The 53,788-nt window shown below is 32.3% G+C and overlaps 1 long non-coding RNA gene across 2 annotated transcripts; it reads left to right on the top strand.

Annotated features, from left to right (window-relative positions):
• The first annotated feature begins 9,155 nt into the window (after positions 1–9,155).
• LOC148957121 (uncharacterized) lies at positions 9,156–33,256 on the top strand. 2 transcript variants are annotated; one of them, XR_016145267.1, is made up of 5 exons: positions 9,156–9,372; positions 13,630–13,679; positions 15,369–15,415; positions 16,586–16,632; positions 33,125–33,256. It is a non-coding gene; the product is annotated as an uncharacterized LOC148957121 (long non-coding RNA). The 2 variants fall into 2 exon arrangements; XR_016145266.1 differs by lacking the exon at positions 33,125–33,256 and having other exon boundaries at positions 16,586–31,233.
• The last annotated feature ends 20,532 nt before the right edge of the window (positions 33,257–53,788 follow it).

Raw genomic sequence — 53,788 nt, 5'->3', positions numbered from 1 at the left:
CCAGACTTTGGTCGAATTAGAAGCAAAGTTACAAGCTAATGAGACAAACCAATGAAAGATCTTAGAAAAAGCGATAATCAGGGCCACAGATAGATTTTGATGGCCTGGGTGCAAAATTTAGTCAGTGAAGGAAGTGGCTCCATGCGAGCAAAGCGAGCAAAAAACATTTTAGAACCATGTCCTTTATATAAACATAAAATACATTTCAAGGTTATTTTTTGCAGTTATTTCTTACAATTGTTTAAAATGTTTAATCATTTTAGGCATACATATACGTTTGATTATTTCCATTCTTCAAATGGATTTCAATACTTGAAGAGGCCCTTTTTAACCTCAAGGCTCTGAGCTGGGGCAATTTGCCCCTCTCTTGGCAGCCCTGGCAGTAGTTAATAAACCTAAGTTATGCGAGAATGGATTATCCGGTTCACGATGCTTTCTTTCCATACCGGGTTGACTGCAATTACAGAAAAAGACAAAAAATTGATTGCTGAAGACAAAAACATCCTAAACTGTAACCAGGGGCGGATCCAGAGCAAATTTGAAAGAGGGGCAGTTGGCAGTGGGGGCACTGAAAATTTTTCAGAAATTGGTTACGAGAGTACGCTGTATACAACAATAACTTAAGAATAAACAACATAACTTTGAGATGATCCTTGAAGCAAATTAACCTATCGGTCCAATATTTCATTTTCATCTGATTCTTATTCTTCAAAAGGGGCGCACAATTTCCAAAAAATTGGGCGCCAGACTTGCTTCAACTCGTTAAGGGAGGGGCAACTGCCCCTAGTTGCCCACCTTTAAATCCGCCACTGACTGTAACCACAACTAACTGGACCGTTAATACCATGATGATTATGATTTCACAAAACTAAGGGCGGCTGGGGTGCCATGGACCTCGCTTTTGCAAAACAATAAGGCCCTTTTCAAAATCTTTACTATAGGTGATAGGTTTCCCTTGCCCCCCTCCCCACTTTCCAGCAGTGGCGTGCTGGGGATGAGATTGCAGGGGGGGGCAAAGGGTCAAAATGGCGCCCCACGTATCTTCCAATTTTCCTTCAAAGTATTCGAAATGTGCAGAAAAGTACAAGAGTTCGGAAGCACGCCGATCTATATCTAAATATCTGTGGTATACTGTAAGACCTTCAAATGAGGGGAGTGCGGGGAGTCAATAACTGACAGGACGTGTTTGTGGTTCGTTATTGTTAATGCGAATGTCTTTCGATGTTTGCATCAGTCATTTTGTTTGTCATCGTATCATCTCTATTTTAGTTGTTATTAGTCCATTTGCCGTTAATTTGTGTCATTAGGGCTTTGTGTGCGTCACTCATGTTGTTAAAAGCGTATGTTCTTTCGGTGTAAGTCCAGTCGAGTCGAAGTTGTCATTAAACGAAATTGTTATGTTGTAATCCTTGGTTGCTGCTAATTTATACTTTTTCTGCCCTGTAAAACTTCGTAGTTTTACACGTGATAAAGAAACTTCAAATACAGTATGTAATTCTTTGTAAAACCTGACAGTATTTTGAGTTTCGTTGTAGCGGCTGTATCATCAAACTGCACAATAATGATAATCAGGAACGTCACTATTGAGGGAGGTTGGGGTAGGGGGGGGGGGGGGGGGGTAAGATCGTTCGGGAGTTTAGTGAAGGTGGTCGCCATCATTGGCGGCAAAAATTGCAATGAAGACGTTCTAAGGATGGTCGGAAAATGCATCCAAATATTTACAACATCGCTATAGACTCATAGAAAATCCTGGATAATACCTATAAGCTTTCTTCAAAATATGGACCCAAGGCCGTGGCAAGGCAGGCCTGTTTGGGTTTACTACAAATTTGCCCAGATTTAAAACCATCCTCTGCAATACATTGTGTCAATTCACAGCATCAATTTACATATTATCATCAGACCTTCCAACCCTTTAGATCTATATATGTGAACAAGCCCAGGATATAACTACACTACCATGGTTTTCGCCGAAGGCGAATTTTGACGCTTCCAGTTTGCTGGAAAATGAACTTTTTGACGCAATTTTTTGATAGCGCAAGCTTTCTCTTCAATAAATATTCACAGGCTAAGCTATTTAATGGTTCAAATCGATTTTCTGGTGTCTTTGTTAAAAATTTTAGTTATGGAACACAATTTTCATCAGATTGGGAGATGGGACATAATCTCTCAGCTTTTTCTTCCTAGCATTTCTTTTCATTAAAACTCCTTGCACCCTCTCAATATTTTTATGAGCTGGCACCTAATCTGAACTTTTACCGCCAAGCCCAAAATTTTCACGGGTTCCTCAAAAACACAACCACATCCAGTGGTGTACCCAGGTCTGTAGTAGTGGCGGGGTCTGGGGCTCAGCCCCTAGAAAATTTTTTGGACCACGCCCTTCAAACACTCGCAAATGCGAGGAAACGCCCTTTTTGCAAAATTTCCCTCCATTATTTGATTAATGTTAGCTACGGTAAATAGCAAAGTATTTTACAATTGTTATTGACACAAGCATACAATATACTACCCCCCCCCCCCCCAATGAGTTTTACATTGTTTTTGGACAAATCTCGAGGACCATATTTTAGAAAAGTGGGGGGGGGGGTCCGGACTCCTATTCCCTCCCTTGGGTACGCCACTGCCCACACCTTACCTCGGCACGCCCTTGGTATCTACTTCCAGGATCTTCAACGAGTCTAAAGCAATGTTGTAAAGATTTGGATGCATTTTCCGACTTTCCCTACAACTATAGCAAATAAGGAACCCCGCAATGCGACGAGAATGAACAACAATAAATTCATGTAAATTAGTGAAGGCTGATATTTCGCCCCGGCATACGGGGCTTCATCAGAGCAAAAGTAAACGGACTAAACATGTACACTTTTCAATGTGCATTTTTCCATACAACGTCTTCTTTGTCATTTTTGCTGCCGACCATAATGACGGCCTTCACTAAATCCCTGAATGATCTTACCGCCCCCTCCGTACTCTCAACGTCCCTCAATAGTGACGTCCCTGATTATCATTGTTGTGCAGTTTGTGATAATATATGCTCAAAAATACTTCTGGTTTTATGGTTTCACAAAGAATAACACATTTTATTTGAGAATTCTTTATCGCGTCCTGTTAGTAATTGATTAGCCCCTCTTCCCTCATTTGACGATCTTTCAGTGCGCCACAGAAAGATATAAATAGATCGGCGTGCTTCCGAACTCTTGCACTTTTCTGCACATTTCTAAAACTTTGAAGAAAAATTTGAAGATAGCTAACCGCCAGCGCGCCACTGGTTTACAGAACAAAAAGCAACAATGTAATGAAAAATATTTAAACACAACGATCTAGAAAAGTCTTTCGTCGTGTTTTGTTGTTCCTTTCTTAGTCCCGGGATCCCCAGGGTAATAAAGAAACACTCACTGGTTATTTAGATACGGGGCCTACGCCACGAATTGGAAAGTTGGGGGAGCAAGGCTAGCAAAAGTAGGGGGCTAAGGCCTTTTCCCCTTTCACTGCAGCTTTAAAACTACTTGCTTCGCAAAAATGGGGGGCATGGCCCCTCCGGCCCCCCGGTGGCGTGGGCCCTGATATATACTGTCTGGGGTAGGTGTTCTGCAGAGAATATATAGAGGAAATATTGAGCAACAATTTATTAATGGCTGCCCGTACTTGATTTTGTTTTAATACTCTAAGTTGTATAAGTTAAAGCACTATGCGAGTAGCATTATTTTCAATTGGGTCTTTTCGTTTTAGGTTTGGAGCGTTCTAATAGTTTCGGTTTTCGTTCTAAGTTTTAATTAGAAAACAGTTTTTTTTAATTTAAATCTCCTAGCTGTATAAATGTAAATTAATAGTTATGCTTAATTTTTAGGTGCATGTTATTTTCCATACACCAGAGTAACATTCCTACGTCATGAATACATTTGCCAGAACGAGGCTTCTGTTATGATATCGGAAACAAGCACGATGTCTATCCTGACTTGAGAACGAAGAAGTGCACCAGGTAAACAAGTGAATTCTTGAATATCTGAGCATACAATGAAAACTATTCAATGGAAAATGGCAGATATTAACTAGTCAAAGCAGTGCTTTGACTCGAAATTGTACTTTTAGACAAGGATAGACATTGAAAGGCAACTATTTGTAGTCGCCAATCTAATGAGCATACACCATGTTGGTACACGCTATTTGAAATGGTGCCGCAGTAGCCTTAACAGACCTGCTGGTAAATTACAACAAAACAATCTGTTACAACAAAACTTCCATTTATATTCTCCATAGTCAAAAGCTAAGTATTTTCCTGCGAATTTTTAAAGGTGTCAAGAGCCTCGCTATGGTTTTTACTGATAACGTAGGAATGTTATTCTGATGTATGGAAAATAACATGCACCTAATTTTTATGATCTGTTGACAAATTTTTGAAGATATAAATCACCTTTTTGGAAAAGATCACTTGGCACATCTGCTTTTCTACGAAACAATTCTGTTTCAAGCGTTTTAGGAAACATTTTCATTCAACGAATTAATCAAAGTCAAAAGTTTAGTAGATTATATTTTGATTGAATTGTCTGTCATATCTTTGACAAACAGAGGGAGAAATTTCAACATTTAGAACATTATTACTACAATTTCTTACAACAGTAATTGAAAATGGTAGGAGAAACTCTGCAAAATATTTAGCTTCATACTGTATTTAAAAAGGTAAAAAAGGGTTGGTAATTCAGAAAAACTCTTTTGAACAGGGTCCACGCCACGGATTTCAAAGTGGTGGGGCCAAGTGCTATTGATCGAAATTGAATTTAGTGCTTCAAAACAGGGCCTCTTTGTAAGTATTTTTGCTTACCAAAAAGGTGAGAGGGAACCATGGCCCTTCCACCCCCCCCCCTGGTGGCGTGGGCCCTGTTGAATCTGACTCCAAGAAGAGCAAAGTTTTTTCAATGGTCCGAGTGAAAGTGAAAGACAACCTGTGACTATTTTTCCAGGTTATTTTTCCGTTCTAGCGCTAGTTTTTGTGTTGCTTTGAGCTTGTATTGAACTTGGTGAAGAAGGTACTCTCCGTCTAGACTCGACTCTCTAAAGTAATCGTCAAGCAACTTCCCATGAAAGTGCATCTCTAAAGTTCACGCCCGAATTTACAAAAGTTCACGCCTGAATTCCCATTGTAATTAAGATCCCAAGAGCTGTTTATCAGAAATGTGTTCCTCCTAGAAAAAACCCAGCGAATTAAAAAAACATTGCTTCAGGGCCTATTTTAGTGTGCAGTACTACACACTTTGTGCAGTATTAATTTAAAAACGTGCAGTATTGATTTCCAAAATGTGCAGTATTGAATTTTGGGATTTGTGAAAATGTCTTTTTGCGGCTATCCCAGATTCCTGCTTTGTTCACAAAATGTGAATTTTCCTCGTCAGTTCGATATAGAGTTCATGTATTGTAATTCTCGTATAACCATCGGAAAGACTCTCTTATCAAAACTTAAAACAAAGCGAAATGCCCAGAACCAAAAACAAAACATCTACTTGTAAATGTCAGAATTGCTGTAAATTTCGTAATTTGATCTTGTCGAAAATAAAACATTCAGTATTAATTTATCAGTTGCCCTAACATGCTCTGGGCATCTAGCAGAAGCTCACTTAACTTAACTAAAAGAAAGATAAAGAGCCGAATAAAACTTTTTGTTGTACTGTCCAGACAAAACATGAGATAGTAACTCCGTTTACAAGAGATAAATGAGTATGTTTCTTTTCAGGTTTTGTAGCTATTTTTTGTTGTGTTGCTGCTTTGAAATGTCATTGTTGATTGTGTATATTATCGTCTGTCTGTTTGTGATTTCTGCGTCATGGCGTATACACTTGTTCAAAATTCGGGCCATTTCCTCGCTACACTTTCATGGCCAAGATACCTGGGGTTTGCATGAGTTTGCACTGATTGCAACAAAAAATTTCCTATAAAAAATATGATTATAAATGTGCAATATTGAAAATTTCTTATAAAAGGCCCTGCATTGCTTTATATTAACTTCAAATCATTTCGGCTGTAGTTGAGGTCGTTTCATGAAGGGGAAGGGTATGATGGGGGGAGGGTGGGTTGTGCTGGGTGAAATGGTCGAATTCATTTTGTTTTGAATAGATTTTCCACCGTTCCGCTTCATCGTCCCATGTTTCATGGTCTAGTTTCATTGAAATCTTTCGGCAATGTTTTGCCAGCTCCCAATCGCTATGTTCACAGGATATTGAGAACAATGTCCTACCTTCTGTGACTTTGTTGTTGTTGTTTTGAGTGGGCCATAGGCAAAATCTTACTGCACAGGCGGACAAAGATTTATATCAAGATCTAGCTGCATGTAAGCCTCAAAGAAATTGATGAGCTGTTTGCAAATGACAGAAATATCTTTTTAAAGATCTCAATTCTTAAGCTCAGCAAAAACTGACCAAGCAGTGCTCCAGGAAGAGCTTCTAGATTTTTTCTCGACATTTACCACAAAATCATTTGAAACATTCAAGATGACACAATATTGCCCGAATTTGTTGCTATTGAAGAGAATCAAGTAGGTTAACATGAATGACATGTTTTATCTGTTTAAAGAAGAGAGTCTCATGCAAACGCTCAGTGGAGACAATTGATTTTTGAGAATGGGGAAGGAAACGGAATGCCCATAAAAACAAGCAAATTTGCCGACAAATGACATAATTTACCGACAAAAGCGCGTCTTAACCGACAATTTAGCAAAACCTGGGGGGGGGCACTTGCACCTACATATTGCCGCTTTTTCGACACAGTATAATCTACAAAATCTACATAATCTACAAATGAGCGCTGACATTTCAGTTCTGTAGCACACAAGAATCCCATGAGAGACTATTCAGTTAAATAAATCAGTGGCGGAATTTGTGGGAGTGTGGAGGGTGGTCGGTCGCCCCCAGGTTAGACTTTGTCGACAAATCTGAGACTTTGTCGGTAACTTTAAATCTGGTTTTGGTTGAAACAAACTTCGTTTGCTCATGGCAAGAAATTTTCGACGGCAAACCTCGCGCCCGCCCTTGGCTTTGTGCTTGGTACTAGCGATACTTTAACGCTTGAAGCTTTTAGCGTTGATGACTCACTGGCGGAGAGGGCTAAGGACAAAATCATCAAAAAGCTGGGGAACAAAGGCCCTTTTCGACTTAATGGTATGATGGTATTGAGTTGATTTTCAACGCTCGTTTTTGCAATGTTCTATAATTCTGTAGGCACAAGAAAAACGTGTTTTTTTAACATTACGGAACATAACATTCCTGCTTCGACATCTCCTGATTGAAACAGTGCGAATCTAAATACTGCAATGTTGTCCCTAAATTTGTTATTCACATAATTTGTGATTTTGAAATCCCGACCAACGTGCTCCAGGCAGTCGTTTTGGAAATTTTTCAGAGAAGAAGCGCCAACTTTTTGACAGCGAACAGGTATTTTGAGCGCAAAGGGTAATAAGCAACCATAATAACCAATTTTACTTCCGACAGTATTAGCTATACTCAAATGAAAACGACGAAAAATCCCATTTAAAATTGTTAGAGATAATTTTGTTAGAGCTGGTATTCTCTTGCTCTCATGCTCCAGGGCTGGCAGTGCCACCCCATGCCTCTCCCTGGCTACGGCCCTGACAAACCATCAAAGCCTTTATACTGACCTTCAATCACAATTGACAAAGCTACATTTGCACAAGATAATTGCAAGCTTTCCTATTAATATTATTGCTCAAGTATGTAAAAAACCGGTTGCGATCAGCAATGGGCCATGGGAGGTTAAATAAATGTTGAACTTTACTTATTTGTCACCTTTAGTTATGATGAACATGAAGTAATGGGTACGTTCGCGGATACACAATTGAAAGACTTCTAATGCACTAGAAATTGTCCAGTTCCTTTCTTTAGATTCCTGAAAGATTGACTATCAGTCCTTTTGCGTGTTTGACTGTTAAGTAAAGATACTGATTATTGATGATTATGATTATCAAAATTTGAATACGGGTACTTCCTTTTCTCTGACTTATTGATACCTGACTTCTTCTATGTATGTTTCTATTTTGAGAATGGGCATGCGCTTGATGACGTCATTGTTTTTGTAAACCCGCTGTCAGAAAGTTTGTTAGCTGTGCCCCCTTACCTACGAGTCACTACTCACGATGCCCCTGTCTTTAAAACCAGTCTAAGCAGAAAAAACTTCATGTGCTTTCGAACAGTGGTGGTCACTTGGTAATTTGGAGGGGCACCTAATGAGACAAGATGAAGTATTTTCTTTTCATTTCTCTAAACTTGTTTGTTAGCTATAAAACGAATTCAAATCTTATGAAATAACCTACCCATAAATCTATTGGCGGGAGAACTTGAAATTTTACGGCTCAGTCCCAACTGAAGAATTGTGCTGTTCAGGTTCAGGTTTATTTTATTTTAAATTCCACAACATACATTTCCACAAAATACTTATAAAAATACAGCAACATCAAATATCAAACAATAACTATAACAATAAGATATGGAACACAAATTATCGGTGGGAAATGTATGTATGGGGAATTATTTAAAGGAGGAACTCTCTCAGTAGCAAAGCTAGTCGAGGAGAGAGGCCCCCTATAGTATACATTAAGATATCTCAGCACTTCAAAGATATCAAAATAAATAATATCAAAAATGAAACTCCGATTTCTGTAAGTGGGAAGTGGAAAACAGGTGAAAAGTTTCAAGGATTAGCTGTTAATGTATTTTGCAAGCAGATATCAATTTGGACTTAAATATCAATTTATTATGTTGGTGTATTTCCCTTCTTAGGCAAGGCAACAGCCAAATATATCAAACAAACTCAAATATTCAGTTTTCTACATTTGAATAAGGAACCAAAATAAGGTCCCATCGACACGGTGCCTGATATTTTTGAAAACGCAATCATTTTGATCTGTTTTAAAAATGTCTGCGTCCACACCATAAGCGTCCACATTGAGAGTAAGAGAAGTAGAAACTTTTATTGCGCAAAGATGAACCTTTTATAGTTTAAAGAATATTTAGAATATCCTATAAAATGTTGGTTCTTCGAAGTTTTTCTATACCAGCCGTTCTGGTCGTATGGACCACTGCCCCACCAACGACGCTGCGCAATCCTTGGGGAAATAGTTGTAGCCTCGGTTCCAACCTTTTAGCCAACGAACGCGGCGGGAATGGACGCCATATTGCATGGCACGAGGCGGTCATGGAGGAAGGCCCTTGTTGCAGTTCCATTTCCTTGTTTTTCAATCTTGGACACATTTTTTCACAATTAGCTTAAAAGCAAACTGCCCCAGAGTACGATCTGCTAAGGATTCAAAACAGGGCGGCTGTGACACAAACTTGGTATCACGATGAAGAAAATCTCAGCAATATTGCTATGGTATGTCTTAAACTTCTTTTGTCACCTTATTTGTATTGGCGAATTTGCATTTGTGCAAGTCATCGTATTTTTAATGCCGGTTGTTGATTATGAAAAGGGGGCCCCAAACGCAACCTGCAAACTGGCATTCGTTAAGGTAGCCTGGAGGCCAGACCTGAAAGGTGGGGTGTGTTTTTGGATGTGGCTCAAATTAAGAAGTTTTTTTCAAATATGGCAATGTGACTTTCTAAATTTGTTCGTAACTGAGATTGGAAAAAAGCAATGATATAGAAGCACCGAAGGCGCTAGATGTCTAACTCATGGGTACGCTGTGAGGCAAATTTGTTTACTTCCGCCATTTTGAATAGTGGCAAAAAGGAACTTGCTCCATACTGAGCCCTTATAAATTTGGTAAAAGTAAGGATTTATTTCGTTCTTTTCTCTTTCGAATATCGATGTAAAATTGGGTGAGTGGCCTTATTTTGCACTTAAATTTATGAATTGATGTTAATATTGGAAAAATAAGCCGTCTTTCGCAAATTCCAAGCATGTACAGTCGCGCTGCTTGCTGTGGTGTTTTCTGTCTCGTCGAAATTCCAGAAAATAATGATTGATCTGTTTTAAAACAGATCCAGCAACAATGTTTAGCGACTCAATGCATAATTTTCTTAACACATTTGTACATAGATGTAATTTAGTTACTTTTTCTTTGTTTGTTTACAGAAACTGCTATTAAATATCTAGGCCTATCTCTAGAAAAAGCTGAAAATAGGTCAAACTTCAATGCTTGGATATTAATATCAGAATTTAAAGATAGTAACCAATTTTTGATTATATATAATTGTTGATATTTTTAGACTCTTTGAAAACCATACTCGTTGCTTGTAATTATTCTTCAGCACAATGCGTCCCTCCCCATATCTTTAGGTCTATAAATACCTTTGGGGTACAGTTTCACGGCAAAGATCACTAATTTGGCCTTACCAAGAGAAAAGAAATTTGATTCATATCAAATTTTTTTTCTTCAAATTCAATTTGAGAAATTGATATAAAACATTCGCACTTTCCTACTCATGCCATATTAGGTTCTAAACGACAGAGAGAAAAATTCAAGAATTTTATATTTAAAATTGTCTATATTATTAGATAATAGACTCTTTCTAATTTATATGAAGATGAAAATTGCAAGCACATGCTCTTTCAACTCATAAAAGCATGACAGGTCACTGCTATATTCCCCCGTAACTGCGTAAAAATAAAAGAGCCTTTTTTTATAAATTCTGTTTAAAACCCCCTAAAAATTGTTATGTGTTGTTGATTTATATCTCCTCTAACTACCTGCATCAGAAAAGGCACTGAAATAGTTGTGAGCCATGAGAAAATTATTCATTGAAACAAGCAATTTTACATACTGAACCCTATTGTAGCTCGCTTTTTGCCACCATTTAAAATGGCAAAAGTAAACAAATTTGCCTCACTCGGCAGTACGCAGCATGGCCTGAGTGAGACATCTAGCGCCTTCGGCACTTCTATATCATTGGAAAAAAGTATGTCATTCTAAAGCGAGTCTTCTACTTGAGATCGGGCTGCCTAAAAGTTTCAGTGGTCCTGGGGGGCAAAAACCGAAATGGAAAGCCCCGTGCAAGCGAAGCGAGGAGAAAATTTTTTAACCCAGTTCTCTAGATTAGCTTGAAATAAACATCGGAATATTCTTTGCCGTCATTTTCTTGCAATTGTTTCAATATTGCTTTATTTCAATTGTTTCATGGTCTCGTTTTACTATTATTTCCATTCTATAGACTGATTTCTGTCATTTAACTATAAATAGAATAATTATATTTTTGAAATGGAATTCCTTCCTTTATGATGAGGTTCCCTAGAAATTGAGGCCCTTAGGCAATTTGCCCCCTTATCCTCCTCTCAGTGGCCCTGCTTGAGATCATTTTTCGGCCTTTTTAAACATTATTGTCTCTTTACTTAGCAAATCTTTAGGAATTTGATTAACAGCCACAGATGGTAATTGTAGTTTCCCTTAGATTTAAAATTGATGTCAATAGGAAAAGTGCTGGAAAAGTATGCACACACTCAAGCATTGCTGAGAAATTTGATGGACACTCAAATGTGCACACTTGTCACAAAATGCACTCTTGCACTCCTGGGTAATCGCCTGTGCACTCCCGACATCTAGTAGAAAACTGCCATGAAATCTAGACCGGCCTGGAGGGCTAGGCTCAAACCATTTCACATCACACTTTGACTCTTTTTTTCTAAGAGTTCCCTTTTTATGCTTGAAAGTCAACATATTTACTGAGGTTACACTTTTATCCCTGTGAAAACCCAACCATGGTTCAGGGCCTAACAATAGTTTGCAATCGTTAAAAAATGGTTTAGCCGTAATCCTGACAAGTTTTGACCATGGTTAGTGAGCAATGAAATAAGATTTTGCTTGCCATGATGCTATGTTGTTTGTTCTTGAAAAGTATTAATTCTGACTTGTCTAAGAAGTTATCCTAAATAGAAATATAAGAAAAAAGGAACCACTCTCTGTATTTGCTATCACTTTACATGTAACCATGTCATGACCATGGTCCATGCCTTAAGATAAGATTCAGTCAATTAGAGGGGTTTTGTGCTTGCTTTCTGTCTGGCTTCACATTGAAAGATTATTTTTTCCATGCCTTAATATGATTTTTTCTGTTTCTTCTAATTGATAAGAGTTTTACACTAACAATGCTCATTCCATTGCTGAACCATGGTCTAGTTCTCAACTGACATTGCAAAAAATTGTAAAGAACTTTAACATTAAATAGCTTGATTTCTACTAGTTTTGTTTTGTGGAGGCATTGCCTTGTTTTTAAGCCATAGAGCATTAAGTTTCTTTAAATTTGAAATGTTTTATGAAAATTTGGCCTGACCATTGCGGACCCATTGCTGAACCATGATCCATTTCTCAACTGACATTTCATAAAATTGCAAGGAATATTAAATTAGTGATTTCTGGCATTTTATGGCCTAAGTAAAATTTTCATTCACACTGAAAAAAACATTTTATATAGTGATACTAAGGTCAATGTATAGTAGGAGACCAATCTAAATATTTGTAGCCAAATGATTTACCCGCTGAATTAGTTGGCTAGAAGAAAGTTTTCCTCCTCAGATTCCTCATCCTGCTTTCAGCAAAAATGCTAATATCATTAATTTTTCAAAATGTTTTTTGAAATAAATTAAGAATTTCTTTTCACATTATATAAACATGATAAAAAATATATAGATTTTTGCCAGATTTCCAACAATATCAATCTCTGAAAATATCTGATCAAAGGAATTGACAATGTAGGGTTATAAGATATCTTTTTATTCTAAAATTAATTATACAAACACTCATTTCAATGTAAGATTGTTAGCAAATTGGAATATCCCATTTATATCCTGTTGTCCAATTGATCTAATAGTTCTTTATGGTATCTTATGCATGCATTACCATTTAAGCCAGGTTTTTAATATCTCAAAATGGAAAAGTCTTGTCAATGTCATTCTAAGCCTACACAGCAAACTTATTGTCTCAAATAGAAGCTAATCAAGGCTCTTGGTTTCCGGCACCTGATTGCGTGCTGGCACCTTGGCACGCACCTATTGTGCCGCCAGAACGCACATGACTGAAGTAAACATTTTTTGATTAAATTTTTTTTGAAAAATTTCACAATTTTTTAATATTTTTACAGGTCTGTGGTCATGGATTTTTTCAAAAATGTCCATGCCCTTATTTTCAAAATATGAGATTCACAGAAACTACCCGAAATCGTTTTTGAAACATAAATTGAGGCGTTTTTGGTTATTTCGAGTAAAAAAATTTTTTTGAAAAATTTCAAGAATTTTTACAGGTCCTGGGTCATGGATTTTTTTCTAAGATGACCAAGTACTTATTTTCAGAACATAAGCATAAAATTCACCGAAACGATCAGGAATGGTTTTCGAAGTGTAAATTTATGCTTTTAAGATTGTGCTAGTTAAAATATTTTTTCGAAAATTTTCAAGATTTCTAAATTTTTTTACAGGTCCAGGGTCATGGGTTTTTTTCAAAAATTGCCAAGTCCTTATTTGCAAAATATCAGTTAAAGATTCACCAAAACGATCCGAAATTGTGTTCAGACCGTAAATAGAGGCTTTTTACGTTGTTTTGAGGAATAATAATTTTCTGAAAAAATTCATAATTTTTGTTAAAATTTTTCAAGTTCTAGCGCCCAACATTCTACATATTCTTTTTTACTTTTCTTTCAGATATCACCTCGAGGCTGCTCAACCACATGTCTTCATGTTATTTATTAAAGGTATTTTTTAAACTTTTCTAGGTTTTCAAGTAAAAAAACTTTGCGAGAAATCTAAATTTTTTTTTGTTTTTGCAGGTCCGTAGTCATGAAATTTTTCAAAAATGACTAAATCCTTTTATTCAAAATATAAGCCTAAAATTCACCGAAACTATCCAAAATGCTGTTCGGAACGTGAATTGAGACTTTCTTGTTTGTTTTAAATAAAGAAAATTTTTGGAAAAATTTCAAATTTTTTGAACTTTTTTGCAGGTCCGGGGTCATGAAATATTTCAAAAATTGCGAAGTCCTTATATTCAAAATAAGAGCCTAAAATTCACTGGAGCTACCTGAAATGATGCTCGGAACGTAAATTAAGACTTTCTTGTTCGTTTCGAGTAAAAAAATTTTTTTAAAAAATTTCAAATTTTTTGAACTTTTTTGCAGGTCCGGGGTCATGAAATATTTCAAAAATGGCTGATTCCTTATGTTCAAAATAAGTGCCTAAAAAACACCGAAACTACCCGAAATGATGTTCAGAACGTGAATTAAGACTTTCTTGTTCGTTTCGAGTAAAAAAAAATTTTTGAAAAATTTTAAGTTTTTCGAACTTTTTTGCAGGTCCGGGGTCAAGAAATATTTCAAAAAATGATAAGTCCTTATATTCAAAATGAGAGCCTAGAATTCACCGAAACTACCCGAAATGATGTTCGGAACGTGAATTAAGACTTTCTTGTTCGTTTCGAGTAAAAAAAATTTTTTGAAAAATTTTAAGTTTTTCGAACTTTTTTGCAGGTCCGGGGTCATGATATTTTTTCAAAAATGGCTGATTCCTTATATTCAAAATAAGTGCCTAAAATTCATCGAAACTACCCGAAATGGTGTTCGGAACGTGAATTAAGACTTTCTTGTTCGTTTCAAGTAAAAAAAATTTTTTGAAAAATTTTAAGTTTTTCGAACTTTTTTGCAGGTCCGAGGTCATGAAATTTTTTCAAAAATGGCTGGTTCCTTATCTTCAAAATAAGTGCCTAAAATTCACCGAAACTACCCGAAATGATGTTCGGAACGTGAATTAAGACTTTCTTGCTCGTTTCGAGTAAAACAAAATTTTTGAAAAATTTTAAGTTTTTTGAACTTTTTTGCAGGTCCGGGGTCATGAAATTTTTCAATAATGGCTGATTCCTTATCTTCAAAATAAGAGCCTAAAATTCACCGAAACTCTCCGAAATGATTTTCGGAACGTAAATTAAGACTTTCTTGCTCGTTTCGAGTAAAAAAAAATGTTTGAAATATTATAAGTTTTTTGAACTTTTTTGCAGGTCCGGGGTCATGAAATATTTCAAAAATTGCTAAGTCCTTATATTCAAAATAAGAGCCTAAAATTCACCGAAACTCTCCAAAATGATTTTCGGAACGTAAATTAAGACTTTCTTGCTCGTTTCGAGTAAAAAAAAATGTTTGAAAAATTTTAAGTTTTTTGAACTTTTTTGCAGGTCCGGGGTCATGAAATATTTCAAAAATTGCTAAGTCCTTATATTCAAAATAAGAGCCTAAAATTCACCGAAACTCTCCGAAATGATTTTCGGAACCTAAATTAAGACTTTCTTGGTCGTTTCTTTAGAAAATATTTTTTTTGGAAAATTTCAAATTTTTTGTGTTTTTCAAGCTCTAGTCTCAAACCCTCTAGGTAATTTATTTCTCACTTTTTTCTAGATGTCACTTGAAGGTTCAACCAAATATCATCAAAACATTTCAGAAAGGTATTTTCTTAGCATTTTCGGTTGTTTTGAGTAAAAAAATTTTTTTGAAAAATTTCAAATTTTTTGAACTTTTTTGCAGGTCCGGGGTCATGAAATATTTCAAAAAACGCTAAGTCCTTATATTCAAAATAAGAGCCTAAAATTCACCGAAACTACCCGAAATGATGTTCGGAACGTGAATTAAGACTTTCTTGTTCGTTTCGGGTAAAAAAAAATTTTTGAAAAATTTTAAGTTTTTTGAACTTTTTTGCAGGTCCGGGGTCATGATATTTTTTCAAAAATGGCTGATTCCTTATCTTCAAAATAAATGCCTAAAATTCACCGAAACTACCCGAAATGATGTTCGGAACGTGAATTAAGACTTTCTTGCTCGTTTCGAGTAAAACAAAATTTTTGAAAAATTTTAAGTTTTTTGAACTTTTTTGCAGGTCCGGGGTCATGAAATTTTTCAATAATGGCTGATTCCTTATCTTCAAAATAAGAGCCTAAAATTCACCGAAACTCTCCGAAATGATTTTCGGAACGTAAATTAAGACTTTCTTGCTCGTTTCGAGTAAAAAAAAATGTTTGAAATATTATAAGTTTTTTGAACTTTTTTGCAGGTCCGGGGTCATGAAATATTTCAAAAATTGCTAAGTCCTTATATTCAAAATAAGAGCCTAAAATTCACCGAAACTCTCCAAAATGATTTTCGGAACGTAAATTAAGACTTTCTTGCTCGTTTCGAGTAAAAAAAAATGTTTGAAATATTATAAGTTTTTTGAACTTTTTTGCAGGTCCGGGGTCATGAAATATTTCAAAAATTGCTAAGTCCTTATATTCAAAATAAGAGCCTAAAATTCACCGAAACTCTCCAAAATGATTTTCGGAACGTAAATTAAGACTTTCTTGCTCGTTTCGAGTAAAAAAAAATGTTTGAAAAATTTTAAGTTTTTTGAACTTTTTTGCAGGTCCGGGGTCATGAAATATTTCAAAAATTGCTAAGTCCTTATATTCAAAATAAGAGCCTAAAATTCACCGAAACTCTCCGAAATGATTTTCGGAACCTAAATTAACACTTTCTTGGTCGTTTCTTTAGAAAATATTTTTTTTGGAAAATTTCAAATTTTTTGTGTTTTTCAAGCTCTAGTCTCAAACCTTCTAGGTATTTTATTTCTCACTTTTTTCTAGATGTCACTTGAAGGTTCAACCAAATATCATCAAAACATTTCAGAAAGGTATTTTCTTAGCATTTTCGGTTGTTTTGAGTAAAAAAAGTTTTTTGAAAAATTTCAAATTTTTTGAACTTTTTTGCAGGTCCGGGGTCATGAAATATTTCAAAAAATGCTAAGTCCTTATATTCAAAATAAGAGCCTAAAATTCACCGAAACTACCCGAAATGATGTTCGGAACGTGAATTAAGACTTTCTTGTTCGTTTCGAGTAAAAAAAAATTTTTGAAAAATTTTAAGTTTTTTGAACTTTTTTGCAGGTCCGGGGTCATGATATTTTTTCAAAAATGGCTGATTCCTTATCTTCAAAATAAATGCCTAAAATTCATCGAAACTACCTGAAATGATGTTCGGAACGTGAATTAAGACTTTCTTGTTCGTTTCGAGTAAAAAAAATTTTTTGAAAAATTTTAAGATTTTCGAACTTTTTTGTAGGTCCGGGGTCATGAAATATTTCAAAGAATGATAAGTCCTTTTATTCAAAATGAGAGCCTAAAATTCATCGAAACTACCCGAAATGATGTTCCGAACGTGAATTAAGACTTTCTTGTTCGTTTCGAGTAAAAAAATTTTTTTGAAAAATTTCAAGATTTTCGAACTTTTTTGTAGGTCCGGGGTCATGAAATATTTCAAAGAATGATAAGTCCTTTTATTCAAAATGAGAGCCTAGAATTCACCAAAACTATCCGAAATGATGTTCGGAACGTGAATTAAGACTTTCTTGTTCGTTTCGAGTAAAAAAAAATTTTTGAAAAATTTTAAGTTTTTTGAACTTTTTTGCAGGTCCGGGTTCATGATATTTTTTCAAAAATGGCTGATTCCTTATCTTCAAAATAAGTGCCTAAAATTCATCGAAACTACCCGAAATGATGTTCGGAACGTGAATTAAGACTTTCTTGCTCGTTTAGAGTAAAAAAAAATGTTTGAAAAATTTTAATTTTTTTGAACTTTTTTGCAGGTCCGGGGTCATGAAATATTTCAAAAATTGCTAAGTCCTTATATTCAAAATAAGAGCCTAAAATTCACCGAAACTACCCGAAATGATGTTTGGAACATGAATTAAGACTTTCTTGCTTGTTTCGAGTCAAAAAAAATGTTTGAAAAATTTCAAATTTTTTGAACTTTTTTGCAGGTCCGGGGTCATGAAATTTTTCAAAAATGGCTGATTTCTTATCTTCAAAATAAGTGCCTAAAATTCATCGAAACTACCCGAAATGATGTTCGGAACGTGAATTAAAACTTTCTTGTTCGTTTCGAGTAAAAAAAACTTTTGAAAAATTTTAAGTTTTTTGAACTTTTTTGCAGGTCTGGGGTCATGAAATATTTCAAAAATAGCTGATTCCTTATATTCAAAATAAGTGCCTAAAATTCATCGAAACTACCCGAAATGATGTTCGGAACGTGAATTAAGACTTTCTTGTTCGTTTCGAGTAAAAAAAATTTTTTGAAAAATTTTAAGATTTTCGAACTTTTTTGTAGGTCCGGGGTCATGAAATATTTCAAAGAATGATAAGTCCTTTTATTCAAAATGAGAGCCTAGAATTCACCAAAACTACCCGAAATGATGTTCGGAACGTGAATTAAGACTTTCTTGTTCGTTTCGAGTAAAAAAAATTTTTTGAAAAATTTTAAGATTTTCGAACTTTTTTGTAGGTCCGGGGTCATGAAATATTTCAAAGAATGATAAGTCCTTTTTTTCAAAATGAGAGCCTAGAATTCACCAAAACTACCCGAAATGATGTTCGGAACGTGAATTAAGACTTTCTTGTTCGTTTCGAGTAAAAAAAAATTTTTGAAAAATTTTAAGTTTTTTGAACTTTTTTGCAGGTCCGGGGTCATGATATTTTTTCAAAAATGGCCGATTCCTTATCTTCAAAATAAGTGCCTAAAATTCATCGAAACTACCCGAAATGATGTTCGGAACGTGAATTAAAACTTTCTTGTTCGTTTCGAGTAAAAAAAATTTTTGAAAAATTTTAAGTTTTTTGAACTTTTTTGCAGGTCCGGGGTCATGAAATATTTCAAAAATAGCTGATTCCTTATATTCAAAATAAGTGCCTAAAATTCATCGAAACTACCCGAAATGATGTTCGGAACGTGAATTAAGACTTTCTTGTTCGTTTCGAGTAAAAAAAATTTTTTGAAAAATTTTAAGATTTTCGAACTTTTTTGTAGGTCCGGGGTCATGAAATATTTCAAAGAATGATAAGTCCTTTTATTCAAAATGAGAGCCTAGAATTCACCAAAACTACCCGAAATGATGTTCGGAACGTGAATTAAGACTTTCTTGTTCGTTTCGAGTAAAAAAAAATTTTGAAAAATTTTAATTTTTTTGAACTTTTTTGCAGGTCCGGGGTCATGATATTTTTTCAAAAATGGCTGATTCCTTATCTTCAAAATAAATGCCTAAAATTCATCGAAACTACCCGAAATGATGTTCAGAACGTGAATTAAAACTTTCTTGTTCGTTTCGAGTAAAAAAAATTTTTGAAAAATTTTAAGTTTTTTGAACTTTTTTGCAGGTCTGGGGTCATGAAATATTTCAAAAATAGCTGATTCCTTATATTCAAAATAAGTGCCTAAAATTCATCGAAACTACCCGAAATGATGTTCGGAACGTGAATTAAGACTTTCTTGTTCGTTTCGAGTAAAAAAAATTTTTTGAAAAATTTTAAGATTTTCGAACTTTTTTGTAGGTCCGGGGTCATGAAATATTTCAAAGAATGATAAGTCCTTTTATTCAAAATGAGAGCCTAGAATTCACCAAAACTACCCGAAATGATGTTCGGAACGTGAATTAAGACTTTCTTGTTCGTTTCGAGTAAAAAAAAATTTTTGAAAAATTTTAAGTTTTTTGAACTTTTTTGCAGGTCCGGGGTCATGATATTTTTTCAAAAATGGCTGATTCCTTATCTTCAAAATAAATGCCTAAAATTCATCGAAACTACCCGAAATGATGTTCGGAACGTGAATTAAGACTTTCTTGTTCGTTTCGAGTAAAAAAAATTTTTTGAAAAATTTTAAGATTTTCGAACTTTTTTGTAGGTCCGGGGTCATGAAATATTTCAAAGAATGATAAGTCCTTTTATTCAAAATGAGAGCCTAAAATTCATCGAAACTACCCGAAATGATGTTCGGAACGTGAATTAAGACTTTCTTGTTCGTTTCGAGTAAAAAAAATTTTTTGAAAAATTTTAAGATTTTCGAACTTTTTTGTAGGTCCGGGGTCATGAAATATTTCAAAGAATGATAAGTCCTTTTATTCAAAATGAGAGCCTAAAATTCACCAAAACTACCCGAAATGATGTTCGGAACGTGAATTAAGACTTTCTTGTTCGTTTCGAGTAAAAAAAATTTTTTGAAAAATTTTAAGTTTTTTGAACTTTTTTGCAGGTCCAGGGTCATGAAATATTTCAAAGAATGATAAGTCCTTTTATTCAAAATGAGAGCCTAGAATTCACCAAAACTACCCGAAATGATGTTCGGAACGTGAATTAAGACTTTCTTGTTCGTTTCGAGTAAAAAAAAATTTTTGAAAAATTTTAAGTTTTTTGAACTTTTTTGCAGGTCCGGGGTCATGATATTTTTTCAAAAATGGCTGGTTCCTTATCTTCAAAATAAATGCCTAAAATTCATCGAAACTACCCGAAATGATGTTCGGAACGTGAATTAAGACTTTCTTGTTCGTTTCGAGTAAAAAAAATTTGTGAAAAATTTTAAGTTTTTCGAACTTTTTTGCAGGTCCGGGGTCATGAAATTTTTTTCAAAAATGGCTGATTCCTTATCTTCAAAATAAGTGCCTAAAATTCACCGAAACTACCCGAAATGATGTTCGGAACGTGAATTAAGACTTTCTTGTTCGTTTCGAGTAAAAAAAATTTTTTGAAAAATTTCAATTTTTTTGAACTTTTTTGCAGGTCCGGGGTCATGAAATATTTCAAAAAATGCTAAGTCCTTATATTCAAAATAAGAGCCTAAAATTCACCAAAACTACCCGAAATGATGTTTGGAACGTGAATTAAGACTTTCTTGCTTGTTTCGAGTCAAAAAAAATCTTTGAAAAATTTCAATTTTTTGAACTTTTTTGCAGGTCCGGGGTCATGAAATATTTCAAAAATTGCTAAGTCCTTATATTCAAAATAAGAGCCTAAAATTCACCGAAACTACCCGAAATGATGTTTGGAACGTGAATTAAGACTTTCTTGCTTGTTTCGAGTCAAAAAAAATGTTTGAAAAATTTCAAATTTTTTGAACTTTTTTGCAGGTCCGGGGTCATGAAATTTTTCAAAAATGGCTGATTTCTTATCTTCAAAATAAGTGCCTAAAATTCATCGAAACTACCCGAAATGATGTTCGGAACGTGAATTAAAACTTTCTTGTTCGTTTCGAGTAAAAAAAACTTTTGAAAAATTTTAAGTTTTTTGAACTTTTTTGCAGGTCTGGGGTCATGAAATATTTCAAAAATAGCTGATTCCTTATATTCAAAATAAGTGCCTAAAATTCATCGAAACTACCCGAAATGATGTTCGGAACGTGAATTAAGACTTTCTTGTTCGTTTCGAGTAAAAAAAATTTTTTGAAAAATTTTAAGATTTTCGAACTTTTTTGTAGGTCCGGGGTCATGAAATATTTCAAAGAATGATAAGTCCTTTTATTCAAAATGAGAGCCTAGAATTCACCAAAACTACCCGAAATGATGTTCGGAACGTGAATTAAGACTTTCTTGTTCGTTTCGAGTAAAAAAAATTTTTTGAAAAATTTTAAGATTTTCGAACTTTTTTGTAGGTCCGGGGTCATGAAATATTTCAAAGAATGATAAGTCCTTTTTTTCAAAATGAGAGCCTAGAATTCACCAAAACTACCCGAAATGATGTTCGGAACGTGAATTAAGACTTTCTTGTTCGTTTCGAGTAAAAAAAAATTTTTGAAAAATTTTAAGTTTTTTGAACTTTTTTGCAGGTCCGGGGTCATGATATTTTTTCAAAAATGGCCGATTCCTTATCTTCAAAATAAGTGCCTAAAATTCATCGAAACTACCCGAAATGATGTTCGGAACGTGAATTAAAACTTTCTTGTTCGTTTCGAGTAAAAAAAATTTTTGAAAAATTTTAAGTTTTTTGAACTTTTTTGCAGGTCCGGGGTCATGAAATATTTCAAAAATAGCTGATTCCTTATATTCAAAATAAGTGCCTAAAATTCATCGAAACTACCCGAAATGATGTTCGGAACGTGAATTAAGACTTTCTTGTTCGTTTCGAGTAAAAAAAATTTTTTGAAAAATTTTAAGATTTTCGAACTTTTTTGTAGGTCCGGGGTCATGAAATATTTCAAAGAATGATAAGTCCTTTTATTCAAAATGAGAGCCTAGAATTCACCAAAACTACCCGAAATGATGTTCGGAACGTGAATTAAGACTTTCTTGTTCGTTTCGAGTAAAAAAAAATTTTGAAAAATTTTAATTTTTTTGAACTTTTTTGCAGGTCCGGGGTCATGATATTTTTTCAAAAATGGCTGATTCCTTATCTTCAAAATAAATGCCTAAAATTCATCGAAACTACCCGAAATGATGTTCAGAACGTGAATTAAAACTTTCTTGTTCGTTTCGAGTAAAAAAATTTTTTAAAAAATTTTAAGTTTTTTGAACTTTTTTGCAGGTCTGGGGTCATGAAATATTTCAAAAATAGCTGATTCCTTATATTCAAAATAAGTGCCTAAAATTCATCGAAACTACCCGAAATGATGTTCGGAACGTGAATTAAGACTTTCTTGTTCGTTTCGAGTAAAAAAAATTTTTTGAAAAATTTTAAGATTTTCGAACTTTTTTGTAGGTCCGGGGTCATGAAATATTTCAAAGAATGATAAGTCCTTTTATTCAAAATGAGAGCCTAGAATTCACCAAAACTACCCGAAATGATGTTCGGAACGTGAATTAAGACTTTCTTGTTCGTTTCGAGTAAAAAAAAATTTTTGAAAAATTTTAAGTTTTTTGAACTTTTTTGCAGGTCCGGGGTCATGATATTTTTTCAAAAATGGCTGATTCCTTATCTTCAAAATAAATGCCTAAAATTCATCGAAACTACCCGAAATGATGTTCGGAACGTGAATTAAGACTTTCTTGTTCGTTTCGAGTAAAAAAAATTTTTTGAAAAATTTTAAGATTTTCGAACTTTTTTGTAGGTCCGGGGTCATGAAATATTTCAAAGAATGATAAGTCCTTTTATTCAAAATGAGAGCCTAAAATTCATCGAAACTACCCGAAATGATGTTCGGAACGTGAATTAAGACTTTCTTGTTCGTTTCGAGTAAAAAAAATTTTTTGAAAAATTTTAAGATTTTCGAACTTTTTTGTAGGTCCGGGGTCATGAAATATTTCAAAGAATGATAAGTCCTTTTATTCAAAATGAGAGCCTAAAATTCACCAAAACTACCCGAAATGATGTTCGGAACGTGAATTAAGACTTTCTTGTTCGTTTCGAGTAAAAAAAATTTTTTGAAAAATTTTAAGTTTTTTGAACTTTTTTGCAGGTCCGGGGTCATGATATTTTTTCAAAAATGGCTGATTCCTTATCTTCAAAATAAATGCCTAAAATTCATCGAAACTACCCGAAATGATGTTCGGAACGTGAATTAAGACTTTCTTGTTCGTTTCGAGTAAAAAAAATTTTTTGAAAAATTTTAAGATTTTCGAACTTTTTTGTAGGTCCGGGGTCATGAAATATTTCAAAGAATGGTAAGTCCTTTTATTCAAAATGAGAGCCTAAAATTCATCGAAACTACCCGAAATGATGTTCGGAACGTGAATTAAGACTTTCTTGTTCGTTTCGAGTAAAAAAAATTTTTTGAAAAATTTTAAGATTTTCGAACTTTTTTGTAGGTCCGGGGTCATGAAATATTTCAAAGAATGATAAGTCCTTTTATTCAAAATGAGAGCCTAAAATTCACCAAAACTACCCGAAATGATGTTCGGAACGTGAATTAAGACTTTCTTGTTCGTTTCGAGTAAAAAAAATTTTTTGAAAAATTTTAAGTTTTTTGAACTTTTTTGCAGGTCCGGGGTCATGATATTTTTTCAAAAATGGCTGATTCCTTATCTTCAAAATAAGTGCCTAAAATTCATCGAAACTACCCGAAATGATGTTCGGAACGTGAATTAAAACTTTCTTGCTTGTTTCGAGTCAAAAAAAATGTTTGAAAAATTTCAAATTTTTTGAACTTTTTTGCAGGTCCGGGGTCATGAAATTTTTCAAAAATGGCTGATTTCTTATCTTCAAAATAAGTGCCTAAAATTCATCGAAACTACCCGAAATGATGTTCGGAACGTGAATTAAAACTTTCTTGTTCGTTTCGAGTAAAAAAAATTTTTGAAAAATTTTAAGTTTTTTGAACTTTTTTGCAGGTCCGGGGTCATGAAATATTTCAAAAATAGCTGATTCCTTATATTCAAAATAAGTGCCTAAAATTCATCGAAACTACCCGAAATGATGTTCGGAAATTGAATTAAGACTTTCTTGTTCGTTTCGAGTAAAAAAAATTTTTTGAAAAATTTTAAGATTTTCGAACTTTTTTGTAGGTCCAGGGTCATGAAATATTTCAAAGAATGATAAGTCCTTTTATTCAAAATGAGAGCCTAGAATTCACCAAAACTACCCGAAATGATGTTCGGAACGTGAATTAAGACTTTCTTGTTCGTTTCGAGTAAAAAAAAATTTTTGAAAAATTTTAAGTTTTTTGAACTTTTTTGCAGGTCCGGGGTCATGATATTTTTTCAAAAATGGCTGGTTCCTTATCTTCAAAATAAATGCCTAAAATTCATCGAAACTACCCGAAATGATGTTCGGAACGTGAATTAAGACTTTCTTGTTCGTTTCGAGTAAAAAAAATTTGTGAAAAATTTTAAGTTTTTCGAACTTTTTTGCAGGTCCGGGGTCATGAAATTTTTTTCAAAAATGGCTGATTCCTTATCTTCAAAATAAGTGCCTAAAATTCACCGAAACTACCCGAAATGATGTTCGGAACGTGAATTAAGACTTTCTTGTTCGTTTCGAGTAAAAAAAATTTTTTGAAAAATTTTAAGATTTTCGAACTTTTTTGTAGGTCCGGGGTCATGAAATATTTCAAAGAATGATAAGTCCTTTTATTCAAAATGAGAGCCTAAAATTCACCAAAACTACCCGAAATGATGTTCGGAACGTGAATTAAGACTTTCTTGTTCGTTTCGAGTAAAAAAAATTTTTTGAAAAATTTTAAGTTTTTTGAACTTTTTTGCAGGTCCGGGGTCATGATATTTTTTCAAAAATGGCTGATTCCTTATCTTCAAAATAAGTGCCTAAAATTCATCGAAACTACCCGAAATGATGTTCGGAACGTGAATTAAAACTTTCTTGCTTGTTTCGAGTCAAAAAAAATGTTTGAAAAATTTCAAATTTTTTGAACTTTTTTGCAGGTCCGGGGTCATGAAATTTTTCAAAAATGGCTGATTTCTTATCTTCAAAATAAGTGCCTAAAATTCATCGAAACTACCCGAAATGATGTTCGGAACGTGAATTAAAACTTTCTTGTTCGTTTCGAGTAAAAAAAATTTTTGAAAAATTTTAAGTTTTTTGAACTTTTTTGCAGGTCCGGGGTCATGAAATATTTCAAAAATAGCTGATTCCTTATATTCAAAATAAGTGCCTAAAATTCATCGAAACTACCCGAAATGATGTTCGGAAATTGAATTAAGACTTTCTTGTTCGTTTCGAGTAAAAAAAATTTTTTGAAAAATTTTAAGATTTTCGAACTTTTTTGTAGGTCCAGGGTCATGAAATATTTCAAAGAATGATAAGTCCTTTTATTCAAAATGAGAGCCTAGAATTCACCAAAACTACCCGAAATGATGTTCGGAACGTGAATTAAGACTTTCTTGTTCGTTTCGAGTAAAAAAAAATTTTTGAAAAATTTTAAGTTTTTTGAACTTTTTTGCAGGTCCGGGGTCATGATATTTTTTCAAAAATGGCTGGTTCCTTATCTTCAAAATAAATGCCTAAAATTCATCGAAACTACCCGAAATGATGTTCGGAACGTGAATTAAGACTTTCTTGTTCGTTTCGAGTAAAAAAAATTTGTGAAAAATTTTAAGTTTTTCGAACTTTTTTGCAGGTCCGGGGTCATGAAATTTTTTTCAAAAATGGCTGATTCCTTATCTTCAAAATAAGTGCCTAAAATTCACCGAAACTACCCGAAATGATGTTCGGAACGTGAATTAAGACTTTCTTGTTCGTTTCGAGTAAAAAAAATTTTTTGAAAAATTTCAATTTTTTTGAACTTTTTTGCAGGTCCGGGGTCATGAAATATTTCAAAAAATGCTAAGTCCTTATATTCAAAATAAGAGCCTAAAATTCACCAAAACTACCCGAAATGATGTTTGGAACGTGAATTAAGACTTTCTTGCTTGTTTCGAGTCAAAAAAAATATTTGAAAAATTTCAATTTTTTGAACTTTTTTGCAGGTCCGGGGTCATGAAATATTTCAAAAATGGCTGATTCCTTATATTCAAAATAAATGCCTAAAATTCATCGAAACTACCCGAAATGATGTTCGAAACGTGAATTAAGACTTTCTTGTTCGTTTCGAGTAAAAAAAATTTTTTGAAAAATTTTAAGATTTTCGAACTTTTTTGTAGGTCCGGGGTCATGAAATATTTCAAAGAATGATAAGTCCTTTTATTCAAAATGAGAGCCTAGAATTCACCAAAACTACCCGAAATGATGTTCGGAACGTGAATTAAGACTTTCTTGTTCGTTTCGAGTAAAAAAAATTTTTTGAAAAATTTTAAGTTTTTCGAACTTTTTTGCAGGTCCGGGGTCATGATATTTTTTCAAAAATGGCTGATTCCTTATATTCAAAATAAGTGCCTAAAATTCATCGAAACTACCCGAAATGGTGTTCGGAACGTGAATTAAGACTTTCTTGTTCGTTTCAAGTAAAAAAAATTTTTTGAAAAATTTTAAGTTTTTCGAACTTTTTTGCAGGTCCGAGGTCATGAAATTTTTTCAAAAATGGCTGGTTCCTTATCTTCAAAATAAGTGCCTAAAATTCACCGAAACTACCCGAAATGATGTTCGGAACGTGAATTAAGACTTTCTTGCTCGTTTCGAGTAAAACAAAATTTTTGAAAAATTTTAAGTTTTTTGAACTTTTTTGCAGGTCCGGGGTCATGAAATTTTTCAATAATGGCTGATTCCTTATCTTCAAAATAAGAGCCTAAAATTCACCGAAACTCTCCGAAATGATTTTCGGAACGTAAATTAAGACTTTCTTGCTCGTTTCGAGTAAAAAAAAATGTTTGAAATATTATAAGTTTTTTGAACTTTTTTGCAGGTCCGGGGTCATGAAATATTTCAAAAATTGCTAAGTCCTTATATTCAAAATAAGAGCCTAAAATTCACCGAAACTCTCCAAAATGATTTTCGGAACGTAAATTAAGACTTTCTTGCTCGTTTCGAGTAAAAAAAAATGTTTGAAAAATTTTAAGTTTTTTGAACTTTTTTGCAGGTCCGGGGTCATGAAATATTTCAAAAATTGCTAAGTCCTTATATTCAAAATAAGAGCCTAAAATTCACCGAAACTACCCGAAATGATGTTTGGAACGTGAATTAAGACTTTCTTGCTTGTTTCGAGTCAAAAAAAATGTTTGAAAAATTTCAAATTTTTGAACTTTTTTGCAGGTCCGGGGTCATGAAATTTTTCAAAAATGGCTGATTTCTTATCTTCAAAATAAGTGCCTAAAATTCATCGAAACTACCCGAAATGATGTTCGGAACGTGAATTAAAACTTTCTTGTTCGTTTCGAGTAAAAAAAATTTTTGAAAAATTTTAAGTTTTTTGAACTTTTTTGCAGGTCCGGGGTCATGAAATATTTCAAAAATAGCTGATTCCTTATATTCAAAATAAGTGCCTAAAATTCATCGAAACTACCCGAAATGATGTTCGGAAATTGAATTAAGACTTTCTTGTTCGTTTCGAGTAAAAAAATTTTTTGAAAAATTTTAAGATTTTCGAACTTTTTTGTAGGTCCGGGGTCATGAAATATTTCAAAGAATGATAAGTCCTTTTATTCAAAATGAGAGCCTAGAATTCACCAAAACTACCCGAAATGATGTTCGGAACGTGAATTAAGACTTTCTTGTTCATTTCGAGTAAAAAAAAATTTTTGAAAAATTTTAAGTTTTTTGAACTTTTTTGCAGGTCCGGGGTCATGATATTTTTTCAAAAATGGCTGGTTCCTTATCTTCAAAATAAATGCCTAAAATTCATCGAAACTACCCGAAATGATGTTCGGAACGTGAATTAAGACTTTCTTGTTCGTTTCGAGTAAAAAAAATTTGTGAAAAATTTTAAGTTTTTCGAACTTTTTTGCAGGTCCGGGGTCATGAAATATTTCAAAAAATGCTAAGTCCTTATATTCAAAATAAGAGCCTAAAATTCACCAAAACTACCCGAAATGATGTTTGGAACGTGAATTAAGACTTTCTTGCTTGTTTCGAGTCAAAAAAAATATTTGAAAAATTTCAATTTTTTGAACTTTTTTGCAGGTCCGGGGTCATGAAATATTTCAAAAATGGCTGATTCCTTATATTCAAAATAAATGCCTAAAATTCATCAAAACTACCCGAAATGATGTTCGAAACGTGAATTAAGACTTTCTTGTTCGTTTCGAGTAAAAAAAATTTTTTGAAAAATTTTAAGATTTTCGAACTTTTTTGCAGGTCCGGGGTCATGAAATATTTCAAAGAATGATAAGTCCTTTTATTCAAAATGAGAGCCTAGAATTCACCAAAACTACCCGAAATGATGTTCGGAACGTGAATTAAGACTTTCTTGTTCGTTTCGAGTAAAAAAAAATTTTTGAAAAATTTTAAGTTTTTTGAACTTTTTTGCAGGTCCGGGGTCATAATATTTTTTCAAAAATGGCTGATTCCTTATCTTCAAAATAAATGCCTAAAATTCATCGAAACTACCCGAAATGATGTTCGGAACGTGAATTAAGACTTTCTTGTTCGTTTCGAGTAAAAGAAATTTTTTGAAAAATTTTAAGTTTTTCGAACTTTTTTGCAGGTACGGGGTCATGAAATTTTTTCAAAAATGGCTGGTTCCTTATCTTCAAAATAAGTGCCTAAAATTCATCGAAACTACCCGAAATGATGTTCGGAACGTGAATTAAGACTTTCTTGTTCGTTTCGAGTAAAAAAAATTTTTGAAAAATTTTAAGTTTTTTGAACTTTTTTGCAGGTCCGGGGTCATGAAATTTTTTCAAAAATGGCTGATTCCTTATCTTCAAAATAAGTGCCTAAAATTCACCGAAACTACCCGAAATGATGTTCGGAACGTGAATTAAGACTTTCTTGCTCGTTTCGAGTAAAAAATTTTTTTTTAAAAACTTTAAGTTTTTCGAACTTTTTTGCAGGTCCAGGGTCATGAAATTTTTTTCAAAAATGGCTGGCTCCTTATCTTCAAAATAAGTGCCTAAAATTCATCGAAACTACCCGAAATGATGTTCGGAACGTGAATTAAGACTTTCTTGTTCGTTTCGAGTAAAAAAAAATTTTTGAAAAATTTTAAGTATTTTGAACTTTTTTGCAGGTCCGGGGTCATGAAATTTTTTCAAAAATGGCTGATTCCTTATCTTCAGAGTAAGTGCCTAAAATTCACCGAAACTACCCGAAATGATGTTCGGATTGTGAATTAAGACTTTCTTGTTCGTTTCGAGTAAAAAAAAATTTTTGAAAAATTTCAATTTTTTTGAACTTTTTTGTAGGTCCGGGGTCATGAAATATTTCAAAGAATGCTAAGTCCTTATATTCAAAATAAGAGCCTAAAATTCACCCAAACTACCCGAAATGATGTTCGGAACGTGAATGAAGACTTTCTTGCTCGTTTCGATTAAAAAAAAATTTTTGAAAAATTTTAATTATTTTGAACTTTTTTGCAGGTCCGGGGTCATGAAATATTTCAAAAATGGCTGATTCCTTATCTTCAAAATAAGTGCCTAAAATTCATCGAAACTACCCGAAATGATGTTCGGAACGTGAATTAAGACTTTCTTGTTCGTTTCGAGTAAAAGAAATTTTTTGAAAAATTTTAAGTTTTTCGAACTTTTTTGCAGGTACGGGGTCATGAAATTTTTTCAAAAATGGCTGGTTCCTTATCTTCAAAATAAGTGCCTAAAATTCATCGAAACTACCCGAAATGATGTTCGGAACGTGAATTAAGACTTTCTTGTTCGTTTCGAGTAAAAAAAATTTTTGAAAAATTGTAAGTTTTTTGAACTTTTTTGCAGGTCCGGGGTCATGAAATTTTTTCAAAAATGGCTGATTCCTTATCTTCAAAATAAGTGCCTAAAATTCACCGAAACTACCCGAAATGATGTTCGGAACGTGAATTAAGACTTTCTTGCTCGTTTCGAGTAAAAAATTTTTTTTTAAAAACTTTAAGTTTTTCGAACTTTTTTGCAGGTCCAGGGTCATGAAATTTTTTTCAAAAATGGCTGGCTCCTTATCTTCAAAATAAGTGCCTAAAATTCATCGAAACTACCCGAAATGATGTTCGGAACGTGAATTAAGACTTTCTTGTTCGTTTCGAGTAAAAAAAAATTTTTGAAAAATTTTAAGTATTTTGAACTTTTTTGCAGGTCCGGGGTCATGAAATTTTTTCAAAAATGGCTGATTCCTTATCTTCAGAGTAAGTGCCTAAAATTCACCGAAACTACCCGAAATGATGTTCGGATTGTGAATTAAGACTTTCTTGTTCGTTTCGAGTAAAAAAAAATTTTTGAAAAATTTCAATTTTTTTGAACTTTTTTGTAGGTCCGGGGTCATGAAATATTTCAAAGAATGCTAAGTCCTTATATTCAAAATAAGAGCCTAAAATTCACCCAAACTACCCGAAATGATGTTCGGAACGTGAATGAAGACTTTCTTGCTCGTTTCGATTAAAAAAAAATTTTTGAAAAATTTTAATTATTTTGAACTTTTTTGCAGGTCCGGGGTCATGAAATATTTCAAAAATGGCTGATTCCTTATCTTCAAAATAAGTGCCTAAAATTCATCGAAACTACCCGAAATGATGTTCGGAACGTGAATTAAGACTTTCTTGTTCGTTTCGAGTAAAAAAAAATTTTTGAAAAATTTCAATTTTTTTGAACTTTTTTGCAGGTCCGGGGTCATGAAATATTTCAAAAAATGCTAAGTCCTTATATTCAAAATAAGAGCCTAAAATTCACCAAAACTACCCGAAATGATGTTTGGAACGTGAATCAAGACTTTCTTGCTTGTTTCGAGTCAAAAAAAATGTTTGAAAAATTTCAATTTTTTGAACTTTTTTGCAGGTCCGGGGTCATGAAATATTTCAAAAATGGCTGATTCCTTATATTCAAAATAAATGCCTAAAATTCATCGAAACTACCCAAAATGATGTTCGGAACGTGAATTAAGACTTTCTTGTTCGTTTCGAGTAAAAAAAAATTTTTGAAAAATTGTAAGTTTTTTGAACTTTTTTGCAGGTCCGGGGTCATGATATTTTTTCAAAAATGGCTGATTCCTTATCTTCAAAATAAATGCCTAAAATTCATCGAAACTACTCAAAATGATGTTCGCAACGTGAATTAAGACTTTCTTGTTCGTTTCGAGTAAAAAAAATTTTTGAAAAATTTTAAGTTTTTTGAACTTTTTTGCAGGTCCGGGGTCATGAAATTTTTTCAAAAATGGCTGATTCCTTATCTTAAAAATAAGTGCCTAAAATTCACCGAAACTACCCGAAATGAGGTTCGGAACGTGAATTAAGACTTTCTTGCTCGTTTCGAGTCAAAAAAAATTTTTGAAAAATTTTAAGTTTTTTGAACTCTTTTGCAGGTCCGGGGTCATGAAATATTTCAAAAATTGCTAAGTCCTTATATTCAAAATAAGAGCCTAAAATTCACCGAAACTCTCCGAAATGATTTTCGGAACGTGAATTAAGACTTTCTTGTTCGTTTCGAGTAAAAAAAAATTTTTGAAAAATTTCACTTTTTTTGAACTTTTTTGCAGGTCCGGGGTCATGAAATATTTCAAAAAATGCTAAGTCCTTATATTCAAAATAAGAGCCTAAAATTCACCAAAACTACCCGAAATGATGTTCGGAACGTGAATTAAGACTTTCTTGCTTGTTTCGAGTCAAAAAAAATGTTTGAAAAATTTCAAAATTTTTGAACTTTTTTGCAGGTCCGGGGTCATGAAATTTTTTCAAAAATGGCTGATTCCTTATCTTCAGAATAAGTGCCTAAAATTCACCGAAACTACCCGAAATGATGTTCGGATTGTGAATTAAGACTTTCTTGCTCGTTTCGAGTAAAAAAAATTTTTGAAAAATTTTAAGTTTTTCGAACTTTTTTGTAGGTCCGGGGTCATGAAATATTTCAAAGAATGCTAAGTCCTTATATTCAAAATAAGAGCCTAAAATTCACCGAAACTATCCGAAATGATGTTCGGAACGTGAATGAAGACTTTCTTGCTCGTTTCGATTAAAAAAAATTTTTTGAAAAACTTTAAGTTTTTCGAACTTTTTTGCAGGTCCGGGGTCATGAAATATTTCAAAAATGGCTGATTCCTTATCTTCAAAATAAGTGCCTAAAATTCATCGAAACTACCCGAAATGATGTTCGGAACGTGAATTAAGACTTTCTTGTTCGTTTCGAGTAGAAAAAAATTTTTGAAAAATTTCAATTTTTTTGAACTTTTTTGCAGGTCCGGGGTCATGAAATATTTCAAAAAATGCTAAGTCCTTATATTCAAAATAAGAGCCTAAAATTCACCAAAACTACCCGAAATGATGTTTGGAACGTGAATTAAGACTTTCTTGCTTGTTTCGAGTCAAAAAAAATGTTTGAAAAATTTCAATTTTTTGAACTTTTTTGCAGGTCCGGGGTCATGAAATATTTCAAAAATGGCTGATTCCTTATCTTCAAAATAAGTGCCTAAAATTCATCGAAACTACCCGAAATGATGTTCGGAACGTGAATTAAAACTTTCTTGTTCGTTTTGAGTAAAAAAAATTTTTGAAAAATTTTAAGTTTTTTGAACTTTTTTGCAGGTCCGGGGTCATGAAATTTTTTCAAAAATGGCTGATTCCTTATCTTCAAAATAAGTGCCTAAAATTCACCGAAACTACCCGAATTGATGTTTGGAACGTGAATTAAGACTTTCTTGCTCGTTTCGAGTAAAAGAAAATTTTTGAAAAATTTTAAGTTTTTTTAACTTTTTTGCAGGTCCGGGGTCATGAAATATTTCAAAAATTGCTAAGTCCTTATATTCAAAATAAGAGCCTAAAATTCACCGAAACTCTCCGAAATGATTTTCGGAACCTAAATTAAGACTTTCTTGGTAGTTTCTTTAGAAAATATTTTTTTTGGAAAATTTCAAATTTTTTGTGTTTTTCAAGCTCTAGTCTCAAACATTCTAGGTAATTTATTTCTCACTTTTTTCTAGATGTCACTTGAAGGTTCAACCAAATATCATCAAAAAATTTCAGAAAGGTATTTTCTTAGCATTTTCGGTTGTTTTGAGTAAAAAAATTTTTTTGAAAAATTTCAAATTTTTTGAACTTTTTTGCAGGTCCGGGGTCATGAAATTTTTTCAATAATGGCTGATTCCTTATCTTCAAAATAAGTGCCTAAAATTCACCGAAACTACCCGAAATGATGTTCGGAACGTGAATAAAGACTTTCTTGCTCGTTTCGAGTAAAAAAAATTTTTTGAAAAACTTTAAGTTTTTCGAACTTTTTTGCAGGTCCGGGGTCATGAAATATTTCAAAAATGGCTGATTCCTTATCTTCAAAATAAGTGCCTAAAATTCATCGAAACTACCCGAAATGATGTTCGGAACGTGAATTAAGACTTTCTTGTTCGTTTCGAGTAGAAAAAAATTTTTGAAAAATTTCAATTTTTTTGAACTTTTTTGCAGGTCCGGGGTCATGAAATATTTCAAAAAATGCTAAGTCCTTATATTCAAAATAAGAGCCTAAAATTCACCAAAACTACCCGAAATGATGTTTGGAACGTGAATTAAGACTTTCTTGCTTGTTTCGAGTCAAAAAAAATGTTTGAAAAATTTCAATTTTTTGAACTTTTTTGCAGGTCCGGGGTCATGAAATATTTCAAAAATGGCTGATTCCTTATCTTCAAAATAAGTGCCTAAAATTCATCGAAACTACCCGAAATGATGTTCGGAACGTGAATTAAAACTTTCTTGTTCGTTTTGAGTAAAAAAAATTTTTGAAAAATTTTAAGTTTTTTGAACTTTTTTGCAGGTCCGGGGTCATGAAATTTTTTCAAAAATGGCTGATTCCTTATCTTCAAAATAAGTGCCTAAAATTCATCGAAACTACCCGAAATGATGTTCGGAACGTGAATTAAGACTTTCTTGTTCGTTTCGAGTAGAAAAAATTTTTTGAAAAATTTCAATTTTTTTGAACTTTTTTGCAGGTCCGGGGTCATGAAATATTTCAAAAAATGCTAAGTCCTTATATTCAAAATAAGAGCCTAAAATTCACCAAAACTACCCGAAATGATGTTTGGAACGTGAATTAAGACTTTCTTGCTTGTTTCGAGTCAAAAAAAATGTTTGAAAAATTTCAATTTTTTGAACTTTTTTGCAGGTCCGGGGTCATGAAATATTTCAAAAATGGCTGATTCCTTATCTTCAAAATAAGTGCCTAAAATTCATCGAAACTACCCGAAATGATGTTCGGAACGTGAATTAAAACTTTCTTGTTCGTTTTGAGTAAAAAAAATTTTTGAAAAATTTTAAGTTTTTTGAACTTTTTTGCAGGTCCGGGGTCATGAAATTTTTTCAAAAATGGCTGATTCCTTATCTTCAAAATAAGTGCCTAAAATTCACCGAAACTACCCGAATTGATGTTTGGAACGTGAATTAAGACTTTCTTGCTCGTTTCGAGTAAAAGAAAATTTTTGAAAAATTTTAAGTTTTTTTAACTTTTTTGCAGGTCCGGGGTCATGAAATATTTCAAAAATTGCTAAGTCCTTATATTCAAAATAAGAGCCTAAAATTCACCGAAACTCTCCGAAATGATTTTCGGAACCTAAATTAAGACTTTCTTGGTAGTTTCTTTAGAAAATATTTTTTTTGGAAAATTTCAAATTTTTTGTGTTTTTCAAGCTCTAGTCTCAAACATTCTAGGTAATTTATTTCTCACTTTTTTCTAGATGTCACTTGAAGGTTCAACCAAATATCATCAAAACATTTCAGAAAGGTATTTTCTTAGCATTTTCGGTTGTTTTGAGTAAAAAAATTTTTTTGAAAAATTTCAAATTTTTTGAACTTTTTTGCAGGTCCGGGGTCATGAAATTTTTTCAAAAATGGCTGATTCCTTATCTTCAAAATAAGTGCCTAAAATTCACCGAAACTACCCGAAATGATGTTCGGAACGTGAATAAAGACTTTCTTGCTCGTTTCGAGTAAAAAAAATTTTTTGAAAAACTTTAAGTTTTTCGAACTTTTTTGCAGGTCCGGGGTCATGAAATATTTCAAAAATGGCTGATTCCTTATCTTCAAAATAAGTGCCTAAAATTCATCGAAACTACCCGAAATGATGTTCGGAACGTGAATTAAGACTTTCTTGTTCGTTTCGAGTAGAAAAAAATTTTTGAAAAATTTCAATTTTTTTGAACTTTTTTGCAGGTCCGGGGTCATGAAATATTTCAAAAAATGCTTAGTCCTTATATTCAAAATAAGAGCCTAAAATTCACCAAAACTACCCGAAATGATGTTTGGAACGTGAATTAAGACTTTCTTGCTTGTTTCGAGTCAAAAAAAATGTTTGAAAAATTTCAGTTTTTTGAACTTTTTTGCAGGTCCGGGGTCATGAAATATTTCAAAAATGGCTGATTCCTTATCTTCAAAATAAGTGCCTAAAATTCATCGAAACTACCCGAAATGATGTTCGGAACGTGAATTAAAACTTTCTTGTTCGTTTTGAGTAAAAAAAATTTTTGAAAAATTTTAAGTTTTTTGAACTTTTTTGCAGGTCCGGGGTCATGAAATTTTTTCAAAAATGGCTGATTCCTTATCTTCAAAATAAGTGCCTAAAATTCACCGAAACTACCCGAATTGATGTTTGGAACGTGAATTAAGACTTTCTTGCTCGTTTCGAGTAAAAGAAAATTTTTGAAAAATTTTAAGTTTTTTTAACTTTTTTGCAGGTCCGGGGTCATGAAATATTTCAAAAATTGCTAATTCCTTATATTCAAAATAAGAGCCTAAAATTCACCGAAACTCTCCGAAATGATTTTCGGAACCTAAATTAAGACTTTCTTGGTAGTTTCTTTAGAAAATATTTTTTTTGGAAAATTTCAAATTTTTTGTGTTTTTCAAGCTCTAGTCTCAAACATTCTAGGTAATTTATTTCTCACTTTTTTCTAGATGTCACTTGAAGGTTCAACCAAATATCATCAAAACATTTCAGAAAGGTATTTTCTTAGCATTTTCGGTTGTTTTGAGTAAAAAAATTTTTTTGAAAAATTTCAAATTTTTTGAACTTTTTTGCAGGTCCGGGGTCATGAAATTTTTTCAAAAATGGCTGATTCCTTATCTTCAAAATAAGTGCCTAAAATTCACCGAAACTACCCGAAATGATGTTCGGAACGTGAATAAAGACTTTCTTGCTCGTTTCGAGTAAAAAAAAATTTTTGAAAAACTTTAAGTTTTTCGAACTTTTTTGCAGGTCCGGGGTCATGAAATATTTCAAAAATGGCTGATTCCTTATCTTCAAAATAAGTGCCTAAAATTCATCGAAACTACCCGAAATGATGTTCGGAACGTGAATTAAGACTTTCTTGTTCGTTTCGAGTAAAAAAATTTTTTTGAAAAATTTCAAATTTTTTGAACTTTTTTGCAGGTCCGGGGTCATGAAATTTTTTCAAAAATGGCTGATTCCTTATCTTCAAAATAAGTGCCTAAAATTCACCGAAACTACCCGAAATGATGTTCGGAACGTGAATAAAGACTTTCTTGCTCGTTTCGAGTAAAAAAAAATTTTTGAAAAACTTTAAGTTTTTCGAACTTTTTTGCAGGTCCGGGGTCATGAAATATTTCAAAAATGGCTGATTCCTTATCTTCAAAATAAGTGCCTAAAATTCATCGAAACTACCCGAAATGATGTTCGGAACGTGAATTAAGACTTTCTTGTTCGTTTCGAGTAAAAAAATTTTTTGAAAAATTTTAAGTTTTTTGAACTTTTTTGCAGGTCCGGGGTCATGAAATTTTTTCAAAAATGGCTGATTCCTTATCTTCAAAATAAGTACCTAAAATTCACCGAAACTACCCGAAATGATTTTCGGAACGTAATTTAAGACTTTCTTGCTCGTTTCGAGTAAAAAAAAATGTTTGAAAAATTTTAAGTTTTTTGAACTTTTTTGCAGGTCCGGGGTCATGAAATATTTCAAAAATGGCTGATTCCTTATATTCAAAATAAGTGCCTTAAATTCATCGAAACTACCCGAAATGATGTTCGGAACGTGAATTAAGACTTTCTTGCTCGTTTCGAGTAAAAAAAAAATTTTTGAAAAATTCTAAGTTTTTCGAACTTTTTTGTAGGTCCGGGGTCATGAAATATTTTCAAAAATGGCTGGTTCCTTATCTTCAAAATAAGTGCCTAAAATTCATCGAAACTACCCGAAATGATGTTCGGAACGTGAATTAAGACTTTCTTGCTCGTTTCGAGTAAAAAAAAATGTTTGAAAAATTTCAAATTCTTCAACTTTTTTACAGGTCCGGAGTCATGAAATATTTCAAAAAATGCTCAGTCCTTTTATTCAAAATAAGTGCCTAAAATTCATCGAAACTACCCGAAATGATGTTCGGAACGTGAATTAAGACTTTCTTGTTCGTTTTGAATAAAAAAAATTTTTGAAAAATTTCAATTTTTTTGAACTTTTTTGCAGGTCCGGGGTCATGAAATATTTTCAAAAATGGCTGGTTCCTTATCTTCAAAATAAGGGCCTAAAATTCATCGAAACTACCCGAAATGATGCTCGGAACGTGAATTAAGACTTTCTTGCTCGTTTCAAGTAAAAAAAAATTTTTGGAAAATTTTAAGTTTTTCGAACTTTTTTGTAGGTCCGGGGTCATGAAATATTTCAAAGAATGATAAGACTTTATATTCAAAATGAGAGCCTAAAATTCACCGAAACTACCCAAAATGATGTTCGGATTGTGAATTAAGACTTTCTTGCTCGTTTCGAGTAAAAAAAAATTTTTGAAAAATTTTAAGTTTTTCGAACTTTTTTGCAGGTCCGGGGTGGGTCATGAAATTTTTTCAAAAATGGCTGGTTCCTTATCTTCAAACTAAGTGCCTAAAATTCACCAAAACTACCCAAAATGATGTTCGGAACGTGAATTAAGATTTTCTTGCTCGTTTCGAGTAAAAAAAAATTTTTGAAAAATTTTAAGTTTTTCTAACTTTTTTGTAGGTCCGGGGTCATGAAATATTTCAAAAAATTCTGATTCCTTAACTTCAAAATAAGTGCCTAAAATTCATCGAAACTACCCAAAATGATGTTCGGATTGTGAATTAAGACTTTCTTGCTCGTTTCGAGTAAAAAAAAAATTTTTGAAAAATTCTAAGTTTTTCGAACTTTTTTGCAGGTCCGGGGTCATGAAATATTTTCAAAAATGGCTGGTTCCTTATCTTCAAAATAAGTGCCTAAAATTCATCGAAACTACCCGAAATGATGTTCGGAACGTGAATTAAGACTTTCTTGCTCGTTTCGAGTAAAAAAAAATGTTTGAAAAATTTCAAATTCTTCAACTTTTTTACAGGTCCGGAGTCATGAAATATTTCAAAAAATGCTCAGTCCTTTTATTCAAAATAAGTGCCTAAAATTCATCGAAACTACCCGAAATGATGTTCGGAACGTGAATTAAGACTTTCTTGTTCGTTTTGAATAAAAAAATTTTTTGAAAAATTTCAATTTTTTTGAACTTTTTTGCAGGTCCGGGGTCATGAAATATTTCAAAAAATGCTAAGTCCTTATATTCAAAATAAGAGCCTAAAATTCACCAAAACTACCCGAAATGATGTTTGGAACGTGAATTAAGACTTTCTTGCTCAATTCGAGTAAAAAAAATTTTTGAAAAATTTTAAGTTTTTCGAACTTTTTTGTAGGTCCGGGGTCATGAAATATTTCAAAGAATGCTAAGTCCTTATATTCAAAATAAGAGCCTAAAATTCACCGAAACTACCCGAAATGATGTTCGGAACGTGAATGAAGACTTTCTTGCTCGTTTCGATTAAAAAAAATTTTTGAAAAACTTTAAGTTTTTCGAACCTTTTTGCAGGTCCAGGGTCATGAAATATTTCAAAAATGGCTGATTCCTTATCTTCAAAATAAGTGCCTAAAATTCATCGAAACTACCCGAAATGATGTTCGGAACGTGAATTAAGACTTTCTTGTTCGTTTCGAGTAGAAAAAAATTTTTGAAAAATTTCAATTTTTTTGAACTTTTTTGCAGGTCCGGGGTCATGAAATATTTCAAAAAATGCTAAGTCCTTATATTCAAAATAAGAGCCTAAAATTCACCAAAACTACCCGAAATGATGTTTGGAACGTGAATTAAGACTTTCTTGCTTGTTTCGAGTCAAAAAAAATGTTTGAAAAATTTCAATTTTTTGAACTTTTTTGCAGGTCCGGGGTCATGAAATATTTCAAAAATGGCTGATTCCTTATCTTCAAAATAAGTGCCTAAAATTCATCGAAACTACCCGAAATGATGTTCGGAACGTGAATTAAAACTTTCTTGTTCGTTTTGAGTAAAAAAAATTTTTGAAAAATTTTAAGTTTTTTGAACTTTTTTGCAGGTCCGGGGTCATGAAATTTTTCAAAAATGGCTGATTCCTTATCTTCAAAATAAGTGCCTAAAATTCACCGAAACTACCCGAATTGATGTTTGGAACGTGAATTAAGACTTTCTTGCTCGTTTCGAGTAAAAGAAAATTTTTGAAAAATTTTAAGTTTTTTTAACTTTTTTGCAGGTCCGGGGTCATGAAATTTTTTCAAAAATGGCTGATTCCTTATCTTCAAAATAAGTGCCTAAAATTCATCGAAACTACCCGAAATGATGTTCAGAACGTGAATTAAGATTTTCTTGCTCGTTTCGAGTAAAAAAAATTTTTTGAAATATTTTAAGTTTTTCTAACTTTTTTGTAGGTCCGGGGTCATGAAATATTTCAAAAAATTCTGATTACTTATCTTCAAAATAAGTGCCTAAAATTCATCGAAACTACCCAAAATGATGTTCGGATTGTGAATTAAGACTTTCTTGCTCGTTTCGACTAAAAAAAATTTTTTTGAAATATTTTAAGTTTTTCGAACTTTTTTGCAGGTCCGGGGTCATGAAATTTTTTCAAAAATGGCTGATTCCTTATCTTCAAAATAAGTGCCTAAAATTCACCGAAACTACCCAAAATGATGTTCGGATCGTGAATTAAGACTTTCTTGCTCGTTTCGAGTAAAAAAAAATTTTTGAAAAATTTTAAGTTTTTCGAACTTTTTTGCAGGTCCGGGGTCATGAAATATTTCAAAAATGGCTGATTCCTTATATTCAAAATAAGTGCCTAAAATTCATCGAAACTACCCAAAATGATGTTCGGATTGTGAATTAAGACTTTCTTGCTCGTTTCGACTAAAAAAATTTTTTTTGAAATATTTTAAGTTTTTCGAACTTTTTTGCAGGTCCGGGGTCATGAAATTTTTTCAAAAATGGCTGATTCCTTATCTTCAAAATAAGTGCCTAAAATTCACCGAAACTACCCAAAATGATGTTCGGATCGTGAATTAAGACTTTCTTGCTCGTTTCGAGTAAAAAAAAATTTTTGAAAAATTTTAAGTTTTTCGAACTTTTTTGCAGGTCCGGGGTCATGAAATATTTCAAAAATGGCTGATTCCTTATATTCAAAATAAGTGCCTAAAATTCATCGAAACTACCCGAAATGATGTTCGGAACGTGAATTAAAACTTTCTTGTTCGTTTTGAGTAAAAAAAATTTTTGAAAAATTTTAAGTTTTTTGAACTTTTTTGCAGGTCCGGGGTCATGAAATTTTTTCAAAAATGGCTGATTCCTTATCTTCAAAATAAGTGCCTAAAATTCACCGAAACTACCCGAAATGATGTTTGGAACGTGAATTAAGACTTTCTTGCTCGTTTCGAGTAAAAGAAAATTTTTGAAAAATTTTAAGTTTTTTTAACTTTTTTGCAGGTCCGGGGTCATGAAATATTTCAAAAATGGCTGATTCCTTATCTTCAAAATAAGTGCCTAAAATTCATCGAAACTACCCGAAATGATGTTCGGAACGTGAATTAAAACTTTCTTGTTCGTTTTGAGTAAAAAAAATTTTTGAAAAATTTTAAGTTTTTTGAACTTTTTTGCAGGTCCGGGGTCATGAAATTTTTTCAAAAATGGCTGATTCCTTATCTTCAAAATAAGTGCCTAAAATTCACCGAAACTACCCGAATTGATGTTTGGAACGTGAATTAAGACTTTCTTGCTCGTTTCGAGTAAAAGAAAATTTTTGAAAAATTTTAAGTTTTTTTAACTTTTTTGCAGGTCCGGGGTCATGAAATATTTCAAAAATTGCTAAGTCCTTATATTCAAAATAAGAGCCTAAAATTCACCGAAACTTTCCGAAATGATTTTCGGAACCTAAATTAAGACTTTCTTGGTAGTTTCTTTAGAAAATATTTTTTTTGGAAAATTTCAAATTTTTTGTGTTTTTCAAGCTCTAGTCTCAAACATTCTAGGTAATTTATTTCTCACTTTTTTCTAGATGTCACTTGAAGGTTCAACCAAATATCATCAAAACATTTCAGAAAGGTATTTTCTTAGCATTTTCGGTTGTTTTGAGTAAAAAAATTTTTTTGAAAAATTTCAAATTTTTTGAACTTTTTTGCAGGTCCGGGGTCATGAAATTTTTTCAAAAATGGCTGATTCCTTATCTTCAAAATAAGTGCCTAAAATTCACCGAAACTACCCGAAATGATGTTCGGAACATGAATTAAGACTTTCTTGCTCGTTTCGAGTAAAAAAAAATTTTTGAAAAACTTTAAGTTTTTCGAACTTTTTTGCAGGTCCGGGGTCATGAAATATTTCAAAAATGGCTGATTCCTTATCTTCAAAATAAGTGCCTAAAATTCATCGAAACTACCCGAAATGATGTTCGGAACGTGAATTAAGACTTTCTTGTTCGTTTCGAGTAAAAAAAAATTTTTGAAAAATTTTAAGTTTTTGAACTTTTTTGCAGGTCCTTGGTCATGAAATATTTCAAAAATGGCTGATTCCTTATATTCAAAATAAGTGCCTAAAATTCACCGAAACTACTCGAAATGATGTTTGGAACGTGAATTAAGACTTTCTTGCTCGTTTCGAGTAAAAGAAAATTTTTGAAAAATTTTAAGTTTTTTTAACTTTTTTGCAGGTCCGGGGTCATGAAATTTTTTCAAAAATGGCTGCTTCCTTATCTTCAAAATAAGTGCCTAAAATTCATCCAAACTACCCGAAATGATGTTCGGAACGTGAATTAAGACTTTCTTGTTCGTTTCGAGTAAAAAAAATTTTTGAAAAATTTTAAGTTTTTTGAACTTTTTTGCAGGTCCGGGGTCATGAAATTTTTTCAAAAATGGCTGATTCCTTATCTTCAAAATAAGTACCTAAAATTCACCGAAACTACCCGAAATGATTTTCGGAACGTAATTTAAGACTTTCTTGTTCGTTTCGAGTAAAAAAATTTTTTGAAAAATTTTAAGTTTTTTGAACTTTTTTGCAGGTCCGGGGTCATGAAATTTTTTCAAAAATGGCTGATTCCTTATCTTCAAAATAAGTGCCTAAAATTCACCGAAACTACCCAAAATGATGTTCGGATCGTGAATTAAGACTTTCTTGCTCGTTTCGAGTAAAAAAAAATTTTTGAAAAATTTTAAGTATTTTGAACTTTTTTGCAGGTCCGGGGTCATGAAATTTTTTCAAAAATGGCTGATTCCTTATATTCAAAATAAGTGCCTAAAATTCACCGAAACTACTCGAAATGATGTTTGGAACGTGAATTAAGACTTTCTTGCTCGTTTCGAGTAAAAGAAAATTTTTGAAAAATTTTAAGTTTTTTTAACTTTTTTGCAGGTCCGGGGTCATGAAATTTTTTCAAAAATGGCTGCTTCCTTATCTTCAAAATAAGTGCCTAAAATTCATCGAAACTACCCGAAATGATGTTCGGAACGTGAATTAAGACTTTCTTGTTCGTTTCGAGTAAAAAAAATTTTTGAAAAATTTTAAGTTTTTTGAACTTTTTTGCAGGTCCGGGGTCATGAAATTTTTTCAAAAATGGCTGATTCCTTATCTTCAAAATAAGTACCTAAAATTCACCGAAACTACCCGAAATGATTTTCGGAACGTAATTTAAGACTTTCTTGTTCGTTTCGAGTAAAAAAATTTTTTGAAAAATTTTAAGTTTTTTGAACTTTTTTGCAGGTCCGGGGTCATGAAATTTTTTCAAAAATGGCTGATTCCTTATCTTCAAAATAAGTGCCTAAAATTCACCGAAACTACCCAAAATGATGTTCGGATCGTGAATTAAGACTTTCTTGCTCGTTTCGAGTAAAAAAAAATTTTTGAAAAATTTTAAGTATTTTGAACTTTTTTGCAGGTCCGGGGTCATGAAATTTTTTCAAAAATGGCTGATTCCTTATCTTCAAAATAAGTGCCTAAAATTCACCGAAACTACCCGAATTGATGTTTGGAACGTGAATTAAGACTTTCTTGCTCGTTTCGAGTAAAAGAAAATTTTTGAAAAATTTTAAGTTTTTCTAACTTTTTTGCAGGTCCGGGGTCATGAAATATTTCAAAAATTGCTAAGTCCTTATATTCAAAATAAGAGCCTAAAATTCACCGAAACTCTCCGAAATGATTTTCGGAACCTAAATTAAGACTTTCTTGGTAGTTTCTTTAGAAAATATTTTTTTTGGAAAATTTCAAATTTTTTGTGTTTTTCAAGCTCTAGTCTCAAACATTCTAGGTAATTTATTTCTCACTTTTTTCTAGATGTCACTTGAAGGTTCAACCAAATATCATCAAAACATTTCAGAAAGGTATTTTCTTAGCATTTTCGGTTGTTTTGAGTAAAAAAATTTTTTTGAAAAATTTCAAATTTTTTGAACTTTTTTGCAGGTCCGGGGTCATGAAATTTTTTCAAAAATGGCTGATTCCTTATCTTCAAAATAAGTGCCTAAAATTCACCGAAACTACCCGAAATGATGTTCGGAACATGAATTAAGACTTTCTTGCTCGTTTCGAGTAAAAAAAAATTTTTGAAAAACTTTAAGTTTTTCGAACTTTTTTGCAGGTCCGGGGTCATGAAATATTTCAAAAATGGCTGATTCCTTATCTTCAAAATAAGTGCCTAAAATTCATCGAAACTACCCGAAATGATGTTCGGAACGTGAATTAAGACTTTCTTGTTCGTTTCGAGTAAAAAAAAATTTTTGAAAAATTTTAAGTTTTTGAACTTTTTTGCAGGTCCTTGGTCATGAAATATTTCAAAAATGGCTGATTCCTTATATTCAAAATAAGTGCCTAAAATTCACCGAAACTACCCGAAATGATGTTTGGAACGTGAATTAAGACTTTCTTGCTCGTTTCGAGTAAAAGAAAATTTTTGAAAAATTTTAAGTTTTTTTAACTTTTTTGCAGGTCCGGGGTCATGAAATTTTTTCAAAAATGGCTGCTTCCTTATCTTCAAAATAAGTGCCTAAAATTCATCGAAACTACCCGAAATGATGTTCGGAACGTGAATTAAGACTTTCTTGTTCGTTTCGAGTAAAAAAAATTTTTGAAAAATTTTAAGTTTTTTGAACTTTTTTGCAGGTCCGGGGTCATGAAATTTTTTCAAAAATGGCTGATTCCTTATCTTCAAAATAAGTACCTAAAATTCACCGAAACTACCCGAAATGATTTTCGGAACGTAATTTAAGACTTTCTTGTTCGTTTCGAGTAAAAAAATTTTTTGAAAAATTTTAAGTTTTTTGAACTTTTTTGCAGGTCCGGGGTCATGAAATTTTTTCAAAAATGGCTGATTCCTTATCTTCAAAATAAGTACCTAAAATTCACCGAAACTACCCGAAATGATTTTCGGAACGTAATTTAAGACTTTCTTGCTCGTTTCGAGTAAAAAAAAATGTTTGAAAAATTTTAAGTTTTTTGAACTTTTTTGCAGGTCCGGGGTCATGAAATTTTTTCAAAAATGGCTGATTCCTTATCTTCAAAATAAGTGCCTAAAATTCACCGAAACTACCCAAAATGATGTTCGGATCGTGAATTAAGACTTTCTTGCTCGTTTCGAGTAAAAAAAAATTTTTGAAAAATTTTAAGTATTTTGAACTTTTTTGCAGGTCCGGGGTCATGAAATTTTTTCAAAAATGGCTGATTCCTTATCTTCAAAATAAGTGCCTAAAATTCACCGAAACTACCCGAAATGATGTTCAGAACGTGAATTATGATTTTCTTGCTCGTTTCGAGTAAAAAAAATTTTTTGAAAAATTGTAAGTTTTTCTAACTTTTTTGTAGGTCCGGGGTCATGAAATTTTTTCAAAAAATTCTGATTCCTTATCTTCAAAATAAGTGCCTAAAATTCATCGAAACTACCCAAAATGATGTTCGGATTGTGAATTAAGACTTTCTTGCTCGTTTCGACTAAAAAAAAAATTTTTGAAATATTTTAAGTTTTTCGAACTTTTTTGCAGGTCCTGGGTCATGAAATTTTTTCAAAAATGGCTGATTCCTTATCTTCAAAATAAGTGCCTAAAATTCACCGAAACTACCCAAAATGATGTTCGGATCGTGAATTAAGACTTTCTTGCTCGTTTCGAGTAAAAAAAAGATTTTGAAAAATTTTAAGTTTTTCGAACTTTTTTGCAGGTCCGGGGTCATGAAATATTTTCAAAAATGGCTGGTTCCTTATCTTCAAAATAAGGGCCTAAAATTCATCGAAACTACCCGAAATGATGCTCGGAACGTGAATTAAGACTTTCTTGCTCGTTTCAAGTAAAAAAAAATTTTTGAAAAATTTTAAATTTTGAACTTTTTTGCAGGTCCGGGGTCATGAAATTTTTTCAAAAATGGCTTATTCCTTATCTTCAAAATAAGTGCCTAAAATTCACCGAAACTACCCGAAATGATGTTCAGAACGTGAATTATGATTTTCTTGCTCGTTTCGAGTAAAAAAAATTTTTTGAAAAATTGTAAGTTTTTCTAACTTTTTTGTAGGTCCGGGGTCATGAAATTTTTTCAAAAAATTCTGATTCCTTATCTTCAAAATAAGTGCCTAAAATTCATCGAAACTACCCAAAATGATGTTCGGATTGTGAATTAAGACTTTCTTGCTCGTTTCGACTAAAAAAAAAATTTTTGAAATATTTTAAGTTTTTCGAACTTTTTTGCAGGTCTTGGGTCATGAAATTTTTTCAAAAATGGCTGATTCCTTATCTTCAAAATAAGTGCCTAAAATTCACCGAAACTACCCAAAATGATGTTCGGATCGTGAATTAAGACTTTCTTGCTCGTTTCGAGTAAAAAAAAGATTTTGAAAAATTTTAAGTTTTTCGAACTTTTTTGTAGGTCCGGGGTCATGAAATATTTTCAAAAATGGCTGGTTCCTTATCTTCAAAATAAGGGCCTAAAATTCATCGAAACTACCCGAAATGATGCTCGGAACGTGAATTAAGACTTTCTTGCTCGTTTCAAGTAAAAAAAAATTTTTGAAAAATTTTAAGTTTTTCGAACTTTTTTGTAGGTCCGGGGTCATGAAATATTTCAAAGAATGATAAGTCCTTATATTCAAAATGAGAGCCTAAAATTCACCGAAACTACCCAAAATGATGTTCGGATTGTGAATTAAGACTTTCTTGCTCGTTTCGAGTAAAAAAAAATTTTTGAAAAATTTTAAGTTTTTCGAACTTTTTTGCAGGTCCGGGGTCATGAAATTTTTTCAAAAATGGCTGGTTCCTTATCTTCAAACTAAGTGCCTAAAATTCACCAAAACTACCCGAAATGATGTTCGGAACGTGAATTAAGATTTTCTTGCTCGTTTCGAGTAAAAAAAAATTTTTGAAAAATTTTAAGTTTTTCTAACTTTTTTGTAGGTCCGGGGTCATGAAATATTTCAAAAAATTCTGATTCCTTAACTTCAAAATAAGTGCCTAAAATTCACCGAAACTACCCGAAATGATTTTCGGAACGTAATTTAAGACTTTCTTGTTCGTTTCCAGTAAAAAAATTTTTTGAAAAATTTTAAGTTTTTTGAACTTTTTTGCAGGTCCGGGGTCATGAAATTTTTTCAAAAATGGCTGATTCCTTATCTTCAAAATAAGTACCTAAAATTCACAGAAACTACCCGAAATGATTTTCGGAACGTAATTTAAGACTTTCTTGCTCGTTTCGAGTAAAAAAAAATGTTTGAAAAATTTTAAGTTTTTTGAACTTTTTTGCAGGTCCGGGGTCATGAAATTTTTTCAAAAATGGCTGATTCCTTATCTTCAAAATAAGTGCCTAAAATTCACCGAAACTACCCAAAATGATGTTCGGATCGTGAATTAAGACTTTCTTGCTCGTTTCGAGTAAAAAAAATTTTTTGAAAAATTGTAAGTTTTTCTAACTTTTTTGTAGGTCCGGGGTCATGAAATTTTTTCAAAAAATTCTGATTCCTTATCTTCAAAATAAGTGCCTAAAATTCATCGAAACTACCCAAAATGATGTTCGGATTGTGAATTAAGACTTTCTTGCTCGTTTCGACTAAAAAAAAAATTTTTGAAATATTTTAAGTTTTTCGAACTTTTTTGCAGGTCCGGGGTCATGAAATTTTTTCAAAAATGGCTGATTCCTTATCTTCAAAATAAGTGCCTAAAATTCACCGAAACTACCCAAAATGATGTTCGGATTGTGAATTAAGACTTTCTTGCTCGTTTCGACTAAAAAAAAATTTTTGAAATATTTTAAGTTTTTCGAACTTTTTTGCAGGTCCGGGGTCATGAAATTTTTTCAAAAATGGCTGATTCCTTATCTTCAAAATAAGTGCCTAAAATTCACCGAAACTACCCAAAATGATGTTCGGATCGTGAATTAAGACTTTCTTGCTCGTTTCGAGTAAAAAAAAAATTTTGAAAAATTTTAAGTTTTTCGAACTTTTTTGTAGGTCCGGGGTCATGAAATATTTTCAAAAATGGCTGGTTCCTTATCTTCAAAATAAGGGCCTAAAATTCATCGAAACTACCCGAAATGATGCTCGGAACGTGAATTAAGACTTTCTTGCTCGTTTCAAGTAAAAAAAAATTTTTGAAAAATTTTAAGTTTTTCGAACTTTTTTGTAGGTCCGGGGTCATGAAATATTTCAAAGAATGATAAGTCCTTATATTCAAAATGAGAGCCTAAAATTCACCGAAACTACTCAAAATGATGTTCGGATTGTGAATTAAGACTTTCTTGCTCGTTTCGAGTAAAAAAAAATTTTTGAAAAATTTTAAGTTTTTCGAACTTTTTTGCAGGTCCGGGGTCATGAAATTTTTTCAAAAATGGCTGGTTCCTTATCTTCAAACTAAGTGCCTAAAATTCACCAAAACTACCCGAAATGATGTTCGGAACGTGAATTAAGATTTTCTTGCTCGTTTCGAGTAAAAAAAAATTTTTGAAAAATTTTAAGTTTTTCTAACTTTTTTGTAGGTCCGGGGTCATGAAATATTTCAAAAAATTCTGATTCCTTAACTTCAAAATAAGTGCCTAAAATTCATCGAAACTACCCAAAATGATGTTCGGATTGTGAATTAAGACTTTCTTGCTCGTTTCGAGTAAAAAAAAAATTTTTGAAAAATTCTAAGTTTTTCGAACTTTTTTGTAGGTCCGGGGTCATGAAATATTTTCAAAAATGGCTGGTTCCTTATCTTCAAAATAAGTGCCTAAAATTCATCGAAACTACCCGAAATGATGTTCGGAACGTGAATTAAGACTTTCTTGCTCGTTTCGAGTAAAAAAAAATGTTTGAAAAATTTCAAATTCTTCAACTTTTTTACAGGTCCGGAGTCATGAAATATTTCAAAAAATGCTCAGTCCTTTTATTCAAAATAAGTGCCTAAAATTCATCGAAACTACCCGAAATGATGTTCGGAACGTGAATTAAGACTTTCTTGTTCGTTTTGAATAAAAAAAATTTTTTGAAAAATTTTAAGTTTTTCGAACTTTTTTGTAGGTCCGGGGTCATGAAATATTTCAAAAAATGCTGATTCCTTATCTTCAAAATAAGGGCCTAAAATTCATCGAAACTACCCGAAATGATGCTCGGAACGTGAATTAAGACTTTCTTGTTCGTTTCAAGTAAAAAAAAAATTTTTGAAAAATTTTAAGTATTTTGAACTTTTTTGCAGGTCCGGGGTCATGAAATTTTTTCAAAAATGGCTGCTTCCTTATCTTCAAAATAAGTGCCTAAAATTCATCGAAACTACCCGAAATGATGTTCGGAACGTGAATTAAGACTTTCTTGTTCGTTTTGAGTAAAAAAAATTTTTGAAAAATTTCAATTTTTTGAACTTTTTTGCAGGTCCGGGGTCATGAAATATTTCAAAAAATGCTAAGTCCTTATATTCAAAATAAGAGCCTAAAATTCATCGAAACTACCCAAAATGATGTTCGGAACGTGAATTAAGACTTTCTTGCTTGTTTCGAGTAAAAAAAAATCTTTGAAAAATTTCAAATTTTTTGAACTTTTTTGAAGGTCCGGGGTCATGAAATTTTTTCAAAAATGGCTGGTTCCTTATCTTCAAAAAAAGTGCCTAAAATTGATCGAAACTACCCGAAATGATGCTCGGAACGTGAATTATGATTTTCTTGCTCGTTTCGAGTAAAAAAAATTTTTTGAAAAATTGTAAGTTTTTCTAACTTTTTTGTAGGTCCGGGGTCATGAAATTTTTTCAAAAAATTCTGATTCCTTATCTTCAAAATAAGTGCCTAAAATTCATCGAAACTACCCAAAATGATGTTCGGATTGTGGATTAAGACTTTCTTGCTCGTTTCGACTAAAAAAAAAATTTTTGAAATATTTTAAGTTTTTCGAACTTTTTTGCAGGTCCGGGGTCATGAAATTTTTTCAAAAATGGCTGATTCCTTATCTTCAAAATAAGTGCCTAAAATTCACCGAAACTACCCAAAATGATGTTCGGATCGTGAATTAAGACTTTCTTGCTCGTTTCGAGTAAAAAAAAAATTTTGAAAAATTTTAAGTTTTTCGAACTTTTTTGTAGGTCCGGGGTCATGAAATATTTTCAAAAATGGCTGGTTCCTTATCTTCAAAATAAGGGCCTAAAATTCATCGAAACTACCCGAAATGATGCTCGGAACGTGAATTAAGACTTTCTTGCTCGTTTCAAGTAAAAAAAAATTTTTGAAAAATTTTAAGTTTTTCGAACTTTTTTGTAGGTCCGGGGTCATGAAATATTTCAAAGAATGATAAGTCCTTATATTCAAAATGAGAGCCTAAAATTCACCGAAACTACTCAAAATGATGTTCGGATTGTGAATTAAGACTTTCTTGCTCGTTTCGAGTAAAAAAAAATTTTTGAAAAATTTTAAGTTTTTCGAACTTTTTTGCAGGTCCGGGGTCATGAAATTTTTTCAAAAATGGCTGGTTCCTTATCTTCAAAATAAGTGCCTAAAATTCATCGAAACTACCCAAAATGATGTTCGGATTGTGAATTAAGACTTTCTTGCTCGTTTCGAGTAAAAAAAAAATTTTTGAAAAATTCGAAGTTTTTCGAACTTTTTTGTAGGTCCGGGGTCATGAAATATTTTCAAAAATGGCTGGTTCCTTATCTTCAAAATAAGTGCCTAAAATTCATCGAAACTACCCGAAATGATGTTCGGAACGTGAATTAAGACTTTCTTGCTCGTTTCGAGTAAAAAAAAATGTTTGAAAAATTTCAAATTCTTCAACTTTTTTACAGGTCCGGAGTCATGAAATATTTCAAAAAATGCTCAGTCCTTTTATTCAAAATAAGTGCCTAAAATTCATCGAAACTACCCGAAATGATGTTCGGAACGTGAATTAAGACTTTCTTGTTCGTTTTGAATAAAAAAAATTTTTTGAAAAATTTTAAGTTTTTCGAACTTTTTTGTAGGTCCGGGGTCATGAAATATTTCAAAAAATGCTGATTCCTTATCTTCAAAATAAGGGCCTAAAATTCATCGAAACTACCCGAAATGATGCTCGGAACGTGAATTAAGACTTTCTTGTTCGTTTCAAGTAAAAAAAAATTTTTGAAAAATTTTAAGTATTTTGAACTTTTTTGCAGGTCCGGGGTCATGAAATTTTTTCAAAAATGGCTGCTTCCTTATCTTCAAAATAAGTGCCTAAAATTCATCGAAACTACCCGAAATGATGTTCGGAACGTGAATTAAGACTTTCTTGTTCGTTTTGAGTAAAAAAAATTTTTGAAAAATTTCAATTTTTTGAACTTTTTTGCAGGTCCGGGGTCATGAAATATTTCAAAAAATGCTAAGTCCTTATATTCAAAATAAGAGCCTAAAATTCATCGAAACTACCCAAAATGATGTTCGGAACGTGAATTAAGACTTTCTTGCTTGTTTCGAGTAAAAAAAAATCTTTGAAAAATTTCAAATTTTTTGAACTTTTTTGAAGGTCCGGGGTCATGAAATTTTTTCAAAAATGGCTGGTTCCTTATCTTCAAAAAAAGTGCCTAAAATTGATCGAAACTACCCGAAATGATGCTCGGAACGTGAATTAAGACTTTCTTGTTCGTTTCGAGTAAAAAAATTTTTGAAAAATTTTAAGTTTTTTGAACTTTTTTGCAGGTCCGGGTTCATGAAATTTTTTAAAAAATGGCTGATTCCTTATCTTCAAAATAAGTGCCTAAAATTCACCGAAACTACCCAAAATGATATTCGGATTGTGAATTAAGACTTTCTTGCTCGTTTCGAGTAAAAAAAAATTTTGAAAAATTTTAAGTTTTTCGAACTTTTTTGTAGGTCCGGGTTCATGAAATATTTCAAAGAATGATAAGTCTTTATATTCAAAATGAGAGCCTAGAATTCACCAAAACTACCCGAAATGATGTTCGGAACGTGAATTAAGACTTTCCTGTTAGTTTGAGTAAAAAAAAATTTTTGAAAAATGTTAAGTTTTTCAAACTTTTTTGCAGGTCCGGGGTCATGAAATTTTTTCAAAAATGGCTGGTTCCTTATCTTCAAAATAAGTGCCTAAAATTCATCGAAACTACCCAAAATGATGTTCTGAACGTGAATTAAGACTTTCTTGTTCGTTTTGAGTAAAAAAAAATTTTTGAAAAATTTCAAATTTTTTGAACTTTTTTGCAGGTCCGGGGTCATGAAATATTTCAAAAAATGCTAAGTCCTTATATTCAAAATAAGAGCCTAAAATTCACCGAAACTACCCGAAATGATGTTCGGAACGTGAATTAAGACTTTCTTGCTTGTTTCGAGTAAAAAAAAATGTTTGAAAAATTTTATGTTTTTTGAACTTTTTTGCAGGTCCGGGGTCATGAAATATTTCAAAAATTGCTAAGTCCTTATATTCAAAATAAGAGCCTAAAATTCACCGAAACTCTCCGATATGATTTTCGGAACCTAAATTAAGACTTTCTTGGTCGTTTCTTTAGAAAATATTTTTTTTGAAAATTTCAAATTTTTTGTGTTTTTCAAGCTCTAGTCTCAAATATTCTAGGTAATTTATTTCTCATTTTTTTCTAGATGTCACTTGAAGGTTCAACCAAATATCATCAAAACATTTCAGAAAGGTATTTTCTTGGCATTTTCGGTTGTTTTGAGTAAAAATATTTTTTTGAAAAATGTTAAGTTTTTCAAACTTTTTTGCAGGTCCGGGGTCATGAAATTTTTCAAAAATGGCTGATTCCTTATCTTCAAAATAAGTGCCTAAAATTCATCGAAACTACCCAAAATGATGTTCGGAACGTGAATTAAGACTTTCTTGTTCGTTTTTTTTTTGAAAAAATTTCAAATTTTTTTAACTTTTTTGCAGGTCCGGGGTCATGAAATTTTTTCAAAAATGGCTGGTTCCTTATCTTCAAAATGAGTGCCTAAAATTCATCGAAACTACCCAAAATGATGTTCGGAACGTGAATTAAGACTTTCTTGTTCATTTCGAGTAAAAAAAAATTTTTGAAAAATTTCTAATTTTTCAACTTTTTTACAGGTCCGGGGGCATGAAATTTTTCAAAAAATGCTCAGTCCTTATCTTCAAAATAAGTGCCTAAAATTCATCGAAACTACCCGAAATGATGTTCGGAACGTGAATTAAGACTTTCTTGTTTGTTTTGAGTAAAAAAAATTTTTTGAAAAATTTTAAGTTTTTTGAACTTTTTTGCAGGTCCGGGGTCATGAAATATTTCAAAAAATGCTAAGTCCTTATATTCAAAATGAGAGCCTAGAATTCACCAAAACTACCCGAAATGATGTTCGGAACGTAAATTAAGACTTTCTTGTTCGTTTCGAGTAAAAAAAAAATTTGGAAAAATTTTAAGTTTTTTGAACTTTTTTGCAGGTCCGGGGTCATGAAATATTTCAAAAAATGCTAAGTCCTTATATTCAAAATAAGAGCGTAAAATTCATCGAAACTACCCGAAATGATGTTCGGAACGTGAATTAAGACTTTCTTGCTTGTTTCGAGTAAAAAAAAATGTTTGAAAAATTTTATGTTTTTTGAACTTTTTTGCAGGTCCGGGGTCATGAAATATTTCAAAAATTGCTAAGTCCTTATATTCAAAATAAGAGCCTAAAATTCACCGAAACTCTCCGATATGATTTTCGGAACCTAAATTAAGACTTTCTTGGTCGTTTCTTTAGAAAATATTTTTTTTGAAAATTTCAAATTTTTTGTGTTTTTCAAGCTCTAGTCTCAAATATTCTAGGTAATTTATTTCTCATTTTTTTCTAGATGTCACTTGAAGGTTCAACCAAATATCATCAAAACATTTCAGAAAGGTATTTTCTTGGCATTTTCGGTTGTTTTGAGTAAAAATATTTTTTTGAAAAATGTTAAGTTTTTCAAACTTTTT

Source organism: Rhopilema esculentum, unplaced genomic scaffold, assembly GCF_057945365.1.
Source record: "Rhopilema esculentum isolate cy_ngs unplaced genomic scaffold, ASM5794536v1 HiC_scaffold_37, whole genome shotgun sequence".
Taxonomy (NCBI): Eukaryota; Metazoa; Cnidaria; class Scyphozoa; order Rhizostomeae; family Rhizostomatidae; genus Rhopilema; species Rhopilema esculentum.
Note: the sequence above shows the minus strand (reverse complement) of the source record. Positions and strands in the feature narration are given on the sequence as shown.